The 66,789-nt window shown below is 37.3% G+C and overlaps 5 protein-coding genes across 7 annotated transcripts in view; 3 read left to right on the forward strand and 2 right to left on the reverse strand.

Annotated features, from left to right (window-relative positions):
• Positions 1–1,650, forward strand: part of LOC126770705 (uncharacterized) — a 2,491-nt gene extending 841 nt beyond the window's left edge. The window contains exons 2-4 of the mRNA XM_050490217.1: positions 1–761; positions 1,167–1,285; positions 1,450–1,650. The exon at positions 1–761 is cut by the window's left edge and continues 172 nt beyond it. Of these exons, the coding sequence (XP_050346174.1) occupies positions 1–761; positions 1,167–1,285; positions 1,450–1,650 (1,081 nt within the window). The remainder of the gene's footprint in view (positions 762–1,166; positions 1,286–1,449) is intronic.
• Positions 1,651–7,206: 5,556 nt separating this feature from the next.
• LOC126770742 (uncharacterized) lies at positions 7,207–9,032 on the reverse strand. 3 transcript variants are annotated; one of them, XM_050490276.1, is made up of 4 exons: positions 8,857–9,032; positions 8,037–8,239; positions 7,663–7,856; positions 7,207–7,545 (listed from the first exon to the last, which is right to left on the reverse strand). In XM_050490276.1, exons 2-4 carry the CDS (start codon positions 8,237–8,239, stop codon positions 7,373–7,375), a joined length of 570 nt encoding a protein of 189 aa, XP_050346233.1. In that variant the 5' UTR covers positions 8,857–9,032; the 3' UTR covers positions 7,207–7,372. The 3 variants fall into 3 exon arrangements, with proteins under 3 accessions (XP_050346233.1, XP_050346232.1, XP_050346231.1); XM_050490275.1 differs by having other exon boundaries at positions 8,742–9,032; XM_050490274.1 differs by lacking the exon at positions 8,857–9,032 and adding an exon at positions 8,534–8,566.
• A 7,445-nt stretch (positions 9,033–16,477) lies between these two features.
• On the reverse strand, positions 16,478–22,078 carry LOC126770987 (NAD-dependent protein deacetylase sirtuin-7). Its single transcript, XM_050490625.1, has 5 exons — positions 21,637–22,078; positions 19,643–19,740; positions 19,100–19,502; positions 18,577–19,020; positions 16,478–17,932 (listed from the first exon to the last, which is right to left on the reverse strand). The coding sequence occupies exons 1-5, from the start codon at positions 21,895–21,897 to the stop codon at positions 17,147–17,149; spliced, it is 1,992 nt and encodes a 663-aa protein (XP_050346582.1). The 5' UTR covers positions 21,898–22,078; the 3' UTR covers positions 16,478–17,146.
• Positions 22,079–22,477: 399 nt separating this feature from the next.
• On the forward strand, positions 22,478–24,929 carry LOC126770984 (60S ribosomal protein L38). The gene is made up of 4 exons (XM_050490621.1): positions 22,478–22,681; positions 22,992–23,052; positions 23,140–23,262; positions 24,863–24,929. Exons 1-4 carry the CDS (start codon positions 22,679–22,681, stop codon positions 24,886–24,888), a joined length of 213 nt encoding a protein of 70 aa, XP_050346578.1. The 5' UTR covers positions 22,478–22,678; the 3' UTR covers positions 24,889–24,929.
• A 9,977-nt stretch (positions 24,930–34,906) lies between these two features.
• LOC126770985 (chaoptin-like) lies at positions 34,907–58,641 on the forward strand. The gene is made up of 6 exons (XM_050490623.1): positions 34,907–35,054; positions 54,074–54,302; positions 54,748–54,883; positions 55,002–55,112; positions 55,264–58,235; positions 58,308–58,641. Exons 2-6 carry the CDS (start codon positions 54,080–54,082, stop codon positions 58,604–58,606), a joined length of 3,741 nt encoding a protein of 1,246 aa, XP_050346580.1. The 5' UTR covers positions 34,907–35,054; positions 54,074–54,079; the 3' UTR covers positions 58,607–58,641.
• The last annotated feature ends 8,148 nt before the right edge of the window (positions 58,642–66,789 follow it).

Raw genomic sequence — 66,789 nt, forward strand, 5'->3', positions numbered from 1 at the left:
TAAAAAAATTAATACAGATAATCTCATTCTACGTTGTTATTCCGGGACTCAAATTAAGTCCCTTGGTTATATTAATGTAAATGTTACTCTTAACGAAATTAAGGCGGAAAATCTAGCTTTATACGTCATAGAAAATGGGTCGCACCCTTTAGTGGGCCGTGATTGGATGCGCGCTTTGAATATTAAAAAAATAACGTTAAAAGAAATTGTAGAAGATAATTTTATAGACTGTTTAATAAACGAATTTCCTGAAGTGTTTACAAATAAGTTAGGTACGTGTAAGAAAACAATTCAATTGCATCTCACGGATAAGGAACCGGTTTATGTAAGGGCACGCCCCGTTCCCCTCGCGCTGCGCGGCCGCGTCGAGAACGAGCTCGAGCGCCTCGAGCGCGAGGGTTATACCTACCGCGTGGACCACTCGGAGTACGGAACTCCGATCGTCCCCGTGGTGAAGGAATGCGGCGAAATACGTATTTGCGGGGACTATAAAATTACGATAAACCCGAAATTAAAACGTGATTATTACCCTTTGCCTCGTATAGAGGAATTGTTTGCAGCATTGAGTGGGGGTGAGGAGTTTTCAAAAATTGAATTGAAACACTCATATCAACAAGTCCTTTTATCAGAGGAATCTCAACCTTATACCGCGATTACTACTCATATCGGCACCTTCGTATATCGCCGCACACCTTTCGGGTTATCATGTATACCGGAAAAATTTCAAAAAATTATGGAAGAGACGCTCCGAGGGGTTCCCGGTACGGTAGTGTTTTTAGATGATATATGTGTGACAGGTTCTAATAGACAAATACATATGAGTAATTTACGAGCTGTGCTGGAACGGTTACGGTCTATGGGTTTCACGGTAAAATTAAACAAATGTAGTTTCTTGAAATTTAACGTCAAATATTTAGGCTTTATTATAGATAGATTAGGCTTGCACCCCGATAATAAAAAAATATCAGCTATATGCGATGCGCCACGACCGGAAAATGTTACTCAGTTAAAGAGTTTTTTAGGAATGCTAAACTATTATGGTAAATTCATTCAAAATCTTAGTATAATTTTACATCCCTTACATAGTTTACTAAAAAAAAATGTTGAATGGAATTGGAACGCGGATTGTGAAGCGGCTTTTTCTAAGGCTAAGAGAGTATTGACAGGGGATAAGGTGCTGGCACACTACGAAGAGGGCCGGCCGTTGGTGTTGTCGGTGGATAGCAGCGCGTACGGGCTGGGCGCCGTTCTCGCGCACCGCTACCCGGACGGCAGCGAGCGCCCCGTGAGCTGTGTGTCACGCACGCTTAATAGTGCAGAAATTAATTATAGCCAACTTGATAAAGAAGCGTTAGCTATCTTTTTTGGGATTATTAAACATCATCAATATCTTTTCGGTAGACGATTTGTACTACGAACGGATCATCAACCGTTAAGTTACATTTTTAGTCCAAAATGCGGTATCCCTCAAACGGCTGCAAGTCGCTTGCAGCGCTGGGCGGCGCGGTTATCGGCTTACGAATTTTCGGTAGAATTTGTGCGTTCGTGCGAGAACAGTCCGGCCGATGCGTTATCCCGCTTACCCCTGCCGTGCGAACACCGATCATCATCGCCTGCGCCGTTAAGTTATATCAATATAATAGACGATAACTTACCCATTAATTTTAAGAGGTGTTTGTTTGTTTAGTTAGTTTAAGTATATATATATATTATAATACATGTATAATTGTATATACATACATACGTATATATGTACCTAGAACCTAGATGTAGTTTTTATACCGTTAAATATTGTTTAAATACTGTTTGTTAATTAATAAGAATATAAACTTTACTGTTATAGCTATACTTTAAGTGTTTAAGTAATTTAAAAAGGGGGAAAATGGACGGTTTTATATTATAACTGTATGTAGGTATTTTTATATTCGCAATAAATCAGTCACCATCTTGCTCCTGTGTTTGATTGACGTTCCAGTTACCTATATTTATTTTCGAAGATTAATAATTTTTATTTTATTTAACACTTAATATTGTTTAAAAAGTGTTGTTGCCTTGAACAATATTTAGTATTTTGGAAAATTTGATTTAAATCCTAGATGGAGTATTTAAATAAGGACGGATGTGTCAATATTCATGTTCTACTCGTGATATGTTTTAAGAGTTTCTTTGAAATTTGAACTTAATTTTAGCTGATCTGTTTCATAACATCGATTGTGGTTCTTTACAGGGGAATTCGAAAATATTTTCCATGATGCATTTCTTTATTTTTGGAAAAATAACTGGGATAATCTGGGAAGTCTTTGAATTATAAAAAAAATATAGTAATAAAGACGTAATTGGATTGTAACTGGAATTATTTCTCATTTTCAACCATTATTTCCAATGGTTATTATCGTGGATTATTTTCTTCAATTATTTTCTACTATTCTTATCGATGGCTGTTTTCAATGTTTCAATTTTTTTTAGATAATATTTTGAAGACATAATTTGGATTTTTACTCTTAAGAATTATTCTAAAGATTAATTAAAGAATATATATTGTCAAGATGTCTTCATGGATTTCTGAACACTCTAAAGAGTGTTTAACTTTACTGAACTAACTTCAAACTGTACCTTGGTATGTACTTTATATATATCTACTATCAGTGCTGTGTTAGAACTGAGCATGATTAAATTACACTTTTATTATATTATATTCTAAAAATTTGGTATTCAAAGTAATGTTTAAGTAATTAGATTCAACTTAAAATATTGTTAATTTCGTTCAAATAGTAAATTTTGTTTATAATATTTTAGTTTGGATATAACAATTTATTATTTTGGTTTAATTAAGTCTAATACTTGACTCTTTGGTAATTTGATTTATTTGATAAGTGAATCAATGATTTTTGTGTACTTTGCAATGTAAAGTAATTAAATCTGATATTTATATATATATATTTTAAACTGTTGTTTGTTATTGATTTGTTTTTGGATTTTCTCTTATTATGTTTGACATTCTTAATTATTTTATTACACTTTTTTATTTCCTTAGATTATGTCTCAATATTGTTCAAATTACATAAACAAGTAAATAAGGCATTATGTCTTATGAATCAAAATTATAAAAGGCATTATTCCTTATGTAAAAATAGATAAGGCTTTTTTCACTACTATTACGTATTTTGTAAAATTAAATCACACTTTACTTGATGAGAAGACACACTTTATTGAAATTAGCTTTGGCACTATATTATTTTTAAATGTACAATGTCAGTGTACAATTTCTGACATATATCATGTATATAGTATAAAAATTCTTTAGAATAATACCGTTCTTTCTTATTTATATGAAAATGTAGATTAGATTGAGTGAAGGATAACGAATCTAATCAACGCCCACTGTGAGATAATCTCTTTACAAAAAACATTATGCGGAAAATGTCCATAGCAACATTTATTTCTGTAACTTATAACTAAATAAATAACATGACATAGATTAAAAAATTAAGTAATAGTAAATATTTATAAATTCCATAAAATACTTGAAAAAAAAAACCTTAATAAATTATAAATTAAATAACTTAATTTTATCACATAAAACACAAACACTCAATTATAACATTAACAATTAGAATTTACCAAGAAGACAGCTTATTACATGGTCTTTTACATAATCTGTTTTTGTTTTAATGGTAACTGCTCTTATGATACAATTTTTTCCAGAATATTTTTCAATAACCCTACCGAGTAACCACTTAGCAGGTAGTATATTTTGATCTTTTACTACCACAATGTCATTAATTTCAGGTTCAGATCTTTTCATAGACCATTTAAGCCGTTGTTTTAAGTTCACTAAGTATTCCTCGGACCACGCGGGTTCTCTTATGAAAAAAGGAGTAAGTTTTTAAATACAAATGATTGATTTAATCTTTTCCTCTCTTGAACAATGTAATCAGAAAATTTTTGGCTGTTTGTGCAAAATTTTTGTAGTTGGAATCCTCCACTTTTTACTAGCTTAGTTATCTGTTCGTATATTTCCAATACATCCTCTTCTGTATCACCACCGGTATCTTCTAGAGTAACCTTTGCAGTTAATAGATACTTCTCTTTCTCATCTTTAGCTAGTTGTTGTAGGGCTTTTACGGCCAAGTATGGAGCACAAGCAGTCTCTTAGTAGTCAAGTAAGTCTCAATAATCTAAAGTGCTCGATAGGTTGATCAGGTCTTAGACGCCATAAAATCCTTTGAAAATCGTCATCCTGTTCATCCACAGGAACTTGGCGATACATTCGTTTTAAATCGGCTATAATACAACAGGTATATGCTCTCCACCTCAATAGAATGAGTTGGGTCTTGTTGTAATCTTGGTCCTACTAATAGTGTGTCGTTCAGAGAGACATTGCTTACTCCCTTACTCGAAACCTCAAAAACAATTCTAACTTGTCTGATTCCTTATCCTCCCGTACCACAGCGTGGTGAGGAAGATAAGCCGCATGTGAGTTATCAACTTTAATCTTGTTTTTAATGACCTCAATATGATTTTGCTCAATATGGTCATCAATTGCTTTTTTTCTAGGAGATGTAAATTCTTTTGTAATCTATTTTCTAATAATTGATGTCTTCTCTTTGCAATTTCGTTTGATTTTCCATACTTAAATTCTATATCTAATTTTTTTAAATGGTAATCTCACTTTATATCGACCTTCATAATTCCTCACTGTAATTCTTCTTTCGTTAGCTTTTTCCCTATCATAGGCTCTATTTCTATCTCCCAAAATTGTTTCAAGAGGTGATCTTCCTTGACTTGTAAATGCAGGTTAACAACTCTCGAATTGAATACCTTACCTGACAGAATCTAACCTAATTTGGTATTCTGTGCAATAGGACCCGATAACAATGCATGTTTGAGTAGACCATCCAGCACGATCATACCATAAACGTCTACCCCTAAAATTATGTCTATCTTACCAGGCAGACCATATTTTGGATCGGCAAGAGGCAGGTTTTGAAGAGCAGGCCAGTTAATAAAACAAGCTTTACTTGATGGAAGAAATGACGTTAGTTGAACTTAAAACAAAGATAAAAGTTTTCCTTATGCACAAAACATATATAACATATAATGCCTTAAGTACAAAAGTTTAAAATGCCTTATGTGACAAAAGTCTTAAGAAATTAGTCCTTATGTACAAAAAGTCCTTATGTATAAAAATTATGCCTTGTGTACCAAAGTTTATAATGTATTATTCTTTATGTGTAAAAAGACTTAAGACATTAGTCCTTATGTACAAAAAGTAAGTAAGCACTGAATATTTTCTTACAAATACAAAATAAAATATTAGTTATGACAGAAATAATTTAACTCACAAGTTAAACGAGATTTCGATTATATTAATGTATTATTTGCAATCATAAAATCCTTATATTATAATTTTAGCGCGCAATGCTCGTTGCATATTAATAATTTAAAAGTGAACATAGTTTAAAAGAGTCAATCTGTCAATATCAATGTGTCAAAGTCAATCTTTCAAACTGTCAATGTCAATCAGTAAATGTCAATCTTTCAAAGTCAATCTGTCAATGTCAATGTGGCAAAGTCAATCTGTCAACGTCAACATCACCTGATGTAAGTGAGGTAAGTGGTCACCAACTGTCTGGAAATGTCAAACATTGCTTACATAGCCAATGCGCCACCAACTTTGGGAATAAATATTTTATGACCCTTATGCCTGTAATTACCCTGGCTCACTCACCCTTCAAACCGGAACACAGCAATATCAATACTGCTGTTTTGCGGTAGAATATCTCATGAGTGGGTGGTACCTACCCACTTACCATCAGGTGGCCCATATGCTTGTCCGCCTTCTTATTCTATAAAAAAATATGACTGACCAATGCCGTTGACTTTGTCATTTGACAAAGTCAACGGCAGTTGACATAGACAGATTGACTTTGACACATTTGACAATGTGCCAAAATCAATCTGTCAATAACACTTTTAAATAATGAATTTAAGTTAACAGTTTTATCGCTAAATCGTTTAAACACTACTTAGAATTTTAGAATGTAAATCTAATAATAAAACATTTAAAAAACTGCAGTCACTTAATTAATACACTCACTTTAAAATAATGAAATTAAAGTTAACATTTTTTTGACAATAAACAATTTTATTCCGATCCGATCCGAAACAGCCTGTGAATGTCCCACTGCTGGGCTAAAGGCCTCCTCTCCTCATTTTGAGGAGAAGGTTTGGAGCTTATTCCACCACGCTGCTCCAATGCGGGTTGGTGGAATACACATGTGGCAGAATTTCAGTGAAATTAGACACATGCAGGTTTCCTCACGATGTTTTCCTTCACCGTAAAGCACGAGATGAATTATAATCACAAATTAAGCACATGAAAATTCAGTGGTGCTTGCCCGGGTTTGAACCCACAATCATCGGTTAAGATTCACGCGTTCTTACCACTGGGCCATCTTGGCTTTTATTGCAACAATTTAAAATAAAATAAAGATATAATTAGAAGTATTTCTTATGAGAAAAAGCATATAATGCATTATTGCTTAGCAGAGCAGAGAAGAATTGAGCTGTGCAAATAGTATATCAGGCTTTATATCTTGTGTACAAATAGTTACACATATAGAATTCAGTTACATATAAAGTATTCTGTATAAATATTTTGAGTGCATTGTAATTATACCTTTGAGTACTAGTTGGCGGTGTGTGACAACTATTGGCGGTGTGTGACAACTATTGGCGGTGTGTGACAACTATTGGCGGTGTATTATTTCTACATTGCGATGGCAATATTCCTATCTGTTTAATATAGGTTTTGGAAGTTTTTAAATACAGTATGGGAAACTGTGGCATCTTATTGTTTCATTTTATGTTTTATAATAGCCGCACTATTATAAAATATAAAGTATAGAACATCCGTAGAATCTATTATTACTATTATTAAACAACTTTATAACACACTCACAAGAAAAAAAAAGATAAATACTAGTAAAAATAAAGTAAAAAAAAACAAAAGCTCAAGAAAAACCATGCTATATAAACATAATTGTGGACCTCAACATGATGCATGCAAAGGGCTAGTCAAGTAGTCTTCCAGTCTAGTCCAGATCTAGCGGAGAAGTTCTTTAAACTCCAACAAACTTCACTGAAGTGTGAAATGAATTTTGTACCTAATTACAATTCTCCGAAGTTATAAGAAAATCTCAATTTCGCTATATTGAATAAGTATAATATTACAACAATTTATTACAAACTGAGACACAGCAACGCGTGGCCGAGTAAGCTTGTTAGTTTAGTTTAAAATGACGTGTGATTTAATATAAAAATAAAAAAATAATAAATGTATTTTCTTTAATTCATATGTCCATAGATATTAAAGCTGGCGGGCGAGTTCCGCTCGAAGCGCGCGCAGATGTTCGCGGCGCGCGGCGCCCGGGTCGCAGCCCACGGCCAGAGCGAGCACGCTGCACTGCACGCGCGCCACCTCTGCCATACGTGCCCCACCACCACTTCGAGACGTTACGACCGTCTCCGTTAATGAATTTTCTGTACACAATAATTTCATTTTAGAATTTTTTGCTAATCTGAATTTGAGTTTTGTCTATATATAATCGTATAAAAATAAAATGAATTAAGAGTAGACAGTAAAGCAATGAAACTCACGACACATTTGCGGCCAGGGCAGAAGCGGCAACTTCGAGCACCAAGTGTCCCGCACTTGTACGCGATGCTGGCTCGCGTCGTCGTGCGCACTCAGCTCCACGCGACCAGCGCAGCGCGCTCCGCACTCGTACGACACCACGTACCTCCAAGAAGTGTAGTTGTTCATCTCCTCCTCGACCCCCCATGAGCCAGTACTGTGAAAGGCGTGATCAAGCGTGTCACTTTGTATGCTCAGCTTGTCTATATAACTGCATAAGGAAAGTTGAGAAACGCTCAACAAATTAAGTTGTTATCACAATAATTATTCAATTTTCTTTTTTTATAACATTTAAAACCATCTTGAAAGTTGCAAATTATTGTCACATTTTGAGTACATGTGCGTGTAGAGGCGCGGATGGTTCGAGAAGTCGGCTAGGAAGTGCGCGAGTGAGCTCGGCGAGTGCTGCGGGAACTCTGCGACCAGGCTAGCGGAGCGCGGCACGCGCACGGTGAATAGCGCGGTGCACGCCAGCAGCGTTAGAGTCGCGCGCCAGCCATCTCGTGACAGGGCCCGACAAACTGAACGACTGATCGCCATCTACCATATTAAAAAGAATACGAGTTATAGTTTTGAATACGAATTCTAAATTACTTTTGTTAGTGTTATTTATTATAATCGTTGCCGTTAGTCACGATGTTTTCATTCACCGCAAACACGAGGTGAACTATAAACACAAAAGCACATTAATAAATAATCGGAAGAGTTGAGGCCTTTGCCTGCCTGGGTCAATCCATTGGGTCGTCTCGCTCGTTGACTTACAGAGATATGATTTATTAAAACGAATTTCAGTCTGTAATGCTGTAAACAATCGTGCTAAATTATACAACGTACTTGATCAAATACACTCATATATAAATTTGTTTTGTAAGCGAACACCTATGTTATCCATCAGTACCAAAAATAATAATTAACCGTAATATGCTAGGTATAAAAGTATACCTAAATTATTTATTGGCTATGAATAGGCTGTTCTGCATTTAGGTATAATCAATATGAGCTTAAATAAGACTCGTTTGGCTATAAATACATTATAACTTACAATGCTGCAGCTTAAACCCTTTTTCTAAGCACGTTTAATTAAAGAAAAATTATGATTCACTGTATCAAATGAAACTAAAATACGAATACTTGTTTCACACAAACAAGCGAATGACCTAATGTCTTGAGAGTTTTAATTAAATCGTACACAAGCAATGACACGCCATCTACATTATTGAATATTGTTATTATTGAATTGAAGTGAGTCCTTGCAATGCGTTTGCACGTATGACAGTATGGCAGGCACTCGGCAGCAGGCAGGAACTCCGGATGCGGGACGCGGTCGGCGGCACGCGATTGCCGAATGCCGATAACGCTTCGCTTCAATGCCTATTCAAGTTTAAAATTAGAACGGAACATCTGTTTCGGCTTCTGTATGTATACATTTCGTTCTCGCCGTGTTATTATTAGGTACACTTGTTAGTATACTAGAACAAAAGTAGGTAAATAGGTACGCAAATTATATTTTTAAGTAATCGTTTTGAAAGAGAATTATTGTATCCTAAAATTAAATATAATACAAATAATATAAAAACATACGCATCGAGCCTATTATAATCTAATCTTTGATTAAGTCACTTAAAATACTATTCTGTACAGAAAACAAAACTTTATTTTTTTGCGTCCAGTGGTTTAATATTTGCGTTGTCATAAACGAGGATATCAATAATGATAAGTTTTTTAAAAAATACCACTATAAAATTAATAAAATACGATTTATTTAACTACACCAGCCTCCGAAGTCCGAACTAAACGTAGTAGGCTTATAGATATAGCTGTTCCCGCGGCTTCGCTCGCCCATAAGTATGAGTAGGTAAATTAAAAATGCGTATTGCGTGTGTGGTTTTAAAATAAGATGCATGAAATTTCATTGTAGCTCGTAAAAAGTATACTTATTTCGGGGTTTCTTTTAAATCGATGAATATTATTTTAATAATTATTAGTGATTATACAGTGAATGTCTGTAGTTTGAATTAATATATTTTATAGTGACCTAAACGGGTTGAATCAAAATTGATTTCACGCATGTCTTCCGATCTACAATGTCCCGATCATCCGTCCACGCCGTTGAACATAGTTAATTTCGTAAATGAGCAAGCGTACAATTTTTTTTTCTCAAGTAATCAGAATATGCAAAACTATTTAACTTACCGAAAATTTTACCTATTTATAATTAATTACTCTAGCAGCTCATTGTAAACGACGTTTGCGGTGTTTACTTTTGGAGTTTTAAGTTCCGATTCTTAGTGTAAGTTTACATGATGTGATGGGAACGAGAAGAATTTAGACTATTAAGAAATTCTATGGGGCGATAGGCAACATCGTCTGTTTCAATCATGATACAATCATCTTGTTCCTTAAATGCCACGCCATGTTTTTTCGTTATTTTTTATACATAGTAGAGTCTGTACTCTAGCACGGCTTTGTATTGATTGGCACGGCACGGATTAATGCAATTTATGAACGACGTGCTATAATGAACGACGCGCATACTCGGCGTATGACATTAACTTATCAGATGTCGAATTTATAACCTTATAAAGAATCTGCGCGTAGTTCACCTTTTGCAGACATAAGGACTTAAATTCCCTAATAAAATAAGACCATGAGCGATCATTCGTAGTCCACTCATTTAACCAAGTTTTCGCGCCCCTTAAACAATGAGCCTTGCGAGAAAAACACTGAAGATTATCTCAGCAATTTGCACTTTCAGCCCACTTCATTGCAGTACTACAGCCTCAAAGATATTTATAGCCAGGTCAAAATTGGAGACATAATAAATGGGGTTATTTTTCGTCAACTCAGCTAACGCATCAACGAGCGCTCTAGGTTCGGAAGTGCCGTTTGCATTTGGCAGAGGCATGTTGCCACGAAAAGTTGACGGGTCATGGGAACCACCAGTCACCACCATCGTATTTGCTTCGATAGCAGTCAATCGCGACATAATTGAGCCTAACGCTTTGTTCACGGAGCTATCATCATGGTAGGATCAAGATTTATTCCGGCGATGACACGATTTAACTGACCGTGATCTGGACCTCTCGGGTGAACAGTAGTACGTGAGTCACTGCAACGATCACGCATCTCAACCGACCGTTCACGTGACGAAAGTGGCATTTTTATTTGAAATTAACGGTTTACTTTGTTTTTTACGAGGCTAATTATGAGCTAAATCTTATCCCACATCTGATATTAGGAATCAGAAGCGTTAAAAATTAAAGAAGACACAGATTTAATCACAAAATGTAATTTACTTCAAAATCAACTCAAGTCTAACAATATTTCTTCAAATCAACATATTTGCCAAATACAAAAAACCGTTAATTTCTACGCAGGAATTAATACAATTCAATAAAATAACCACAGCAAATAGAAATAGTATCGAAAGAACTTACAGTGAGCAGCTTTGAAAGCAACCACTTTACCTACCGACGACTGAGCAGCGAATGAATTGACACTCGTTTTTTTCGAATGGGTGTGTAGCAGTACGCATAGCAACAAGAATACACATGCCACGCGTGCCTCATTATATGACGTCATCGTTTGAAACAATGAATAGCATTGAAAAGAACTGTTTATTTGAAACAAGAAGCAGCATGCAATGACGTAGTATGACGTAATGTCAAGTTCTTAAAAGAGCTGTTTTTTTATTTATTATCTGCATATAACAATGTTCTCTTCAATTTGTTTCAATTCTTCAACGAAAACAACTCAACTTGCTGACTTCTTGAAACACGTCTTCACTCCACGCGCCGCTCGAATTGACTGAACGCGTTTTTACGCGCCAATCATAATCCCTACTTTTAATGTAGACGCGCGCATTTGTTATTATTTTTACATTTTTACAATTTATATTTTTCTTGTATTCTGATTGGTTAATATTTACTTCACTTTTTGTTTATATACTCGTACCGTTTTTCAATAACCCATTTCACGAATTCTACTATATTCTACCGTTTCTACTGGTCTACGATACAAGAAGAAGTTTTATTTTACTGCTACAACGTCTATCTCCTAAAAGTGTATGCTGTTGGTCCTATTGGCCTTTACAGCGTCAGCGTGGCGAGTACTAGACTCCGCCTTGAAACTCGATACTAGACTGAGCGCGTGCTTTTATAGGCAGTGGTGAGGTTCGATGCCCACAGTAAGTTTGGCTTATAATATAACTAATATATATAATAGGTGTACAAATAAGTTTCCGACGCTGTTTATCCAAAATTAGGCTTTTCTTGTGAAAGAACGGAACCTTTTGGTTTATTCAAAGTGTTGTCCATTGCTAGTCTGTACTTTTCCCTATCTTACTGGCAGCATATGAATACTGCATCGGAAGAACGCTTCGTCTTTCGAGGCTATCCACGAATCAATCGAATTTTTTATATCTTCATATGGTGCGAAGTGCTGCTCAGATATGCCATGCGCCATCGATCGGAACAAGAATGTCAGAATGTTTGGTGGGTTAGAACCTTTCATTTAAGGTTTTGCAAGTAGGTTTTCACCGAATCTGTAACATTTAGCCGAGGATTGTCATGTAGCAAAATCAACTTCTCGTATTTCTGCTCGTACAGCAGCCGTTTTTTTCTTCAAAGCTCGGCTCAATCTCGTCAATAGTGTTTGGCAGAGAGCCTCAGTAATGATTTCGTTCGGTTTGAACAACTCATATTACACGACACCAAGCTGAACCCACCAAATATACACCAATGCTTTTGGATTATTCTAAACGATTTTAAGCGATGAGAAATTGCTTGTTGAGTCACTCCTAATGTGAGTGCAAATTGTTTTTGCCTTCAGCTCCAATCTTCTTCCAAGAACGCCTCCAATTCCGTATCTTCGTATACTTTCGGTCTTCCACTGCCTTTTTTTCTTCGACCTCCAACTCACCGTTTTTAACTTTTGGAAGCACTCACGACAACTTCTTTCACTTAATTTATTAACCATTTACTTCTACAAACATCAGATGCACTTCTGCTGCAGATTTCTTCAAATTAAAGAAGTAAATCAAAAATTCAAATGATGCTTATTTAGCTCAAAACTGGTCATTTTTGCACGATTCTTCGTGCAAAAATGAAATATGTAACGCTGATACAAATTCGCAAATGCTACGAAATTACAGTATTGCTGGATGTCCAATCTTATGATGATTTACATTTGAACATTTCAACCAAAATTTACTGGTGGGACCATCTTTTGTCAAACGGCGGATACTTATATAATTTTATAAACTTTTCTCGTCTTAGGGGTAAAATTTCCGTTAAATTTCAATCAGATCATAGTCTAAGATACGTTATTAGAAATATATACCTCATCTTTTATTTGAAAATGACAAATGTTATGTCGATCCTTATCAAGATACGTATATCTTGGTAAATCGCAAATGGGTTGCCTAGCGAAATCATGGGAAAGCACTCTTAATTAATATCAACCTCAATTCACTTTTTTTTATCTACTTCCCCGATTTGTAGTCGAAAGATTTTTGCCTACTTTCTGTTTAGCAAAACTATGAAGTTGCCAGGTACAAACAGGTAAACAGGCGTTAATAACCCATTCGACGCCAGGGACCCACGTAGTGGGCTCACTCTTGTCGCAATTGCGGGCACGAGAACCCACGTAGTGGACTCATTTTAAAAGTAAGTTTTTCTTCGTAAAAATGCCACAATAAAATTCGACAGTAAAATTGTATCCATTTTAATAAGACCTTCTTAGTATACGCTTTGGTTTTTATGCTTAGACATATTTATTTTTAATACATTTCAATACATTTTATCTACTTCTTAGATACCAAAGACCCACGTTTTGGTTTGTATATGCAGGTGTAGAAAACGTTGAAAGAAATAAAATAAAAAGAAAAACTTTATGAAGGTGGAAATGAAATATAAAAAAATCTACTCATGTTTTATTTGCTTTGGTGCGAAATATTTTGTTATTTCTTGAATATTTAATTCGTTTAGCTATTAGAATATTTAATAATTAATAAAAATAAAAAACCGCGCTAATTTAAAACCGCCATTTTGTTAATTGATAAAAAGGTAACTATTTTTTATTAACAGTAATTACTGTATTATTGGCACTTGTTCAATGTGTTATTTGGATTTTGAAGATTAATTGCGTGAGTTATTTACATCAATTTATATGATTTCGTGTTAATTTTTTTTTATTTCCAATCCAATCCAGTTTATAAAATCAACTTCTTGATGCTAAATATTTACATATTGGATTTGGAGCGAAGTTAAGACGATGTGTTTACATAGAGAGCTGGGGACAATTCTACTAATCTATAACAATTACGATACTTGCCCGATCTAAATTTATTTGAATCGGAATTGTACCCTTATAATGGTAACAAATACCGTTAGATTAAAACCAAATTTAAAAGCTAATTTTTATAGTAATTTCGGCCGCGGTGGCCAGCGCTTTAACCAAGCGTTCTACAGATATTATACAGCACAGGAACATTAAATTTAAATACTGCAGAATTGCCACCATGAATAAGAATGGACTTTGTGTAATTGCTTCGAAATAATAATAAATTATTTATTTCTTAACAAGGCGAGTTTTATTAGTAGGTGCAAAACAAAAATATAATCGTAAAATACTCTAAAATTCATTTTTAGACATTTATTATAGACAATTATTATTGACAAACAGCATAAAAACTACAAAAAGGTTGAAAACCATGTTACAGGATCGGAGCGAGTGAAATAACTTTTTGCTAACTTACTCATTTTTCATTGAATGCACGTTTTCACTATCACTAAGCACTGGAACGCCTCCAAAGATACTGTTTATAGCGAAACGACCCGAAAAATATCCAATTTAACTACAATCGAGCGTGTTTTATTACGAGTAGATACCGTATACCAACAACCCACGACGTGGGCTCGAGGCTATTATTATATGTATTGCCGAGGACCCCGCTAGAGGGTTCACTAACACAATGTGTGATGGCATATGAGGATATGAAAAGTGTGGAGGATGCGAATGTTAATATACACTCATCAGTTATTTAATTTATTTTCTTATAAAATAAATTTTTTACTTTATTCATTATTCAACAGTAGCAGGTTTCTTTATTAAAAATGTGTCACATCCGTTATTTTAGCTCTTTGGACTCGTCATGTTTCAAGATTCAATTTAATGTTAACCTACCACGCTTCGGAATGTAGATTCTATCGAGGGGAAACGGCAAGAAACTCAGCAGGTACCGTCAACTGTGGCAACATTATCATATTTTTTTAGTTTTTTGCGATTTACTCAAACATACGTAATAACGTGTCTCTCTTGATCGAACTATTGAATTCTACTTAATTTCACACAGAAACGCTATAATAACCAAAAGTATAGGCGGGGTAAAATTGGAAGGCGGACGAGCATATATACGGTCACCTGATGGTAAGTGGTCACCAACGCCCACAGCTATTGGCATTGTAACAAATGTTAACCATCCCTTACATCACCAAAGAGCCACCAACCTTGGGAACTAAGATATTATGTCCGTTATGCATCTAATTACACTGGCTCACTCACCCTTCAAACCGGAACACAACAATACCAAGTACTGCTGTTTTGCGGTAGAATATCTGATGAGTGGGTGGTGGTACCTACCCAGACCAATTTGCACAAAGCTCTACCAGTAAAACCAGATGCTATTACTAGCTGTTGATTTAGTTTCTAACTAAAGCAACAGCCATAAAGCGTCTCTTTAGAGTGATTTTTGTAGCCTCGCGCTCCCAAACGTCTTCTATTTCTTTGTTTTACCTGACTTTTTGGAGGCATCTTGAATATATATGTAAGGTAATCAAACAAATTAGTTAACCTATTAGTACATTTCTTTAACACCAAAATATTTTATGAACGAATAAATATTTTATGAACGATAGACAAAAATATATTATTTAAAAATAATATACAAAATTTAAAATTGTATAAAAAATAATGTACATATAATATTCAAAATAATATAATATTTAAATTTACTGTTCTGAATAACCGAACAAAATCTTAAAATATACAATTCACAAGCAAATCTAAAATATTACTCGTACTAAATTTGACAACCCTTGTCATAGGTAAAGTTGCCATTCGCGCTGGCGAGGTACCTTTACTTAACCTTAAACAACATTACCTTTTCCAAAAACTCAAGAAATAGAAGTTTAATAGGATTTAATCATTGGGATACACCTTAGTAACAATATATCATATAATATTTCACATAAGTAACTTACCTCCACTATGATTTTCTGTAAGAAACATCAATTTTTATGCGACGACGCCGCGATTTGCCCACATGGTATGAAAAAGTACACTATTTTTACAATCGATTAAGCTGCCAGCTTAAATAGCTTTTTGGGATACCACAATTTATTATAAAATCTACCAATACGTCTAAAATTGCGCCAACTGTCACATATAAAAAATATTTATTGGGAACTAGTATAGGGTATACTTAGGTAAAGATGCCATAGATGACGGTAGTTAATCTTTTTGTCATCAATCGTGTTACAAATTGACTTTTATTTCTCGTCTATACAATGCTTGTCGTTGAATTGAAATTATTTGTGGCGAGCCGATCGTGTATCGGTACACATCAACAACATATAACATCGTGATATTAAAGTACTCACTTCAGTTTTCGCGTTGTAGTCAGTTTCCATCTCCATGAGATGCGCTTAGTAACTTATTGTGCGATACAATTGCAGGAACCCAGAGTTGGCTAAGAGTGTAAATAAATAAATAAGACAGTATTCCTCATGATTTACTTACGTTTAAATCTTATCAACTAATTTGTTTCATTCATTGTTCGACAGTAAAAGTTGTGAGTGGCGACAGTCACGCTCAGTTAACCTAAACTGTACACGTCACCGTCACGAGACACCGTCGACATAAGAATGCAAAATCACAGAATTCAATGAGAAATGTAACAGTAACAGAGTTCGTTGGCACGATTTGTACATTGCATTGTTAAGTAGAAAAAACCGTCTAATAACACGGTATACACCGTGAGCACGCATCACAAAGATTGACCTTCTATTGACCGATGATTCCGTACATTCTTATGACTCGGGTAACATACATTTGACACACTGATCACACTGATTTTACAAGTCTCTCGTGACATAAGCAGCTAATAAATTAAGGCGAGTAATGTTACAGTACATCTTTAAATATAACACATCATGCAATATCGCCGATGTTTCGGAGACCAAAAATCGAATGCGTTTTTAAATGTTCATAGAAAAATAAATACAGGAATCAACTCTCACATTGACAATCATACTTCTACAAATACGAGCTATTTACAAAGTACTCAATTCGTCAGTGTTACAATGCAGTCTCAATGGTCGTCAACTGTGATCACACGCCACACCGCCGCCGAGCGAGGCGCGGCCGGCGGGCGACGCCCGCTGCGCGCTACCGGCGCCGCCGCCGGCCCTTGCGGTACCCCTTGCCGTACCAGCCGCCCTCGTCCGCCGGCCCGCGCGCCGGCGCCGCCTCCCCGTCCTCCCCGCAGCACGCGCACAGGTAGCGCCGGCCGCGCTCGCGCCGCCACGTGCGCCGCTCGGGGGGCGTGGCGCGCGGCGGCCCGTACCACAGGCAGCGCCGCGCGTCGTAGCGCCGCAGGCACCACGCGCACTCCGCCTGCGAGCCGGCGGCGCGCGGGGCGGGCGCGGGAGCGGGCGCGGGCGCGGCGGGCGCGATGATGGTGTGCAGGCCGGAGTACAGCTGCGCGCGGCACACGAGCACCGCCCGCCGGATGATGGCCGCCGCCAGGCTCGCGTTCGCTTCCTCGTCGTCGCTCTCGGCCTCCGCCTTGGCCTTCGCCTCGACGGCGTACTTCGGTCCGTCGCCGTCGATCCGGGTCTCGATCTCCAGTAGTTGTCTCAGTTTGCACCCGAGGTCCCACGATCCGTTTTCTAAATTCGCGTCATCGGTTTCTTCCTTTTTGATCTTCGCGGGGGGCGGAGCTTCTATTTTCGGCTCTCGACCGTTGAGATCGCATTCTGGAAATCGATGCCCATTCGTCGTGGGACCGATACCGTTGACTATAGTGAGAGGTCCGTGGGGTCGGCTGATTCGGAAGCGGCGAAGCGCGTCGGTGGTGGCGCGGGCGGTGGGCGGCGGTTCGGGGGGCGGGGGGTCGGTGGGGGCGTGCTCGGCTCGAAGTAGTATCGTGGTCTCTCCCGACTGCATATTCACCTGCACAGAAATTACGAAGCTGAGTCTACCTGCAAATGATCACAAATAACCGTATCGTAGGTTTATGCTAATACTTCTATTGTCCAACTGTAACGTGTTTATTGGAAGTTCCAAGACTATATGTTATGGTTTATTGGCGTTCAGGGCCGACGCTATAGCCGGGACTGGCAATAGTGAAGTACGAGTGTCATTAACGAACAATACAATATCTCAACTTTTTCAAATATATTCAAACGATAAAACGAAGATCCCATGGAACGCCTATTTTTAAAAACAGGCCAAGAAGAATTTATATATTTGAAGTTATAAGGAACACTTGACTTGGCTCAAATATGAAGCAGTAAGACCATGACATTTTGTTCCAGCTTTAGCATCATACATTTCCCCTTTGTTTCACACAAAAAAAAGCAATGAGAAGTAATAGAAATGAATATGCAAGTAACCTCCGAATTTGCTTTTTTTTTTGTTCTAAGATATATATCACAAAAAATTTTTTACATCAGAGTATGAAATCAATACTAGGGAATTTTCGGCTTGTTTTTGCAGAATAATTTTTTTACATAATTAACACGCGCAATCGAACAACGTCAACGACTTCTCGAGAGGCGACAATCTAAATAGGAATCACGATTTCGAATATCCACCTGAAAAGATCGCAATGTGGGTGCCGGCGGCGGTCGCGGGTCCCGGAGGCGGTCGGCGAGGCGGCGGAGAGGCAACTCGTCGTCGGAGTCGGACGCCGACGGCGACGAAGACGCGGACAGCGAGTAGTACGACGTGTCGTCGGAGTCGCAGTCGGCGGGCGGCGCGGCGGCGGGCCGGCTGAGCAGCGGCCGGCGCGTCGTGTGCGTCTCGGGCGGCGCCAGCGGCTCGGCGTGCGCCAGCAGCGGGTCGCGGCGCGCGCGGTACCGCGGCACGCGCAGCCGCAGGCGCCGCGCCACCTGCTTCATCACCGCGTCACACCGCGCGTTGATCTTCAGCGCCGCCACGGCGTCCTTGGGCGTCCACTGCAGGTTCACGATGTACAGCGCGGGCCGAGCGTGCGGCGCGCTCTGCATTCGCCACAGCCTCGGGTACCGGCGGAGCACCTGCGGCAGATGGAATTCGTCAACATTGCCAACGCTCGGGCGCAGGCTCGCCGCTCCCGAGACCGGCCCGACCGCCTACCTTGAGGCTGGAGCCGAGGCACAGCACGACGTCGGCGGCCGCGGCGTGTCGCAGCGCGCCGGCCCAGTTGAGCGGCCAGGCGGAGCGGCCGCGCTCGCCGAAGTGCACGATGGAGTCGCGCAGCTCGCGGCCGCACGCGTGGCACAGGCGGCGCGTGGCGTGCGCGTGGCGCGCCGTGCGCTCCGTGGTGTCGAAGGCGCGCAGGTACACGCGGCGGCAGGCCGGGCAGCGCTCGGCGAACATGTCGCCGTGCAGCTCGGCCAGCGCGCGGCGCGGCAGGCCGGCGCGCACGTGCAGCCCGTCGCAGTTCTGCGACACGACGAACTTCAGCGCGCCGCGCGCCCACAGCGCCGTCAGCGCCATGTGCGTGAACGTGGGCCGCGCTCGGGACACCTCCACGCGACTGCCCGGTACGTACAGGATCGTTTTAGTACATAATCACTACGTTCTGATCATCCGTACGTCGACGGATTCGGGGTCTCTCGTTCTCTTATTTCCTCATTTGTACGAGTTAAATGTTGCAGATAAACAGTCGACTCTTACCCCACGGTCTCGCCGCGCTGCAGCCGAGTCCACACCCCGCGCGGACCGCGGTAGTCGGGGATATCGGCCGCTGTACTGATGCCCGCGCCTGTGTACACCTGCAAATGCAACATTCTTATTTGCGACCATAATTGTTACAACAAAAGATAAAAAATATATAACCAGTAAGCATTAACAGATATTTGAATATCCTCCTGACCGATCCCAACTGCACAGGATACTATAATGGGTAGGAGGAGTCTGTTGGCGAAAATTAGTATCCGAGGCACTAGACCAACGAGGTAATTAAACAGCAGGTATAATAAATTATTAATGTTATGTTACTGCCCGACTCTTTAATGTCATCATTACACATAGGGACAGCATGCTTTTATTAAAACTCAATTTTTTTATTAAAAATGTAACTTAAAATATCAGCAAAAATACTAAATAGATTGTTGTTATTGCTTACTTAAGAAAGCCACAGTATTTTTCATGTAACCAACCACTAGAGTACTTTTAGGAATCGGTTTAATGCTTCCAACGGAACTACAGATTTGCAACGTAGGCCTTTACAATAGCTGAAATTGGTACTGCTTATTTAGTGCATTTTGTTTAGTGTAACACTGCAGATTCATCTGCAAAAAAGAACTGCCCAGTATATTTAAAATCAGATGCTTTTAACACAGTTGGTATACTTACAATTATCTCATAATATGTTTATTCACAGTAACATAGGTAATACTGATAGGATCAGTGACAACCCCCACATAGGCATGCAAAATGAAGGTAAACTGATACAAAGTCTTCCTGAATAAGAAATATATTGATTATACTAGTGTCATGTAAAAAAGTGAATGATTGCACTTATATTACAATATGCCAAGGGGGGATCCATAGAGCATAGCATTTTTGTTTACAAGCTTGAACCTAAACTCCTTCCTAATAAACATTATATAGCACTTGTATAGTTATATAGAATGACTGACTAATACACCACACTGTCTTTTTGACAGAAAGAGAGAAATCAGAACAAAACCAGCTATAACACCTTTATTAACGATTTTGAAAATAATATAATAATTATATAAAAGGATTGTATCCATGGTAATTCAGTTGAACAAACTCACTGCATATACTAAGGTTGTTTAAATGCAGTACAAATATTAATAGTTCAAATCGATTGAAGAGATAAATTGCATTCACTTAGATCACTTCTTTAATAAGTAACAATCAACACATTGGCCAATGACAGAAGTCCTACCAGTACCCATAAGTTTTTCCATTCGCCAGATGAGTAAAGAGAAATGAACAACTTTGACATTGAATTGACGCAACATGGTTGAATTCTTATAAATTATTTATGATATTCTTTATGGATTTGCATTAAAAATGATGTTTTAATGTTGACGAAGATTGTATACGTACTCTAAAAATAAAATCACAGGTGGTATAAATAGTTAAGTGGAATAGTGTTATATTATATTATAAATAATGATAAATAATTCAAGATTAAAAGTACAAGATGAAGTAATAGTACTTATCCCGATTGAATGTATCTTAACAATAATGAAGCAACTACTGAGGCAGAAATATAAGATTTGTTTGCCAAAAATATCACACAGACATATACAAAATCTGATATTTTGGTGGTATTCAGTGGCTAAAATTATAAAATATATTATATAATTATTATGGCTAATATTTATTACATATATCATGTGTCCACACCAGTAGGCATATATTGGTAGTAAAAAATATTGCATTTAAATAGCACCTACTTTGTGTTATTATTAGGGTGAAAGAAGTTTAAAATTATTAAATCTTCATAATGTTTTTCACAAATTTCAATATCCATGAATTAAGATAGCTGTAAATTTATCTACTACTATTTTGCAATTTCAATTTATTAAGGTAAAAACAGTAGGTCAAAAGTTCACAAAGATATTTCTATTGAAAAAATAATATAAGATTATATATTGAATGAAAATGATGAGTATGACAGAAACATTTACCACGAGATGTTTGGCTTCACGAAGTGCTCGAGCTAGGCGACGGCACTTTTCGCGCAGGACCTGCGGACTATCTTCAACCTCAGCAGCACGCTCGGCAGCGCGTACGGCACGCGCTTTTCGCAAAGCTGCAGCCGCAGCTCGCTCCGCTTCTGCAGCGCGAGAATCTTGATCTGTGGATGTGGCTGCCGCATTTGCTGCTGCTGTTGTTGTTGTCGCTCCGCTAAGTCGAGCACTGCTCCGCACTCCCTCGCGGGCCGCCATTGCGGCGCCCGCAGCGCACGACTACAGTCCTCCGCCACTCTGGTCTTCCTTCTGCGTGTTCCACTTATGAGATTCTTCGGGCATTTCGCCAGCCATTGGCTGTGCACGATAACCCTTCTGATACAATCACAATGTGTGACTCGATGTTGTAAGTTATGACAATCTCTGTGTATTTATTCTGTGATGCTGTCAAATTTTATTAACTGACATTTCTCGACGCGACATAAGGATGTTCATTTAAAGAATATCGAAACTAAATCATTTTACGATGATTGTTACAATAAAGACAGTATAGTATTTTTCAAGTAGAAATGCTTAAACATATTTAAAGCTTATACTATATATTTTTTTTATATTCAACTCGTAAACTATAAGTAGTTAATTATTAATGTTTAAATTACAGAATATATTACTAAATATATTGATTGATAAGTTATATTTTTATTGATATTTGTAACAAATTATACGCAATAATTTTTAGGGTCATTTTTTTAATGAAGTAGATACTCATTCTATAAAATTAAATTGTATTGTCAAATAAGTCTAGACTTATCTGTAAAGTTATTTTGACAACTTCTTTTGCTGACTTTGACAGGTGTGATTGGTTTAGTATTTGTGAACTGCAGTGAAATCCAACTAAATCTATGAAAAACATTTATTATTTTTTATTTTAATAACGAATTTATTGAAGCATTATTACTATATATTAAGTAGTATTCGTATTTTTGACTTAAATAGTTAATTTTCTTTTTCAGCTTAAGTGCTAAGGATCGGCACCAACATGGTACGAACAAAGTGCATTAATAACTTAAAAATACGTTTAAGAGATTAACCAAGCTCTTATTTGTTAATTAATTATCCGAGATGATATTATAAAATCCTATAAAATCGAATATCAAAGTAATATTGAAATGAAAACAGTTCATGGTTATGTTTATAGCTCATGTTCAGCATTTTAAATACTAGATTATTTTTTTATACTTATTTATATTAAAAATTCAATTTATCGATAATTCTAATTTCAAAGAATATGCATTCCGTAAATGTTCTATTCGATTAATAAGTTTAGCTAACCGTTGGGTTTTTATTTACAGCCTCGTGAAATTAAGGACATTAAGGACTTCCTGCTCAAAGCTCGCAGGAAAGACGCTAAATGTAAGTTGTATGATCTATTTTAATATTTATTAAGTATGTAGTTGTGACATGGATAATATGAAGTAACATTTTTATTAATGTTTCCAGCGGTCAAAATAAAGAAAAACCCAGAAAATGTTAAGTTCAAAGTCCGTTGCTCACGTTTCCTGTACACATTGGTCATCACTGACAAGGAAAAGGCTGAGAAGCTCAAGCAGAGCCTTCCACCAGGTATTTATCATTGCATTCATAGTTGTCATGGTTTTAAATAAAATTCTATTTTCAATGAAACTGCTTTCTATAGCCTAGCTCTTGGGTTGCTTGGTAGGAAATTTATTAAAATATTTTTTTTTTTTACTAAATAATGGAACTTTATTGTTATGTTATAATACTATATTACTGGTGGTAGAGCTTTGTGCAAGTTCGTCTGGGTAGGTACCACCCACTCAGGTATTCTACTGCAAAACAGCAGTACTTGGTATTGTTGTGTTCCGGTTTGAAGGGTGAGTGAGCCAGTGTAATTACAGGCAAATGGGACATAACATCTTAGTTCCCAAGGTTGGTGGCGCTTTGGTGATGTAAGCGATTGTTAACATTTCTTACGATGCCAATGTCTACGGGCATTGGTGACCACTTACCATCAGATGGCCCATATGCTTGTCTGCCTTCCTATTCTATAAAAAAAAAATTACATCATATAATTCATTTTTCTTAGAAATTTTAATAAAATACTGTCAATAAATAGGAAAATTAAATCATTATTTTATAAAAATTAACTGTTTATTTTCATTTCACAATAAAAGCACAATATTACTAATGTTAATATATTATAAATATTATGTATAAAATAAATAAGTAATGAATACACTGTTATGAGCTGCTAGCGAGTTAAAAGATACTTTTAGTATTTTAACATAGCCCATGTTTGCATGAATAAGAAAATTAATAATAAAAAAAATATGTAGGATATAATTGATTATTTTTGTTCATTTATGTTTTTATTAAGTTGTGAGAATAAACTATATATAGAAAATATATTAGATATGCCATAATATTTCTCATTTTACATAAATTACAATCACATAAATTAAATTAACTTCTGTATATATTGGTGGGTGTTTTAAACATAGATGTTATTTATACATTTCTTTAGATTTGTCAACATATTCCAAAAATTACAGATTTATAGAATAGGAAGGCGGACGAGCATATGGGCCACCTGATGCTAAGTGGTCACCAAACGCCCTTAGACATTGGCATTGTAAGAAATGTTAACCATCGCTTACATCACCAATGCGCCACCAACCTTGGGAACTAAGATGTTATGTCCCTTGTGCCTGTAATTACACTGGGTCACTCACCCTTCAAACCGGAACACAACAATACCAAGTACTGCTGTTTTGCGGTAGAATATCTGATGAGTGGGTGGTACCTACCCAGACAAGCTTGCACAAAGCTCTACCACCAGTAAATTGTGAATGTTTCCTCTGAAACCTGTTTATTTATTTATTTATTTTTTATTTATTTATACACTACTTTTGTTTGTCTAATATAAGCCCTGAATTCCAAATTAGCTTTGGCTGTTTTTTTGAAGTCAGTATTAATTTGAATTATGATATGAGTTTAAAGTATTGGCTGTCCATATTTTAAATATTGTGAATATCAGAAAGGTGAAAGGTTGTGATTTTTTTTTATAGTTTTCGTATTTTATGTATATACTCAGTACAGTGTTACTCACAAAAAGAAGATATTCAGCATTTTAAAAATACAAAGCTACCCTCAGAAAAAAGTAATGAATAATTAAGTAAGACATTTTCTTTTTCTGTTACAGGTCTTCAAGTGAAGGAAGTAAAGTGATGTGACTAGGGTTAAGTAAATAAAAATTTAAACACTACAAATTGTTTTATTTAAAAGCTGTGTTACACTAAAACTGATTTCTAAGGTGAATTGGAATAACAGTATAAATTGAGTAAATACCAGTATTAATTATTTGGTACGAAATCTATTTGAAACATCATTTTGCTAGATTTAATTTATTTTTTTATTTTCGTCCGTCTACCTATTATATATATAAAATTGAAATAGTTGATTTAAATTGGGAATTAGTTAGTAGTAGAGTTTCATTTCCATAAGTTATATACGGACTAAAGTTAAACAGTAAAAATTCGTTTTTAGGAGTGTAAAGTTATATTTATCAATGTATATAAAGACTAAATGAAATATGAACAAGATCGGAAAACATTCTTGTTTTTTTTTGTCAAAATTAATATAATTTATAGTTTACTTCAGTTTTCAGTTGAGGAAATTTGCATGTGTCTAATTTCAGTGAAATTCTGCCACATGTGTATTCTACCAACCCGCATTGGAGCAGCGTGGTGGAATAAGCTCCAAACCTTCTCAAAAAGGGAGAGGAGGCCTTAGCCCAGCAGTGGGACTTTAACAGGCTGTTACTGTACTGTTACTGTTAAAGTTTAATTCAATAGGCATAGAAAAGTAAATAAAGACAAAGACCCTTAACGAATATTAGCGTGTAATGGTACGTATATGTATAATTATTACACTGTGTCCTTGAATTTCTCCCAAAGTTGTACTGGTTGTGACGGAGACCAAAAACCTAGGTAATAAATAATTGCGAACAGCGTACGTAATTGAAATGGATTAGAGGCGGCGTACGAATCTTCTATTGACTTATCCCAATGATTGTCGTTTTCATACATTAGTTTTTGTGCATAATTTATCTATATCCATTCACTGTGAGCAAATGTATAAGTAAAGTTGAGGTAGAGAGTAACCGTCCTCGTCGTTCCATCGATCGTACTCTAAATCGGTGAATTTTTATTGATCGCTCCGTACGATCCACGGTCCCGACTTCAAACAGCCTCGGTGTAGTTGTCTCATACACATAAACTGCGATTTCATTAAGTGATCAGTTAGTGGAAAAGTGTAACATACAGGTCATCTTGTTATAAAACCATGCGTGTATTGAAATTCAATGTTGTGTCAACATTTAAGTCAATCATCAAATATTTGAGCACTGAGATATAGTGTTCCGTACAAATATGATTTCATGTTAGTTTCGTATTACTATTTCACTTTTAAGTTAATTTTATTTAAAAAAACACGCCTAAATTGAAGCACAACTCATGCAGATTAATAAGTATTCATGAATTTAATAAAAGCGGTAACATTTTAAGTAATACTTAGTCAGTGTTTACAGTGTAAGGAGCACGGATTAGATGTGCTCGTAAGTTTTAACGGCTGCACAAAACGCGCTACATTGCGTTACTTGTCGAGCAAATCTGGGCACCGCAACGAACATCCAAACTGCTATATACGCGGCTCGAACGAGCTTGCGGCAGAGGTAATCAAGTCGAAAACTTTCCCCGTCTCGCTATGATAATTTTATTTTCTATTCGCCGGCGCGCGCCAGCTTGCCGCTAACTGACTTTCTCGCACTGTTCGCCTCGTTACCGCTCGTGGCGTCGGGATCCGTATAATCTGCATGAAATGCTTTCAACGAAGGTGTTACGATGCTCGTTTTAAAATTTTCTCGTTTCTACCTGCAGTAACGGGCTGGGTTTCGACATACTTAATCCTTAACAAGCACTAGATAATTCAGCAGAACCCTGTCTGAAGGAGTTTATGAGATCGTAAATTTTAATCACGCATTTTCCCTATTAGTTGCTCTAACATAAAGCGTGCGAAGTTAATAGCTGTGATAATATTATAATGGAAGTGAAGCGCGGTCGATTTCAATACTTAAAGTTAATTATCTGCGAATACGAAGCAATTACACAAATTCCCTTCCCAATAATGGGCTATTTAGTTATAAAATGAACTTCATATTATGTCGTAGACTTGATAAAGTTTTAGGAAGCACGCCGTCTCAGCCGTGCTTCCTGAAAATAAGCCGCGGATATTGGCCTAGGCACCATCCTGGAACTCTGGGCAGCCAAGGGGCCCCACTCAGCCGAAAATAATAAAACTAACCGCTCCGGAATGGGAGTGCCTCAAGTGCCTTGGGGCCTTGGACCGCTCAGTCTGGACTTGAATACAATTTGTAAGTTGTTCTGGTAGAAGTTTCCTATTGATGTGTAAATATTATGATATTATCGATACCGAGCGGTATTCCGCTCGGTACACGGTACCGGGGGTAGCTAACTGAGGGTTCGAGCGCCATATGACGTCAGCGTAAATTTTCGATCGTCAGATGACGTCAGCGTAAGACTCGTTATTGTCCGCTGAGTGGCGGCGTGAGGAGAGTGCTGCCGCTGATCCGATCCGCCGAAGAAGACCGGGGAGAAAGCTATGGCGCTATGCGCACCTTCTCCCCTCGTAAGCGTCTTCAGGGCTAAAAAAAAGATTCATTATTGTAAACGCGTTACACGCGTAACGTAACGTAAAAAATCACGAACACGTAGAACGCAAACTTCGCTCTTTGGTTTTTATGAGATAACCAAATTTGTAAGTTCATTTTCAATACTATACCTATATGAATATCATATATACTACTAAAGTTTTTGTGTTTGTGTTACGAAATAATTTTCAATAATTCCAGGATATTTTCAGCTTCCTCGTAGGATATTGTAAATGGAAATTCATTAAAGGTATTTTTGCATTTATATTTATTCATAGATTAGATAATCAAGGTTTTTTGATATTGATCGTTTAGGTACAAAGGCAGATTGTGTGCCGTCCGCTTCTGATGATCCCAAATTAAGCAAAGCTTGTACTGTGAAAACTAGACAACTGATATACTAAATATACTACTTTTCTTTTGTAAATACATACTTATATAGATAATCACATCCAGACTCAGACAAACAGACATGTTCATGCACTCAAATGTCCGTGCTGGGTGGGAATCGAAACCACAACTTTCGGCGTGAAAGGTATCTACCAACCACGCCAACCGGCTCGTCAAACGAGCCGGTCTACGATATTAAGTCGATATATCGACGTTATTATTTGTTATAATAATGTCGATATATCGACTTAATATCTTCATTATTTATACAAATAAATACTCCGTGAGTGTTCGTAATGTGTCGGCGTGTGAGCAGGCGTGTACAATAATAATTCTTATAATATTTTAGTTGAAAACTGTTATTCTCAGATTTTTACACTTATCAGTTGATTAAATAATAATGATAATAATCATTTATTTGCATGAAACATAATTTTACATATGTTATGATTTCTTTATAAGTATCTAATACATTGTGCCCACGAAAGGCACGCAAATATATTTGTTAACAAGTAATTAATACAGATCACATCAATTGTACATTAAAATAATTGTATTAATATATGTATAAAATGATGAAAATAAACATTCGTTTAAAATTAACAATAATTAATTAAATTCAATGATTTACTTAAGTTTATACATTTAAGTGAATAGTTAAATAATAAAATATACATTTACTTTATTTAATATAATATTTATATTTATTTAATAGAAATAATATTTATATTTAGTTTTAAGTATAACTTACTTATAGCCAGTATAAAAAAGATTATTAAAAGTGTTATAAATTGGATACTCTTACCGGGTATGAGATAAATATCGCGTAAAAGGATTAAAATAAATACGGGAATAAACATTTCTAATGCTGTTTCATTTTTAACATAATGCGAGTACGCACGAAGCACGCGTTGTAAGGCTGACATAATAAGGGAATACAAAGAGCTTTTGTCTTATAGCGACCTTTTACAAGCGCCCGACGGCTTTGTTAATGACGGCAAAGGACGTTTCCGGGCTTCGAGTAAATCACTTTACATAATACACGCGCGTATCTCGTTACCTCACTAGCTCTACTGCACACTCAGTGACGCACGTTTAAAACGTGACCGTAATGATATTCCAGCTGTTGACACTTGTGTCATGAAAATCATCTCGTTGGTTTTATAAGGAATACATGACTAGCATGCAATATATTTCATACATACAGGCTTGCAATGCAATCATTCAAAAAAGGACGATCTATAATAGACTTGACCTCATCTTGGGAAAGCTGAGTACCATCCAGCCTAGTTTAGGAACATCAGTAGGGTGTTATTGTTCAAGGAAGAAAAACTGTATAATGATAAAAAATGTATAATCCTGAAATTTCGATAACGATGCCGTCTGGTAATAAAAACATACATATAGCATATATATATGTCAGAGATAATAATAAATTACCCGCTTAGGGTATACGACGTCACTTATTAGAATAGCAACACCACACAACGTGATGATGATGATGATGATGATGTATGTCATGTAGGTTGGTCGTTTGTCAGACGTCAAGTGTGAAAATTATAAGACGGGTGCTTATTTTATTATGTAGCCGACTGATGGAAATATAAAATATAAAGGAGTGTCAGTAGCGCGTGTGATCATTTTGTCGAGCGACCCCCTTGGTCTCTTGCTCTCAGGACTGCGCCTGCGCCGGACGTGCGCACTAACTGATTTAATAAAATCAACATATTGGACGGCAATGGCGGCCATTGAAATGGCATTCCATTTGAATCCGCGACATCAGAAGTGGGATATGAGTCTCATATTTTCTGCTACACTTAGCTTCCTGAATTACAGCCGTTGGATATGCAAATTAAATTAAAGCAGTTACGATTTTTTTATTACGATCGTTTACGAACAAGAAGGAGTATTCAAAACTGACTGCCAATCTGCGCTAGTCGGAGTGGCAATCGAAGAAAAAGAAGTTACGATTTATTTTACTACCCTGCGACAGTATTAAAATTCAGCGAATGCAGATAATGTATGGTAACGTATTATAAGATGAAATAGATCTGGTGAGTACGGTCCAATTTGTTTAAAAGCTATAGACACTGTATCTTACTGTGTGTCGTATTTTATAAGTTTCTTAGTAACTTCACAAGTTAGCTTGTACCTACATTGCGATAATTTATTTATTCAGCTACCCTGCTTTTGGATTATTAATTAGCCTTGATCTTACGTAATAACAGCTAAGAAACATGTCTAATACAGCCATAAGCGTAGAAAAGGTAAAAGAAATGAATACTTACGTGACTCACGTTCCAGAAATCGATTAACGTCGTTGGAGGAATAAACCGTTTACCTCCCCGATGGACGCTGCCGTGACAGTGGATAGTGATTGTGACTATGGTGGAGCATCGGGACTCTACGGCGTTGTCTTCGCCAGTTCGTTCCGGAAGTGCTGTTATTGTTCAAGGAAGAAAAACTGTATAATGATAAAAAATGTATAATCCTGAAATTTCGATAACGATGCCGTCTGGTAATAAAAACATACATATAGCATATATATATGTCAGAGATAATAATAAATTACCCGCTTAGGGTATACGACGTCACTTATTAGAATAGCAACACCACACAACGTGATGATGATGATGATGATGATGTATGTCATGTAGGTTGGTCGTTTGTCAGACGTCAAGTGTGAAAATTATAAGACGGGTGCTTATTTTATTATGTAGCCGACTGATGGAAATATAAAATATAAAGGAGTGTCAGTAGCGCGTGTGATCATTTTGTCGAGCGACCCCCTTGGTCTCTTGCTCTCAGGACTGCGCCTGCGCCGGACGTGCGCACTAACTGATTTAATAAAATCAACATATTGGACGGCAATGGCGGCCATTGAAATGGCATTCCATTTGAATCCGCGACATCAGAAGTGGGATATGAGTCTCATATTTTCTGCTACGCTTAGCTTCCTGAATTACAGCCGTTGGATATGCAAATTAAATTAAAGCAGTTACGATTTTTTTATTACGATCGTTTACGAACAAGAAGGAGTATTCAAAACTGACTGCCAATCTGCGCTAGTCGGAGTGGCAATCGAAGAAAAAGAAGTTACGATTTATTTTACTACCCTGCGACAGTATTAAAATTCAGCGAATGCAGATAATGTATGGTAACGTATTATAAGATGAAATAGATCTGGTGAGTACGGTCCAATTTGTTTAAAAGCTATAGACACTGTATCTTACTGTGTGTCGTATTTTATAAGTTTCTTAGTAACTTCACAAGTTAGCTTGTACCTACATTGCGATAATTTATTTATTCAGCTACCCTGCTTTTGGATTATTAATTAGCCTTGATCTTACGTAATAACAGCTAAGAAACATGTCTAATACAGCCATAAGCGTAGAAAAGGTAAAAGAAATGAATACTTACGTGACTCACGTTCCAGAAATCGATTAACGTCGTTGGAGGAATAAACCGTTTACCTCCCCGATGGACGCTGCCGTGACAGTGGATAGTGATTGTGACTATGGTGGAGCATCGGGACTCTACGGCGTTGTCTTCGCCAGTTCGTTCCGGAAGTGCTGCCACGAAACACGGTGCTGGTGCGACCGGTATCATTGATGCGATACGATCTATCAATACTACGGTGAGATCCAACCAATTTTTCAATTCCAATTTCGATCCTAGCATAAAAATGTATGCGAGTAGGTAGATCGCGCTAAAATTTAAAGCCAATAGTGATATTGAGTGTTTATATAGCATTTGTAATTGTTTGAACACGACCCGTGCAGAACCCTAGCAATTAACCTTGTTTGATTGGATATTGACATTGTAGTGATAAAGTATGTAATACTATTTTATGTTAGTATGGGAATAAGCTGATAGGTTTCAGGCCTTAATCTAGCAAAGTTGCGTGTACAAGAAATACTACTGTTGAAACCTTCTTTGTACATCAATTGTTTTATAAATAAAATAAGTTTTTTTTATTGAAGAAATTTGATATGTTATTTAATTTAATATTACAATATAGCATTTTGTTTAAAGCGTGGTTAATCAACAATAGTGAGAGAATATACAGATATGGGTGCCCGGCACAAAGAGTGGTGTCCCGAAGCGTGTATTGCGCTCTTCGATTGAGAGTATAAGGAACAGACTGTACTAGCCCAACAAGTCAGTTTGTAGCGTTGATGGTTAGTCAAGTCGCTCTGTGTGGAATTTGTTTATTAGCCACTGCTAACGAATGAATATTTTGTCCCAAGTCGCTCCAGGCTTCGATAGATGCGGGTTTCTCTATTAAATTAAAGAAGTGCCTTTTTAGCAACCAATGAGTGCAACCTAAGAGTTCTATCTCTTACGTTGCACTATCAGTCAAGGTCAGGTACAGCCGAACAATCCGAAAGGTAGGATCTATAATGGATTAGTTTTATTATATTTAATTAAGGAGCAAATTTATCGATTAACTAGTTGTGCCCGTGGTTTTACCCGCGTGTAACTTGAAGAGATCACTATCATCATACTTTTACTAATTTTTGTTTGTATTTAATTTAGGCTTTATTTACATGAAAAAAAAAAACATGAAAAAATAAAGTAAATATCCGTAACAGCCTGTGAATGTCCCACTGCTGGGCTAAAGGCCTCCTCTCCTCTTTTTGAGGAGAAGGTTTGGAGCTTATTCCACCACGCTGCTCCAATGCGGGTTGGTAGAATTCACATGTGGCAGAATTTCAGTGAAATTAGACACATGCAGGTTTCCTCACGATGTTTTCCTTCACCGTAAAGCACGAGATGAATTATAATCACAAATTAAGCACATGAAAATTCAGTGGTGCTTGCCCGGGTTTGAACCCACGATCATCGGTTAAGATTCACGCGTTCTTACCACAGGGCCATCTCGGCTTTTTTTTAAAGTAAATATATGCAGCAACAAAATAAGGTACCTACCTAGCCTATAAACTTTAACTTACAACGTTATTTACAAACCGAAAATAAACACGTATGTACGTGTGAGTATTTTCGAACAACCTACTCGACTACCCATTTTAATAATATATTCCTGCAATAAATATTTGACATTTATTTACCAATTTTGTAATTATTATTTAAATGAAGAATTATAATGTAATGTAATACCATATAATTAAGTTAAAATAATTTTCATTAATAATTTAAGTTAAAATATTTGCATGTCATAGGTGTGGTGACTAAGCATGTATATTATACTTAAAGCAAATAAATGGAATTGAATTGGATAGAATTATCAAAGCTATAAATGGTGCTAAAAACGATCTATGGTCTTGTCTCGATATTAATCATATAATTATTATGAAACCATAGAAATTAATATTTTATAAAAACGACTTTGCAAATAATGCATTGTTTTGGAACAGATTTTATTACCATACCAAAGGAGTACTGTTCTGGAGTCCTTACAACGATGCCAAATCGATTGCCGATACATCCAAGTGCTGACATTGCTGCATGACGCTACTGTTATGACCGTCAAAGTACAAAATCAGCTGTCTGACCCTATCTTAATGCATCAAGGTGTGAGACATGGGGATTTCATTTCCCCGAAATTGTTCACTAATGCATTAGAGGATACGTTCAAGACGCTGCACTGAGAATGGCGAGGCATACAAATAAACGGCGAGTACCTTTTACACTTGAGATTTGCAGACGATATCGTCTACTTGGCAGAAACCGTGCAGGACATACAGTATATGCTGAGCATAATGGCTGATTCTTTTGTTCGAATTGGTCTCCAGATGAACTTGGACAAAAACAAGATAATGTTCAATGAATACGTCAACCCGGAACCGATAACTCTTAACGGAGTTTCTCTCGAAGTTGTTCAGGAGTATGTGGCAAATTTTGTAAGCACGTAAAAGAATACAGCTGGGCTGGGCAGCGTATTGGTCAAATCTTTTCGTGATAAATACCGCAATGCTTGAAGAAAAAAGTTTTCAACAAGTGTGTCTTACCGGTTATGACCTACAGAGCTGAGACGTGGATACTGACAGTGCGGTTGCTCCACCATTTTAAGGTCGCTCAGCGAGCTCTGCAGAGGGCTACGCTCGAAGTTTCTCTGAAAGATCGAATCCCAAATGTGGTGATCCGCCATAGAGCCAAGGTTTGTCGACGTGGTCCAAAGGATTAGTAAGCAAACGTAGCGGAGGACGCCCAACGGCTAGGTGGAGTGACAATATACGCATAGTGGCTGGCAGTGGATGGAGACTGAGAGCTGAAGATGGAGCTCAGTGGCGTGCCATTGGAGAGATCTATGTCCAACAATGACGAAGGGTTGATGATGATGACAAAAGGTTATAGTTAACCTTATAAGGTATACATACATACATACATAAGGTAGGACATATAGCAAAACCAAAATTATAATGTTATTCCTTAGTACATAAGCTTAACAATCTGTAATCCATATGTCAACTTATGTTTTATGTTTGTGTGCTTAAATAAATTATTATTATTATTATTACATCTACGCATGTGCGAGTTAACCAATATATACCAGAATAAGTTGAACTCTATTTAATACGATTGATCGTGTAGATTGAGCTCAATTTGCATTGCAAGAAGGAGTTTAGAGTTATTCTATAGCAATTGCATCGAATAAATGTTCGACGTGACTTTAAATTGACATAGCTTTCTTATTTATAAATCAATTGAAATGAAACAAAGTGAAGTTAGCCACCACGCTGCTCCAATGCGGATTGGTGGAATACACTCAGAAACAAAGTAATTTGCTCTACTAATAAGATTATTTTTGATAACTAATGGAAGCCTTCTTAACGGCAACTCAAGTGTAACCCTCAAAACGGTTTATTAACTATATTAGGACGGCAGCTTGTGATAACTATTATTGTATGTTTATTTTTATATCTTGTAGCCGTTTAATATTAAATTGATTGTAGTAAATGTCGCTTATATCACTTCTGACATATTATCTTACATATACTATCGACATATACTATACACTATACACATATACTATATTCTGACATATACTATCGACTTTTTCGTCGTCTTTCTAATTTGTTCATAAAGTTCATTTGTTCATAGCTTCACGAAGGTCCAGCGCTCGTCGCTCCGTGCTTAGGAGTCAGTATTCAGTAAGTGCGTGGCCGCTGAGCGTAGTGGCTGTGTCACGTGACGGTGCGCTGTAGCTGTTGTAGCACTCGTACTCGTAGTACACGCGTACTGACTCGGTAGCTTGTGTTGACTTCAATGATGGTTATGGTTAAAGTTTATTGCGGAGGTCTCGATTAAGATCGTAAGTAAACAATTTTATTCGGTAACAAAACGTTGTTATACATATTAATGGTCCAAAAATATATTAATAACAAGAAACTATGTTTTATTTGTAATAATAAAACATGTTAAAACTCGTTAGGAGTTATTTAAAGTGTTTATAATATCTGCTTAAAATTTCTTTCCTTATTACATTACATTATATTTTTATACGTTATAATATAATTTGAAAACTATGTATAACAACATGTGATTCATATTCAAAATAAATAACACAGTGTTTTAATGCATCGGCAATATATTAATATAATTTTATAATCTGGAAGGATAATATGTGTAAGCGCTAGTGAGATGTGTTTGACAAAATGAATATATGATTTATTGAAGTAAGCTCTACGCGTGGGTCGTGCAATCAGTGGACTGACATAGATCAGACGGGAGGTCGTTCGAGATTCAAACTTATTGGCGCGAGTTTATCGTTTTTTCATAAATAAATCACTATTGCATTGAATAATTTAGTGCATTTTATTATCATGTAAGACCACTTATATATTGCTCTAATATGTATCTCAGAATTAAGACGATTTTTTTTCTATATTTTTACGATAACACATTAAAAGCAAACGGAAAACTATTTTTGAACAAGTCCTCTTTTAGATTTAATTTCATTTGGTTCCGGCAAAGTGGAATACAGCTACAACATCTCAACTCGTGAGTGTTTTAATAAAATAACGACTAATAAGGGATATTTTAAGCACATATCTACTGGTGGTAGGGCTTTGTGCAAGCTCGTCTGGGTAGGTACCACCCACTCATCAGATATTCTACCGCAAAACAGCAATACTTGATATTGTTGTGTTCCGGTTTGAAGGGTGAGTGAGCCTGTGTAATTACAGGCACAAGGGACATAAAATCTTAGTTCCCAAGGTTGGTGGCGCATTGGCTATAAGCGATGGTTGACATTTCTTACAATGCCAATGTCTAAGGGCGTTTGGTGACCACTTATCATCAGGTGGCCCATATGCTCGTCCACCTTCCTATTCTATAAAAAAAAACATATATTTATACGGTGGTAGGGTGGTAGGGTCAGCTCTGTGTAAGCTTTTTTGGCTAGGTACCACTCACTCATCAGATATTCTACAGCAAAACTGCAGTTCTTAGTATTGTTGCATTCCAGTTTGAAGGGTGAGTGAGCCAGTGTAACAAGAGGCACGAGGAACATAACATAACAGTTCCCTTAATTGATTACGCATTGGCAATGTAAGGGATGATCAATATTTCTTACTATGCCAATGTCTATGGGTGGTGGTGACAATTTACCGTCAGGTAGCCCATTTGTATGCATTTTGCCATTGTACTTCTTTGTACACATGAATATATTACAAATTTAGTATTAATAAATATGTACGACCCAGTTGTTATCGTAAAACTCAAATCTCATTAATTGAAAATATCTCTTCAGTCAATGTTATCATGCAGTCGAAGGAAATTAAAACGCCATGATATGGCGAACTTACGGCCGAAGTAATTAACTTTATTAACGGCCACGATTCATTATAATTCTAGACATCTTGTTGCTTATTTAGGGCATGACCTCTGTACCAAGTGGAATGTATATAGTACCTATACATACATATATATTATATACCATACGGTAGAAAGTGAAAAGTAAATTACATAAAATATCAGGTCGCATAGGTGGCGGTGTATTGAAAGTATGAGCAATAACACTTCGTGCCGTACTAATGTCAATGGATATTGGTGGAAGAACGCACCCTGATGAAGCGACATACAAAAAAAGTACAGTAACAGTAACAGCCTGTTAATGTCCCACTGCTGGGATAAGGCCTCTTCTCCCTTTTGAGGTGAAGGTTGTGGAGCTTATTCCACCACGCTGCTCCAATGCGGGTTGGTAGAATACACATGTGGCAGAATTTCAATGAAATTAGACACATGCAGGTTTCCTCACGATGTTTTCCTTCACCGTTAAGCACGAGATGAATTATAATCACAAATTAAGCACATGAAAATACAGTGGTGCTTGCCCGGGTTTGAACCCACGATCATCGGATAAGATTCACGCGTTCTAACCACTGGGCCATCTCGGCTGTTTCACTGGGACATCTCGGCTTTTTTTACTTTTTTTACAAAAAAAGTAACAACCTGTAAATGTCCCTCAGCCGGGCCGAGGCCTGCTCTTCTTCTGTGGAAAATGTTTGGAGATTCACGCTGCTATAATGCGATTGCTATTTTTAACCGACGCATGCAGGTTTCCTCGTGATGTTTTCCTTTTCCTTCAAACACGAGGTAAATTGTAAACACAAATTAAGCACATTAAAATTCAGTGGTACATGCCTGTCTTTAAACCCGCAATCATCGGTCAAGATTTACGTGTCTAACAACCTCAACTAATACAAAACTCCATAATATTAATCAATGATTTCGCTTGTCATACCTGCGAGCCCCATTCACTGGAAAACTTGTAACTATAGTGCAGTTGCTTGTGTGCGCGCAAGTAGCCGGTTACTGCGAACCGAACCCGCGGCGGAGACGCGGCGCTAACTCGCTAGCACGCTTTCGGAAGCACGCGTCACGTCGTCTAATTAATATTCATTGCCAACTTCCACTATTATCGCATTGAGCAGATTTGCTAATCTTAGTATAATGAGACAGAAGTGAGGTATAATTTTGTATAATATGGAATTACATTCGTTAGATAGATTAACGGGTTTTAACATATGTACGAGTAATTAATTCGATGAGATTTAATATATTTTGTAAGAAGTAGTATTTTAATAAATAATAAATAATTATATTCAACTTCTCACTAGTGGACAAGCTGGACGGATTCTAATGAAAATTGCGGTTGTGAAGTTAATGACGTCGTGACCCATTTAGGTATGACAGTGGGTACTTTTTTTAAATCATTTACAAAGAACAATGTTACTAAAACTAACTTTACGATGATTTAAGTGGATGGATAACAGCTAGGATATTATATAAATGTGTTAGATCGTAGTTAGTTGGCGTTACAGACATTTGATTATTCAGAGTGCGTAGCTCTACGCACACTAGCGTTCTGATTTTGTAGATCCATATAGTTTATCCGGTGAATATTCTACAAGGCCATGCTAAACACATACTCAGATTTACATTTGAATCTTCAGGTCCTTGCATACGTCCAAACGTTTTGTTCGCTCTGATTTGTCATTCCTTTTGTGTAATTTGTGAACATTGTAGCGACATTTACCTTTTACATATGTAAGTCGAGCACTTTCGAGCCCCGAAATTATTCATTTTAACTGAAATAAAATATTTTACTTGTAAAAATTCTATCTTACCATTTATTTGAGTTTAACAAATCAATTTAACAACTGGTGAGTTTTTAAAATAATTGCCCGTAACGAAATTGTTGTAACGAAATAACCTTACGAATTTGTTGCCATAGTAACTAGATTGTAACTTACACACTACCCGGCGTACAACGTGTACACTACCCGGAAACTATCTTACTCGATTAAGAAAATAAAAGGTTTTGGTATAAACACTTCAAAGTTCGATCTCTATATTTTTTTTATTTTATTTTTATCACCTGATGTTAAATGATCACCACCGCACATCGTGGTTTTACAGATTAATACGTCAGTTATATTGGTTCAAAACTTAAATTAAAATAATATGAATATTTAAAGCATATTTCGTATCATAAAATATAGTATATAAATAGTTACTTAATATTATAATTTGAAGTATAATTTCAAGGATTGACAAAAAATACTATATGTGTGAGCTAAATTTTTTATTTATTTTAAAACGGACAGGAGGCTTACCTGATCGAAAGTGACTACGTCCGCTTATGGACATCTGCAACACCGGAGGGCCTGCAAGTACGTTTCCGACCTGGAAGGAAGGCAAGGCCTTTATCAATTTATCGTTGTGATATGCGTTTGTACTGAGCTCTACAAAAGTTTTCGTCAGCCGCGATCGAAAGCAATAGTAGGCCTGTATCGTATCGTAACACCTCCCGCCTTCCATTTTCAATGAGAACTCTGTCAGACAGTGATATATTGTACTCCACTGCTTACCGCGGCCTGACGTTCGTATTATTTATTATTGTCGATACCATGGACGTGTATCGAGTGTCAGAGAGATCGCGGTATTACATACGAGTATGTACCTACTTTACAATTTGGAACGAATAGTTTTAATGAAGACTTGTTCTAAAATAATTATCGACATACGAGCCGTTTATTACTTTAAAGGTTTAGCAATTTAGTATTTTTTTTTTGTAGAATAGGAAGGCGGACGAGCATATGGGCCACCTGATGGTAAGTGGTCACCAAACGCCCTTAGACATTGGCATTTGTAAGAAATGTCAACCATCGCTTACATATCCAATGCGCCACCAACCTTGGGAACTAAGATTTTATGTCCCTTGTGCCTGTAATTACACTGGCTCACTCACCCTTCAAACCGGAACACAACAATACCAAGTACTGCTGTTTTGCGGTAGAATATCTGATGAGTGGGTGGTACCTACCCAGACGAGCTTGCACAAAGCTCTACCACCAGTAAAGTAGTATTTCAAAAATTTTCTTTATAGTATAGCGAAAATATTTAATAAAAGTTACAAGAAGCTAATTAAACGCGAAACGTCATCATCATCATATACAAAAAGGGACATCGCGGCACAGCCGTGCTACGTGGTAGTAGTGGGCGGCAGGTAAGTTCAGTGTACTTTGCGTAAAAGGGTCCTTTATATTGTAAAATAACCTGCGGTTACCTATTCAATATAAATTAAGGAATCAACTGTAAAAACCTACAAAGCCTATTCTCTACTTTTTAATGTTTAAATACTTTGTCATTAAATAAAAAAGGGAAAGATGTTTAGGTACAGCGATATACATACTAATAAGTACTCGTTTATTTAAATTAGATTGTAGTATCAGCGTCTCATTTATATAATTCGAGTCCTCTGTACAATGATTGTCTGGAAGAGATTGTCTTAGCGTCACGTCCGCTCTTTGTACATTATTTTGATTTTTTTTATATTTCTGTGTGTATTTAGTTTCGAATTCGATATAAAAAATAAAATATTGCGAACATTTAAAAGTTAGTTGTTGCTTTACGTAAGCTTAGCTTTGTATAATTCATTATTGGTAACAAATGATTAGCTTCAATGCGTATCTCTTTCATCGAGCCACAAAGTTGTTGAGACCGTTAATTTAATTTGCCTCGTAAACATCCAACAACACACGTAAGCGCTACAAGCCCTCGCGAGCTCCTCCGAGACAAAATTAATGACTACACCAGAACCGCGTGAAGAGCGACACTGCGGCTGAGTCGGCCCGAGTCCTACGCCTCTGTACGCCTCTATACGCCTTACGTATGTATGTGCGATACGAGTATGTAGATCAAACCAGAACCTATATTGAATTGTTATTTAGTAAAATAATTGATCATTGAATGCTAATAGTTATAATATCCATTGTCCTGTAGAAACATAAGTTGAGTGAACTGTCCACGTTTTGGTTTTGCTTCATATACAGAAGCACTACTGACACTACAGGATACCTTTGACGTGTGGATGATTTAATATATGTAATGTATGGAGCCCTCTGCTTACAAACCTGCCTGACTTACTTCACTCTTATTTTTGATTCAGGATAATAAAATTAAAATGATTGCGTCACTAAAATATGCTTGTAGTATTTAAATAAATTATCATCTTAAGTCAACATTCGTCTAATAAACAGATAGACTTAAAATAAGAGCAGAATGGCCCACATGGCCCACTGGTTAGAACAGGTGAACATTAACTGAAGATAGTGAGTTTAATTCCGAATATGCACCACGCAATGCTATGTTCTTTATTTGTGCTTATAATTAATATCTCGGTGAAGCAAAATGTCGAATGATATCTGCATGAGTCTGGATCTGATATCTGGATATATATAGACTGCTTAGACTTTGCTTTTTACTTTAAGATGTAAAATGACCCAACTAAAGTATAATTATAATTAAATTTATAGGACCAAACGACTTATTAAATTCGATCAAAGATTTATAAAAATATATATAATTTTGGGACCCTGTCTCTACGAAACGTGGTTAAACGCGAATTATCCTGTCCATAAAGATAAACATTAAGGTTGGATCGTTTAATAATTGAGTCAAGTATGAATACTTAATTAGGGCGACCCATGGCCGGCAGCGCTTTACAATATCCTTAAAGCGCTGTTGAATTGTCAATGCAATCTTAATTTAATATGCAATCTGTGATATTTAATCTATTGTTAGAATCAAATAACGGACGTGCTTAACTATTTAAAGTACCGATAGGGCTCAGTGGTTAGATCACGTGAATCTTAACCGATGACTGCGGGTTCGAAAACAGGCAGCCAATACTAAGTTTTGAAGTGCTTAATTTGTGTTTACAATTCATCTCTTATTCGAAAGGGGAATAAAAACATCGTGACGAAAAATATGCACATGTGTGGTCTGAAAATCTGCAACATGTGTATCTACTAATCTGCATTGGAACAACGCGGTGGAGTAGCCTTCAAACCTTCCTAACGAGAGGAACCTGAGCCTCACCGATGAGATGACGAGATGAATTTGTAGATATGGATCTTCCGCCAGGTCCTTCGTCTGAAGCGATCAATTTGCCTCAATAAATGAGACAAGCCTGTTCATCAATACCGTGAGCATTGGAAGGGAAAGGGTTCGTTAGTGGAGAACAATTCATATAAATACAATTTGGTTGAATGCCTTTTATGAGAATTGTCAGTAAGAAAATGCTTTCTACGTAAATAAACGTGAAATAGAAGCAAAACTGTTCAGAATAAATATATGTACATTAAAAAGATTATGAAATAGGACTTATAATAACGTATTTGTAGTTTATAAATACCGACATTTTAATCGTTTGTTATTTTTTATTTTATTTTTACTTCTCATATGATTCTATTCCGCGATGCGTCATTGCATACGAAACTCATGAAGGTTCAATAAATCCACCCACTCGCATTACAAAAAGGTCACAACTGATAAAAATTACGTGATGCGTTTCAAATTTCCGACCCCGATCCACCCCCAAGACATCGCGTAACCTCATATATATGAGGATTGCGCGGTCCTGTTGGCCGATACGTGCACATTTTTGTCAATCAACAGGCGGCTGTTGATTTAGATACTTGTTACTCTTGCCAACATATAAGTTACATTTGCACAGATTTTGTATTTGTTTTCCCTTTACTGTTGTATATTATGTTGAAATTCTTTGGCTTACTCACCGACTGACATGTAATAAAAAACATGTTATTTTTTTTTTTTATTATATTTGGGAAACAAACAGTATACACATACATTACCACATACATTATACAACAAATTAACTCGATCACACACCAATCAAGTTTCCACTTAAAACTAATTCATGTATGACAGTAAACAAGCAATTTTGTAAATTATAAATAATAATTATTAAGATTTAAACAGTTAACAACAGCAAAACAATAAATAGATAAAATAAAAACATTGACTAAGTTGACAAATGCACACAAACTCTTTTTTTAAATGTATTGAGCGTACAAGAAAACATGTCCAAGGCAATAAACTTCCTATTGTAGCTCTTACAAGAGCGATATATAAATTCATTTTGAGCATAATTGGTTCGAGTGGAGGGTAAGTGGAATAAAGCACTATTGCGTGTGTTCACTTTTTTACATCTAAAGTGAATTTCGCTTAAAAGATATGGACTATCATTCAAGTTATGAATTATTTTAAATAAAAAACTTTGATCTCGCATTGTACGACGATCCAGTAAGGAAATGATTTTAGGTGGATTACGATTCAGAGTGAAACATTTAGAATTAAGATATTTAACAAATTTATGTTGAATTTTTTCTATTGTATCAATATAAGTTTTATATTGTGGATTCCAGACTACAGAACCATATTCCAGCAATGACCGGACAAAGCAATTATATAAAAGAACAAAGGTTGTGTAATTTTTAAAATCTTTACTAACCCTGAGTATAAAGCCAAGCATTCGAAATGCCTTGGCAACTATATAATCTATATGGAATTTAAATGTTAATTTGCTGTCTAGGTATATCCCCAAGTCGCTCACCTCAGTTACTCGGGTAATATTGTCATTATTCAGTATGTAATTAAAAGTTATTGGATTTGACTTACGTGTAAAAGAAATAATGCAACATTTCTTAATATTTAAGTTCAGTGAGTTTTCGTTACAATAGTTACACAACTTATATAGATCATTTAGCAAAAGGCTACAATCCGAAGGATTAGCAATAAATTTAAAGATTTCCATATCATTGGTATACAACAGTATAGATGTATGATCAAAAATTTTATGAATATCATTTACAAAAATATTAAATAATAACGGACCGAGGTGAGAGCCCTGAGGTACACCCTTGAGGTAGCCCTTGATCGTCACCGCTTGACTTCTGTTGCGAAGGTATGAGGATAACCAACGAAGCAGGTCGCCATGTACACAAAATTGCTCTAGTTTATGCAATAAGATTGTATGAGATATTTTGTCAAAAGCCTTAGAGTAGTCAGTATACACAACGTCAACCTGACAGCCCCTATCCATAGCCATGGCAACATGATGTGTCAACTCACATACATTTGTCTCAGTAGATCTTCTATTCACAAAACCATGTTGTTCATTAATCAATGTACCCCTCACGAAGGGAAAGATACTGTCATAGATAATTTTCTCAAACAATTTTGCAATTGTACACAATTTGGATATTGGCCTATAGTTCTGAACGTTATTTTTTTTTTTTCTATGCCCCGCTCCGATGGCAAATGACTCTACTCCACCTGTTGGTAAGTGGTAGTAGAGTCCAAACGCGACGACGGCCAGTACAGTCGGGAAGAATATTCTGTACTAGCCGTCCCCGCCTTGCCGGCCCGCATGATGCCTCTTCACGCCTCGTTTGAAGGAACCCGGGTTGTAAGAGGAGGGGAACACGTGAGCTGGTAAGGAATTCCATTTTTTGGTAGTGCGACAAAGAAAGGAGTTGCCAAATTTCTTTGTGCGCGATGGAATTGATGTCACAGTTACGCGGTGACATCGAGAACCAGCTCGCGTGGACTTAAGAAGGAAGGGGGAAGCAGGAATTAGAGAGAATAATTCCTCAGAGCACTCGCCGTGATACAGTCGATAGAAAGCGCTCAGTGCTGCTATCTCGCGACGCAATTGTAAAGGTTCAAGGGTGTTTGTGACCTTTACGTCGCCAATAATGCGTACTGCACGTCGCTGCAACCGGTCCAAGGCCTCCAGTAGGTACTTAGCGGAGCCAGCCCAAAGGTGCGAGCAATATTCAACGCAAGGCCGTACCTGTGTCTTGTATAACAGGCACAGTTGTTGAGGCGTGAAAAAACGCCGCACCTTGTTCAGAACTCCGAGTTTCCGTGAAGCTGTTTTTATAATAGCCTCGATGTAATCCCTTGGACTAAGGTCGCAGCGAACGTCCATCCCCAGCATGGCGATTTTGCTTTGTATCATCAGCGGTGTGCCACAGAGGGAGGGATAAGGGTAAAATGGTGACTTTTTTCGCTGTGAGAGCGCATACCTGTGTTTTCTTGGCATTAAACTCAATAAGATTATCAGAACCCCATTTGGCGATGAGCTCTAACGTCCTATCGAGTTCAATGACAAGATTCTCCCGCCTCTCCTCAGTTTCCGCCCGCCCAGCCACTGCGCGTCCGTGGTATCCACTATGCACTGTACTATCATCTGCATAGCAATGTATGTTCCCAAGAGAGAGCATATCATTGATATGCAAAAGAAAGAGTGTGAGAGATAGCACAGATCCCTGGGGGACCCCAGCATTCATTACATAGAATTGTGAAGCGCAACCATCTACTAAAACACGAAGGCTACGCTTGTGTAGGAAGCTGGCAATCCAGGTGCATAGCTGAGCAGGCAGACCATATGCCGGTAGCTTGGAGAGAAGACTTCTGTGCCAGACCCTGTCGAAAGCCTTGGAGATATCGAGGCTGACAGCCAACGATTCTCCATGCTTGTCGATAGCTTCACCCCAGAGGTGTGTTACGTACGCTAGAAGATCACCTGTGGACCGTTTTGGTCGAAACCCGTACTGACGATCATTAATTAGACAGTGATCTTCTAGGTAATGGATCAGTTGGTTGTTTAGAATCCGTTCCATCACCTTACAAAGTACTGAGGTGATAGCTATTGGTCGATAATTTGCCGGGTCAGACCGATCCCCTTTTTTGGGAAGCACTTGCACATTAGCTCTTCTCCAAGCCTCCGACACACATACCGAAAAGAGAGAAAGTTGGAACAGGCGCGTTAACACAGGAGACAGCTCCGCCGCGCACTTCTTCAGCAGAATGGCTGGTATTCCATCGGGACCGCTAGCTTTCCGTATATCAAGTGAGCTCCGCACGCACATCACGTTGCCTGATTTTGATGTCAGGCATCGTGTGGCCACATGAAGGCATTGTTGGTGGCTGCGCACTACAATCATCGATCACAGAGTTGTCGGCAAAGAGTTTAGCCAGGAGGTCGGCTTTCTCCTGCTGACTGTGAGCTAGCGATCCGTCCGGATTTCTGAGCGGTGGCAGCGAAGGTTGGCAGAAATTGTTTTGCACAGACTTGGTCAGACGCCAGAAGCGACGGGAGCCCCTAGGATGCGAAATAAGGTCATGACCAATCTGTACAATGCGCTGTGCATCTGCTCTCGTGTATGCCTTCCTACAGGACTTGGAATTTTTATTGTAGTTTGCTTTCAGTGAGTCAATGTTAGATGCCCCGCTAATGCAGCCGTTGATCCACGCGCGATATGCCGCCTGCTTAGATGATACAGCGTCGGCACATTCAGGAGTGAACAAACGGTTACGCGTACCCCTATTGATGAGATCTGAGCTAGGAATGTAGTATTCCATTCCTAACATGATCTCATCAGCAACAGCAGCGGCACTAGCTGTCGGGTCATTCCCACTGAAGCAACGTTCCTTCCAAGGGACTGACGCATAGTAATCACGCATACCGTCCCATCTGCCGACTTATAGTGGTGCCAAACGCAACGTTTGCATACCGCTGATGGCGGCAGCTTGGCCTGTGGCACTTTGGTAGATATAAGGCCGTGATCCGAAGAACCAAGTGGAGCTTGAACCACAACCTGATATTCCACCGGGTGAGAAGTCAGCAGAAGATCCAGTAGAGAAGGCGCTTGCCCATCAATGTCTGGGATCCTGGTGGGCTGATCAACCAGTTGGGTCAAGTCGTGTGTGAGAGCAAAAGCATGAGCAGTTCTTCCAGCATGGTCAGTTTTGAGAGATTTTAACCATGATTCATGGTGAGCATTAAAATCCCCCAAAAACACCAATTCCGCGTTAGGAAACTGCTCTTGCGCAGCATCTGCCACCCGACTAAGATGGTCAAATAATCGGCTTGTCTCCAAGTCACCATTGTGGGATCTATAGAGGCACACGTAGACTCGACTCTGATGAACCAGGTCCACACGTACCACCAACATGGAGAAGGAGGGGTCCTCCAAGCAGCGCAATCGGTGACAACAAACATCCGCCCTGACGAACAAGCATACTCCGGCTTTCGCTTGAAAAGATTCTTCAAGCATGTAGCCGGGATAGTTAAGGTAGCTGGTGTCGGCAGGGCGGAGTATTTGCGTCTCCGTGAGAAACAACATTGCTGGCCGTGCTGTCTCGAGATGGTGGTGGACAGCGTTGAGGTTAGCGTGGAGTCCTCGGATGTTAGAGAACTCGACCTCAAACAGCGTGGGTATGGTGGGGGTGTGCACCGCTGACCGTTATTTCTTAGTTGCGCTACCATTTGGAAAAATAAGGAAAAGAGACGTGAAGCGAGCGACGTATTGCCACGATAGGGATGGGCAAAGTATGGAGGCGTGTTTTCCCAAATGGTTGCCAAAAGGGGAAAATATACTGATCCGCCGGACGGAAGGGCCCCCGAACCACCCTGGAAGTGGCCGCCGTGACCCCACCTTCCGGTCACCAACCGGCACGACGGTCCACCCCGAGATTATGCGAGCTGGTTAGGCATGCTCGGTCCCCTGTACTATGCCACGGGCGGCCAGCGGAACAGCCGTATCTTCAGGTCTCCCTGTCCGGCAGGTCAATACAGTTTCCCCCGGCATTGGTTCAACAGCCGTCTCCACTGGACCAACACCCATCGCGGCAATACTCGCTCGGGCACTGGCTGTACGCTGGCTAACCTCGAAACGCGGCTACAAGCCACTTCACGAGTTTTTCACCCTGCGTACGGTGGTAACAAGCCAGGCGGATGTTAACATCCTACCACCAGATGACCAGATGGTCGCTCAGATATCCTTTAGTCGCCTCTTACGACACCCATGGGAAAGAGAGGGGCAGTGAAATGTATTCTTTCTCCGTCACTGCACGGATAATATGTTTATCTCCAGATTTATAGATGGGAATGATCTCTCCCAAATTTTCGGAATTTCACCGCTACGTAGTGATTTTTTAAACAGAATAAAAATTGGATAAGCAAGTGATCTGTAACAAAGTTTTAGAAATATTGGTGGGATTTCATCAGGGCCATATCCTTTATTAAGATCCAACCTTTCCAGATACTTTTCAACAGTGGCTACAGACAGTTCTATATGTCCAATATCCAAATTACTATTACTACCAGAAGAACATTTAAGTGTTGGAGAGGCGACTGACTTCTCATAAACGGATTGAAAATAATAATTAAAAAGTGAGCATACATCTCTCCCCCCACAAGCAGTACGATTCATTAACAATAGATTATTAGGTAGACCAAAAGATGATTTCTTAGATTTTACAAATGACCAAAAATATTTACTATTACTGCGTATTTTTAACTCAGCTTTATAAATATAATAATCATAACATCTGATTTGCTCTAATTTTTGGCGGTCTCTTAGTATACTAAATGAGTCGTAGTCAACTAACCTTTTATATATCTTCCATTTTCAATGATATTTCAATTTTTCTGAAATGATTTTTATCAAGGCCCTCGAGTACCAACACGGGTAGTTTTCGACATACTTAATAACTTTGACGCCGACATGATTAGAAATTATCGAATTGATGACATTATAGAATGTATCAACTGCATGAGAAATTTCACATTCATGAAGTGTATCATACCAATCCACTTGAGCCAAAGCGTCATTGATAGCATCGTAGTTAGCATGTCGAAACAAACGTATTGTACGTTGCGATGATTGTAAAGAGAGATGAGATGTCTCTGTGGTGACCTGAATCTGCAATGCAGGGTGATGGTGGTCTTCTACTACCAAAGGAAAGAGACATCGATTGACTATACAATCAGAGTTGCCTATTATTAAGTCAAGGAACCTGCCATTACAAATAGGAATTGAATTGTATTGCTTAAATTCAGTAAAATTTAGAAAATTACAGAAGGAAGTTATATATTTAAATCAAAATTATTTGTATAAATATTGTTTGTTATTTAACGGCCTGGAGGCGATCGTTCCCTCGCCGTGGTATCAACTATAAAGTCGTTAATTTTATTTAAATTCATTTCGTCTTTCATTTTATTTCATCCTCCAATACAATTAGCTTCTCAACAACTCGTATTTTGACGATAAACTGACCAACCAGCAAAGGCATCCCCAGAGACAGCTAAAGGGAGCAGGCGGCCGCTCGTTTGAAAACTTCTTGGACTTACAATCTGCAGTGACCCTAAGTAGATAAAGACGATGATTGCAATAATTATGCTGTAAAGCAATTGTTATTCCGATCATTTTCATCCATATCAAATTAACTTAGTTTCTAAACAAAATCATTTATATTTATTTCAAAAATGTTTGATAAAAAAACATATCATTTTATCCGTTACGTGTATCTTCGTATATGTCATTTGAATTTTTATTTAACACTGACGTTTTAAGAAAGAAGAATACAAGCAAAATACTCCTCAGTGTCCCAGAGGTTACGGTGGCTAAATAGCTTTAGTGTGACACGTGACATCGAGCTTTATTGCGATTAAAGGTTAATAACCGTTCCTCGACCCCATGACGTCACACTTACTTGCTTACAAGCACGTAAAAGTCATCGAACTGTTTGTATTGTATCATCATTAAGCTTAATTAAACATAAATTCTTAAACCTATATAAGTATAACGACGCGGTGACAGCCTTGTGACACAACATTAGATATATTAAAAAGCAAATAATTGTTAATTATATTATTAGTGTTATAAGTATGTATATAATAACGTACCTACATTCTATATCCTATCCAGCTCTCTTTTCAGATGTTTTAACTTTTCTTCGAGAGCTGTTATTCCAGCATCATTCGTAAGGATCCCTGGCTAGCTTGTATTTATTAAAATCTTTCAATGAGGTTGGCCTTCGTACGCCGAAAACTGGTTTCTTGGCTGGCCATTATCATATCTCTGAAACTTGCATTTACTTCCCGAAGACTAGCCTCGGCCTGTATTTGCTGAATGACGGCTAATTGCTTAGAAAACCAAACCCGAAGTAGCAGCCGAGGCAGATTTTTTTATAGAATAGGAAGGCGGACGAGCATATGGGCCACCTGATGGTAAGTGGTCACCAACGCTCTTAGACATTAGCATTGTAAGAAATGTCAACCATCGCTTACATATCCAATGCGCCACCAACCTTGGGAACTAAGATTTTATGTCCCTTGTGCCTGTAATTACACTGGCTCACTCACCCTTCAAACCGGAACACAACAATATCAAGTATTGCTGTTTTGCGGTAGAATATCTGATGAGTGGGTGGTACCTACCCAGACGAGCTTGCACAAAGCCCTACCACCAGTTTTGGTTGTCTTCCACCGTTACTGAAGCGAGTCAGCATTCAGGCCGCGATGCTAATTCAGCTAAGCCTCGCATTACTTATACAGCGCGTGTCAACATAATCTCGCTCCTACGAATGTAAAAGGGACGAGAATTCCAAATAATTTTGTGTTCGGCGCGGAGGCGAAGAGCGGGTGCGGCGTGGGTTTCGGCGAGCGAGTGGAATGAGTTCTCTCATCGGTTTTTATGTGGCAGCGGATGTCACTGTTTCACGTCTGTGCCGTTTTATTTAAATTGTCGTTTTTAGTCCGAAGCATGTATATTAATATAGAAGCAAACTTGCCAGTAAACGTTGTGTAAAGTCACTTTTCTGAAATTAATATTAAACAGTAGATTCAGGCCATTTTACTATTTCTTAAGAAAATAAACGTAATTCTTCTGACTTCAGACTACGAGTACATAAATTACCTGGCATGGTTAGTTTAGCTTATGTTCAATACTTAGTTAATGAATCACGAGGTAAAAAAAATTATACAAAATATATCAAAAGTATAAAAGTAGAGCTTACTATGAAAGACATGTTTACTCCTTGCACAGATTTCTTCCATCACATCTAAAAATAAATAATAATAATGCAGACAGATAATTCCATCGATTAGTGCCTTCAGTAGACACATACAGTCATACAACATTTAAATAACATTATACTCAAATATATCTTTTATTACATACAATATTAGACGTATATATTACACAAATACTATATAAATATACATTATACATAGATCCAAAAATTAATGTATGTACATTCACGTATAAAGTAAGAAAATGCTCTTTCAACTTTTTTAAAAATAAAATGTGATTTGCTAGTGATTTCTACAGTCTCGATGCATTAACAGTAAACGAGTAGAGATAGAAATCAGTGGAGTGAGGTCCCACTGTCCAAATTCTTCCACGTATCCTACCTGGAAGAATTTAGACATTGGAACGACAAAGACATTTAGATGTGTTCAAGAAAGTAAAGCGCTCTTCAAGATAATTAGGTGTAAAAGGGCTAAAAAGAAAATCATAAAGAAGACAGGATGGAGCCCTGCGAAACAGGAAAGGAAGGCACATGTATTGGAACTTTTTTAGTGAATGAAGGGAGAAGTGAACTTTCTTGCTAATCTCGTTGATATTCTTAAACCATGACAGGTCACTTCTTAAGTGGAGACCCAGATGCCTGGCCGTGTCGGTGTAGCTGCCAATAATGATTGCCTGAGATTTTAATCAGTTAGCAACGAGATGACAACATAAAGGTGAAAAGCTGGGCTAGGAATTTTAGATAAAACGAATAAACGGAAATGTAAATTAATAAAGAGAAAATTTGAATACGTGTGCTACGTGTGTTGTGTGGAAGGATCATTATTTAGTTTACGATTTTTAACAACTTATTGTGTTCGTTCACCATAAAGATGACCTTGGGTTTTCTCTTCAGTATCATGTTAAGCATTATCGAACATTTTCATCGAATAACTGCTTCATAATAACATCCGTATTTGTTATATGAAATACATTTTATTGTTCGTTACCATTCTCGGTGTCATCTATTTTTACTTTAAGAAACTCAGGTTTGATATTTTCTTTATCGAAGGTATAATGTATATTTTGTTTCTTATTAAGTAAGTGAATTATTTTTCTTTGATTTAATAAAGAGGGTGAAATAAAATTTACAAAAGACGAAATTAAGAGTGGTAATGAAATTTATTGCGTGGGATCCAATTGAGTCTCGCGACGAGGCGTGAGTGTTTTTGTGACATCTTTCGTTAGTATAACATACATAACATACATACATATATAACATACTTGATTGTTGAGAAAATTGCATAAACGTCTTAAATACATAATGCTATATTTAAATATATCTTTTTGTATTTTCGTTTCTACATACATATAAAGTTTAAATATAAAGAAACAAAAGCCGTCTATTTTTGTAGAAAGCAATTGTATCATTTTGAAAACGAAAAGATTCAAACTTACTAATATATCGCTGTGTAATATATCATTTTTGTTGTATGGAAATCTGTTTGTGATTAAATAATTATAAAGATGCAAAAATTAACTAGGAAAAGTTAGTAGATGGGCATATTTTCCTATTATATTTTACTTTACTTTAAATTAAAAAACAGCACAATAAATCACGTACACACAAGCACTAACTCTTGTGTCTAAAAGGTTTGGCATAAATAAATGTTTATATGTTTCGAAACCATCTTTAGTAATTATAGAATTAATTTGTAGTATTTTTTTTTATTCTTCTTTGTTTTCTATTAAATATAATGCTAGTTAATATTTATGAAGATGTTGAACCGTTTTTACAAAACGTTTAATATAAAATTGAAAATATTGCGGGTAAAATTGTATCAAAATATTTAATAGTTTATTTCACAATTTTCTTATAATCATTGCTTTAACAGCAAAAATATAATTACAAAGGGGATAGCAAACGACTCATACTACATATCTTAAATTATGTTTTATTTCTACCTTATTCAGCCCTTCTCCTACACAAAGTTTCTCCCACTCGTCAATTATTATACAACAAACAGCCGTATAAGGAAAGTTATATATAACTCATATATGAGTTTGTATATGGAATGATTGATATTTCATATACTATCGACTCCTCGGGAAGGTCATGATTCATCTTTTGGCGGCCCATTTGTGTCCTCCTTTATTAAATAAATACATACACATCTAATCTGTATTTAATAATAAGTTTAATATTAGGTCCTTACATATGAAATTAGCGTTATGTCGTACTGATCACTTTGATCTGGTTAAGAATTTCAAATTCAAATTTATAAATTCATTTAGCTGGTACATTTGAGTTTTAAAAACAGTCAATCATTTGTTTTTACCTCATTATTTTTTTTTTCTTTGGCGTCGCTTATTACCGCACAATGGAAAACTGAAATATCGGTATATTTACGAGTACGAGTTCTACAGTGGCACCAGTGCTGCAGAAACAGCTCGAAGGATTAAAGGCTATTGTGGAAGCGGATCCATCACAAAGCACTTCAGAGATAGCTGCAGGCTTCGAGGTAAGTGATAAAACTGTATTAATCCACTTGAAGCAAATCGAGAAAGTAAAAAAACTTGAACGATGGGTACCTCATGAATTGAGTGAATCGAACTTGCAAACACGCGTCGACTGTTGTGTTACTTTGCTCAACCGAAAAAATTTTTTTTTTTTTTATAGAATAGGAAGGTGGACGAGCATATGGGCCACCTGATGGTAAGCGGTCACCAAACGCCCTTAGACATTGGCATTGTAAGAAATGTCAACCATCGCTTATAGCCAATGCGCCACCAACCTTGGGAACTAAGATTTTATGTCTCTTGTGCCTGTAATTACACTGGCTCACTCACCCTTCAAACCAGAACACAACAATATCAAGTATTGCTGTTTTGCGGTAGAATATCTGATGAGTGGGTGGTACCTACCCAGACGAGCTTGCACAAAGCCCTACCACCAGTATGTAATGAAGGGATTTTAAATCGAATCATTACTTATGATGAAAAGTGGATACTAATATGATATATAATTGGAAGTGCTCGTCGCAATGGTGGAATCCTGGAGAGCCAGCCAAACCCTGTCCTGAACGAAAATTGACTCAGAAATAGTTACTTGTGAGTGTTTGATGGACTAGCGCCGGTGTCGTTACTACAGCTTTCTAAAATCTGGCCAAACGATTACGGCAGATATCAATCGTCAGCAACTGCAAGCCATGAAGGAAGAACTAGCTGCTAAACAACCGAGATTGGTCAATCGCTCTAGGCCACTGCTACTTCACGACAACGCAAGAGCACACACTGCACAACAAACAGCAACTAAGCTAGATGAGCTACAATTTAAATTTCTGCGACATCCACCGTACTCCCCGGGCCTTGCTCCAACAAATTACCATTTTTTTCAGAATTTGGACAACTTCTTACAAGGAAAAAAATTTAACTCCGATGCGGCAGTCCAAACCACCTTCAAAGAGTTTATTGATTCTCGCCTATGAGATGGAAAAAGTGCATAGATAATAACAGTGCTTACTTTGATTAATTAAATATATTTTACAAAAAAAAATTGACTTTATACTCCTCCTGTACAAAACGCCAATTTCATATGTAAGGACCTAATATTTCAACAAAAAGTTTTTAAATGTATTATCGAATTTTAAAATCTCAGTGTGCGATGCGTTGGGCATGGCGGCGGAGAGAGTCGTATCGTTGCGGCAGCATCGTCGCGGCTGGTGCGGTCGGGCCCGTGCTGACTGCAGCTCTGCTGGTGCTGATGCCACGCCCGATCTCTGCGCCTGCCGTCTCCCCGAGACCTTGTGCCGCCAATCCGCTGTGCATCTGCCGGGCTGACCACTTCGCCTGTGACTATGTGCCATTTCATCGCTTTCCTGACACCGGTAAATACATTTAGCATTTTGTTTAACTATATTAAAGTCAATTTGAATACTTTTTACGATATTTTTTCGCGAATAACTAGATAAACATGTGGCACATTCATTTAAAAGATATTTACCTATGAATTCCTTCATCACTGAGCCATAAGATAATTTCGTAGTTTTTGTGAAAACATAAAGTTCACTTAAAACTCACGTTAAAAATAAAAAGAAGGAAAAGTGAAACAGTATATATATATATATATATATATATATATATATATATATATATATATATATATATATATATATATAAATATAAGAGTTAAAAAAGGCCACGCTAGCCACCGCCTCACCCACGATTTTTACAAGAGCACTCGAGTTCTGCTTTTATATAACATAACCACTAAAGTTTTTAAAATCAAATAATATAAGAAGTAAAAGTTTAGTTTGCTTGTGGTGCAAATAGAGGCCGGTGTGCTGCACGTGGCGGTGTCGGCGGCGAGGCTGGGCGCGCTGGCGGAGGCGGCGCTTGATGCGCGCGCGTTGCGGACTCTGGTGCTCGTCGCCTCACGGCTGCATCACATTGAAACCTCTGCGATGGCGTAAGCATATTACGTTATGTTTGTTATAATTATAAGTGGTAGTGAAAGTCTTTAGTACCTTAGGTATTATAGTTTTAACAAACTATATTTATATAACATATAAGAAATTTCTTCACAGATCAATGGCATCCAGTCTGGCATCACTGGATTTAGGTTACAACGAATTCACAGAGATACCAATAGAAGCGCTTCGACACTTGAAAGTTTTAAATTGGCTGAATTTACAGAAGTAAAAACTTATTTTTTTTTATTTTACTGAAATCTATTTAGCAACCATAGTTAATAAATTACTTTGTGATATGAAGGACGGCATAATTTCGTTGCTTAAAATATTCAATGGAATTTGGCAGATAATTTAAATAAGTTTTATTTTCTTTCAGCAATTACATAAGCGATTTGGACCCAAAAATAGATTGGGGTGGTCTGTCAGAGTCTTTGACAAGTTTGTCGCTTAGTAACAACCACATATGTATTATACACGAAGATGCTTTGTCGTCTCTTCGATATTTAGTTCAGCTGGAACTGGATGGCAATCGACTGAGGCATTTAGACGCGGGCGCTCTGCCTCCCTCTCTGGCGCTGCTGCGACTCTCTGACAATCTACTATCGGATCTGCCGTGCAGAGCTCTGATATTATTGCCACGACTTCGCCACCTTCACCTAAGAAACAATATATTGCAGCCAATATCAAACACATCTTGTCGAAGCGAACGTTCCAAAATAGATTCCCTTGATCTAAGTAACAACGAGCTCACAGACGGCTTCTATCTTGAGTTTTATCATAATCTTCAACTGAAACAGTTAGTTCTGGATCTAAACGAGTTTACTACTATGCCATCGTTCGTACTGGATTGTGGTCGGCTAGAAAAATTATCGATGTCTTACAATAACTTGCAGCATATATCAGAATCAACTTTACACGTACTTAAACATACCTTGGAACGATTAGAATTAGATCACAATGAGCTGATGACGCTCCCTGATAGTATGCGGGAGCTGAATCGTTTACGATATTTATCACTAGCCTACAATATGTTACAGGAAGTAAGAGCATTGCCGCCTAATTTACATACCCTCTCATTAGCCGGGAACTTTATAACGTCATTTCCCGTTAGTTTAAAAGATTTGAATCCTGGAACACTAACATATTTAGATCTTGGCTATAACCGCATCTCCTATATAGTAATTGACTTGTTCGGTACGTGGTCTGAAGGACTCACTACTCTCAGTTTGCGTGGGAATAGACTGGCGCAGTTAGCACTTGGTTCTTTCCCGCCGCTGCCCTTGCGCGAGCTGGTGCTTAGCTTTAATGATCTTTATTACGTAGAAGCTGGAGTTTTTTCCAATTTAACGTATTTAAGAATTTTAGAATTATCATCTGCTCTATTTAGCGGAGAGATATCGACCCGCTCATCACTAGGAGCTTTGACTTGGCTCGGCTTAGATAACAATAATATTCATTTTATATCGTCAGACGATATGCAAAATTTTCCTTCATTAGAATATCTCAATTTAGATTTTAACAAAATAATAGAATTTCCCAGCGAAGTAACTAAAACCAACGGATCTTATAAACTAAAAGAGCTGAGACTGTCATATAATTATATAAGTAAAATTAATTCGGAATTTCTTGAGATTTTGATAGAATTACAAAGTGTCGATTTATCTTATAATCGCATGAATAATATAAGCGAACGTAGTTTCTACAATTTGCGGAACTTGGTTTATTTAAGTTTGACTGGGAATGTTATAGAATTCATTGCCGATGAAGCTTTTGCTGATCTTCCAAAAATAGAAGTTTTGGATTTGCAAGAGAATAATTTAGTCGAGTTTTCAACAAAATGTTTTGCAAATGTATCGAATATGGATACTGATTTTGCAGTAAATGTTAGTTATAATAAAATTGCATCCCTTGTCGGCGGGCGAGTTGCGTCTATTAATATTTTAGACTTGTCGCATAATCTTATAGAATTCATATCGAGAGACTTTTTTAATTCTCTAGGTGAACAAATTCGTCAAGTTTTTCTTTCTTACAATAAAATAACATTGCTCGATAATTCTGCTTTCGGATCGTTACCTAATTTGAATATTTTAAATTTGCATGAGAATGACATCAGCATAATAAAACGTCGTGCTTTTTCAGATATGCCTTCATTACAGATTTTAGATTTGTCTCGAAACAGAATAGGACAACTGTCCGTAGAACAGTTTCATAGCTTACATCGATTAAAACTTTTGCGCTTAGATAAAAACAAACTGCGGGCGCTGCCTCGTGACGTCTTTAAGAACACTGTTTTAGAATATGTAGATTTGAGTAATAACCAATTGGCTTTATTTCCAAGTAGCGCTCTTACTCAAGTAGGGTTTACGTTACGCCGTCTTGAGCTCTCTTATAATCGTATTGAATACCTTGATTCTGCCATGTTTCACGCGACTGCTTTCCTGCACGAGATGGGCTTATCACATAATGCCCTCACGGTCCTTTCTGATAATACACTTGCAGGGCTACCGCGACTGCGTCGCCTTGATCTTTCTTTTAATTCAATCAAAACAAACTTTAAAGAGCTTTTTCATAATGCTCCACGTTTGAGGCGCCTTTCGTTGGCTAATACTGGCCTTAAGGGTACACCACACCTTCCTCTCGCTAATCTAACTGAATTAAATCTTAGTGGAAATTATATCACTTCATACGGTGAAAATGACGTGCGTCATCTTTCTAATTTACGAGCTCTTGATATTGCTGGAAATAAATTCACTTCCCTTCGACCCGCAATGTGGGCATCATTACCACAGCTAATTTCCCTGGACGTATCTCAAAATCCTATAGTGCGAATACAACGCGGTCTCTTTGATGGTCTGACTCGTTTACTTTATCTTAGAATGGACAATCTACGAAATGTAGAAACAATAGAACCCCGCGCATTTCGTGCGCTGGTCTCACTGAGGTCATTGACATTGGAATCACCTACTAGTGAAACTAAAGATGTTCCTATTGCAGAAATAGTTTCTGCCACACCTAACTTAGAAGCTATGATAGTTAAAATACATAAGGAAATGTTAGATTCCCAATTTTTGACATTACGAGCACCTAAGCTTCGATCTTTAGAAGTAAGCGGTAAGATGCGACGCGTGGCTCCTGACGCTTTCACTGCTCTCGGTCGACAACGCTCTCTGTCTTTACGATTAACCAATTCAGCTGTATCAGAGCTACCACCAGGTCTCGTGAGGCCTCTAGTTCGCATACCACACCTGACTCTCGATTTTACTAATAACCATCTCGTTAATTTTGGACCAGCAGTTGTATACCCAAATTTGACAGGTTGGAATCGTTTTGCAACAAAACTTTTGCCAGGTGAGTACAACTATAACAATTACCTACTTAGGTCTCCTATTTTTCAAGTCAGAACTACAATTTTGTTGTCAGGAGGCCTGCTACTCGAGGGAAACCCACTCCGGTGTGGCTGTTCGGCATCTTGGGTAGGCGCGTGGCTAAGACGGTGGACAAGCGAAGTAGGCGGCGGCTCGAGAGGTGCGCGGGCGGCGGCGCGACGCAGTGCGTGCGTCACCAGCCCGCGCGCGCCGCCGAGACCTTTGCTCGAGCTTCACGCCGACGAGGCTGAGTGTCACGCAAGCGCACTTTCGAGTCGTTCACATAAACTTTATTCACATCATTTAATGTATTCATTCGTTCTAGTGTTCAGTGCTGTATTCTCATTTAGTTAGTATTCATGAGGAATTTTTTTTGACAACATTATAGTTTTTTTATATTTATATAATAGTAGAGTTAAATTAAAATTAAGAAGACATTTTCGTTAAATACCTAAATTACAGTTGGAAATGACGTTATCTTAGAAAAAATGTGAAGAATAATTGTGACTGCGTCCTATTTGTACTGTAAAATTGTACATGACACTTGTAAATATGTGTAGATATCTAATTTAGACTTTTATATTAATTACAATAAGCGAAGCGACGCTGTGTTGGACGCGATTTCGAGCAACGAAAATACGTTAACTTAATATTTATATTGTACACGTTATGTTTTGTTTAATCGTTTCTGGTAAATTTTATTACATCATTTATTTTACAACTACGTGTTAACCTAAATGATATTTTAAATAATATATTTATTATTATATCTCTATGATATGGTATGTGTGTATTATGTATAATATATTGCAAAGCTTAGTTTTTCCTTTGTGTTATGGGCTTGAGTCCACTGTTACTGGTCGGTGATGTCCAAACACCACCGACCAGTAACTGTTTGTTGAGATAGAGGAAGTGGTTTGTAAATAATGGAATGTGATGAATCATGACAAGTAAGACTAAAATAAATATTTTTTCATAAAGTTCCGATGGTTTTTTTATCATCCCTATACTATAACAAAACTTATAAGATGAGATTGACAACATTTTCGATTAGATATACATGTACCGATCGACAGAAATAATAACTAACTACTAAATGAGTAAAGAATTATTTAAATGCTGACAATGTGCCATCAAAATTATTGTTATTTTCTGTCATGGTCTAAGTATAACGTAACAAATATAATATAATTAATCCTTAATCGACGCACAAATGAAATGAAATCAAAGACCTGTTATTATTATACAAAACCAAATAGTAGACCACAACTGCTGTTAGGTTAGGTAAAGATATTTTGGCCTTCAGCGCTGTGGCGCTTTAATATCAGAAGTGATATTCAATTAAATTGATGTGATTGATTATCTGACGTAATAAATGACTAGTAAATAAGTTAATTGTAAGCGCATACGTTTTCTGTTTTGTCCTTCACTAGGTCTTGTGATAGAGGTTGCCTGGAATAGATTACTGTAAGTGATAAGGCTCGTTTGCGTGCTTATATTACCTATTATATATTTTTGTATATTATGTACAAATTAATATATAAATATCCACTGCACGTAAAGATTTTTCAAAAGGTCCTCTTCTAACAGAATTTACCACAGATAATACCGACAACATTACGTGAATAAACGAAAGCCTCGGATTTATGCGTAGGCCTACAAGGCCTAGGGGCCTAGCGGCCGCACCAGCCGAAGGGCTCTACCCAGTTAGAAATAAAAAAATTTACTCTTACCGCTTCAGAATGAGGTCCCCAAATGTGAAAGTGCCTAGTGCCTCTAAGTCCAGGTCTGCTCGATGGTGACAACGTACTTTGGGTATGAAGTACAAATACAGTCATATAGTTATTGTAGTGTTAAAAACAACATCTTATTTACAGGAAAGTATCTGCACAAGATTAGAGACTATTCTTTTCGACGAACGATATAGAAAAACGGTGTTAGAGGAAAACGGTGGGTTGTGCACCATACCGTTTTTAACTGAATGTTGATCAAGTTTTTTATTCAGTTTAAGAAAACTGTGTCATGCGTTGACTTCGGCATATAATTCTAGTGAATTATGTGCCGAACCTATGACATAAACCTGCAGACGGGTGGTGGACGATTTTAAGGTGATCAAACGTAGCAAATCAGCTTCTCTTAAGCAGTTCATCCGAGATAGCCGCACGAGAATCCTGAACTATATTTTTATTAATGATGCTGATATCAGTTTAAGAAATGTGTGCCTAACAATGTATGGACACTTTGTTTGTCTGAACTAAATGGAGAAATAAGGAATAAATAAATTGTATAAAATAAATCGTACTTCAGATAGACATGTGATATTTATTTGCAAAATCTGCGAAAGCGGCGATAAAATTTGTTCTTCTTTTAAATCAGTATCGTATCAATCCGAACAACAATAACTAGACAATCGTTCAAAAAGTAAATGGCATAATTTAACAAATAATAATTATAACCTGAATAATAAAAGAATTGACGACACGAACTCTCTGTTATTGAAAGCACAAGCTGGTTTATTCCAGTGAAATACATAATCACAGTTTTTTATTTTATTTCTCGGCTTCTTGACATTTTGTTGACAAAAATAGCTTGAGGAAACTTTCTTTCTTTAAAATACTATTTTCAGTTCGAATCCGAGTTACATCCGCTTCGCTGAATTCTTATAATCGATTTTTATTAGAAAATTTCATTGTCTCTACACGGCTTTCCAATTCCAACGGCGGTTGTCGACTCATCTAAAAACTTATTTGGCACAAATTCAACTTCCATTCGGGGAATTTAATTTTATATTACCTTTCCTTTTTTGCTTTTGCTTTTACAGTTTTACAACTGGCGTAGACCTGGAAGGAATGAGCCTGGGGCCACGAGTTTATGCAAACATATTTTGTGAAACATCGATTTACTGTTGGTAAGGCTATGTGTAAGCTCGTCTGGGTAAATACCACCCACTCATCAGATATTCTACCGCAAAACAGCAGTACTTTGTATTGTTGTGTTCCGGTGAGTGTAATTACAGGCACAAGGGACATAACATCTTAATTTGGAACAAATTGAAATAATTTATAACTGAATAAAAGTAATTTATGAAAATGTAATTTCGTTCAATATATTATTTTTATTATTATAATAATATAAAGCACACGTAAAGGCGTAGAGACGGCGGCGGAAAACGGCCACGATGGCATGAGAGAGCATCGAGCCGTCATGCGGGTTTGTCTACGAATCAGACTTACACCTTAAGAGTGCTAATAGATGTTTCACATCAAAATAATTACGCTAATATTTTGTTTCTTAACTCCCAATTCTCTCCAGCGTACCTTTCATAACATAACGTAGGAGGTAACTATATAGGAGGCAAACATGTCGAGTTAAATAAACAAATTTTCCGAGCCATCACGCGCTCTCGGGCTTACATCTTCAAATGAAAATATTTCCACAGATTTAGGGAACAAATACGCGGGTAGTTTGTTTAAGTTGCAAAAATATCTCACGTGTTTCAAGTACTCTTTTCGACTCGGACACGCCCTGTGACAGATAAACGTTGCGGTGTGACAGAGCCGGCCGCCAGGCGATATGTCAAGCCCGCTGGGATTACATCGCGTCACGCCATGTTCCACCCTATCTCGACCCAGCAAGACACAGACCTTCGAGCTCACAGACTCACCGCATGAATGTCGCGAGTTAATACGCTCGCTGTTTAAGCTATTGTGCGATAAAAGAATAAATCCCTAGCCCGAGCAGCCTCGTAACATAATCTACATGGATATAAACAAAGTTAGGAGCTGCTCCGTGCGCTTCCCCAAAGAGAACTTACCTAGTTTAATAGTACAACACGCTTGCATTAAAGTGAGCTCGGTGCCGGTGTAATTAGCCTTATACACGCGGGATTGAATACAGTTTGAGTAGTTTACGGCATGGTGCGGTGCGGCGAGATGCGACGGACGCCGAAATACCAGACAACTAATAAATCGCTCGCAAACCTCTTGTGCATCGTTGAGCTCGTTTTTAACCCACAAGTACCGGAGAGACATACACAATACCGGAGAGCTTCCAGCTTGCGATATTACTTTGCCTTGGACCCGCTATTCTACTTTCATTAAACTCGACTTAATATTAATATTGCACATGAATATATTTCTCCGAATTTAACTTCGTTTTCATTGGCGAACTGACTATACTTACTTTCGTTAACAATAAAACTAAAATATTTTAAAACGTTTTAGGAAATTTAAAATACCGTGAACACGTTTTTTCATATCATTTCTCATAGTAGTAATCGAGTTGCGTAATAAAAGTGTCAATTTATTTAATTTTATATTTTAGATATACAAACGTATAATTGCGGAACTATAGAGCACAATGAACAAATAAATACTATGTTTCAATGAAGTCAAAGCTTGCGATGTGCATAGTTTTATTAAAATGTACATGATCATATCACATTTTGTTAAATTAATAATTTATATAATAAAATGGTTGACGGACTAGTTATTATCATTATGGTTAATTATATATAATCGGCCATAACGTACGGAAGTGTGCTGAAAATCACCCAACTACACTGTCCGTTTGTTGCTACTAAAGATACATAAATTCGGACGTCCACTCGAGGAACGATTAAAATTAGCAAGTCTATGCTGATCACTGCGTTTTTACATAATACTACCTGCAGAGCACGTCTTTGTTCCTACAATGTCATTAAATCGTAATCAAACTAATTAATTTGTCACCATTCGTATAAACAATTTAGCTGTAACGAAAAATCAACACTTAAAATTTTTTACGTATATTTTAGTAGTGTGATTACACTTTGTTTTTCATTTTATATCGTATGAGACGTAGAAAATACTTTATTAATATATATTATGTTGCGATGCACTGACGTTATATTTGTTTACCGCCTCAAATATTATTTACATATATACACACATATAATTGTATTATGTAACAACTTAATGCTAACAATGTCATCGAATAAATATAAAAAATAAAGTAAATCTGTAATGTGTACTAAATGATAAGGTAACATCGAACTGAATTAAAGTATATCCAATTAAAGCTAACGACTATTGTTACAGTCATTTATTAATAGAGTTAAGTATTGTCAAGTACTCACTTGTTCTTTGTGATACATACGTACTATCGTACGCGCTGACCTTTGTTTCTATGTCTCTTATGTATTTTTAAGCTTCATTTAAGACACACAATATGAAGTGTGCATATAATTGTCATTTAGTACAAGTTGAGTGTTTCGAATGTTTCTACAAATAATTTCATTTACCTTGTGGTTATCTTTATTATATTATGTATTGCGTCTGCCTCGTTGACCTAGTGGCTTGATGTAAGGCCGCAGACCCGGAGGTCCTGGGTTCAGTTCCCAGGTCCGGGCCAGTAAAAAAAGTTATTGAAAATTCTCAGTAGCACCCCGGAGTCTGGAAGTTGGAAGTGTGTACACTCCCGTGCATCGGAAAAGACGTAAAGCCGTTGATCCTGCACCTGAACTCTTTTCATTTACACGTTGCTATAATTAAACTAAAGAACACCGCGCATTTACGCAGAACTAAATTAGATCAGTAGGAGTAAGTTTGTAAGTAGCCCATAATTAAGTGTAAAGTTACCGTTCACTTCGGCGTCGAGACCATCCCGTTGCACGGTTAGAGGGTTACAGCGGACTGTGGATTGCGGACTGTTAATGCGTTTATGGCCTCCCAGTCGTACTTTTAATTTAGAATACTTGTTACTTATTTTGTACGAAAACATTTTATGTTTAAGTTACTTAAATTGTAAATTTATGTTGTTAAATAATAGACAAAAAAATTTCGATAGAGTACAATTTTGCTTTATGTATCCGCCAACCATCATCTGGACAGCATTTTGGAAAAAGCTCTAAACACCCTTCTTAAATAGAGAGAAGTCTCTTTAACTGCTCAAGCAGGCAGCCATTAGCGGTCTCTTAGAGCTTACAATATGTAGACAGTGAAAATGTTGAGTCAAGTGGCCACATGCAACCACCCACGTGTCTGTCACCATCGCGAACGCGATAGTTCTGCGTTCCGCTGATACATTACAGCCGAGTCGCTGCGAACTGCACTTTGTAATACATTTTAAAAGAAATTTATTCACGTCTTAAAGCACTCTTGTTCTCGAGCAATCTTTCGCTCGCAGCATACAATTTGCAGCGAGGCATATTGCGAAGTGCGAGGCGCAGTAAAGATGCAGGCGGTATAAATATTGCGCACACTCTCGCGATTGCAGCCGAGACGCTCCTCGTAAAACAAACATTAATGTTATTCACATACGTATATAATGCGGGCGTGGAGTGGAATATTGTAAATGTTGCTCGAAGATGTACTCTCATACCCTCGCCATAAATCTCTATGTCCTATGGTATAGACGAACGTTTATATAATCATCGTAAATCAAAGCACAATATTTTCATGCAAATAGATATTTAGAAGTAGTTTTGGAATGTTCGAGAAATTCAGTAGATACTATTTTTATATGAATATACAAATTTGTATAAATGACATCAACTAGTTAATTTGTACAAGAAATTCAGCAATTGTTCATCCATTGCCATTCGGTCAGATATGTTATTATCTGTTACAGATTAATACGCTTTACTAATACTTACTTTAAAACCACTTTAGTAGTGGTTAAATAGCTACTTATCACCGCAATCCAATATAATTTTAATATATTTTGTTCAATATATTAAAATTTCACGTTACATTCGCTGACGTACGTACGTTCGTGTAATCAGTAAAAGTTTTTAATTAAATAAGAATAATAATAATTATTCGGATTGCAGTCACGTGCGAGTGCGAGCTCGTGAGGACTCGTAACGTGCTCCTCAGAGGCCGCGCCTCGTGCCGCGTCGCCCTCCGCCTCCTTCGTCACTGAACAATTAGCTATCTTCACTTCCAATATAACATGTGATCCGCGAATGCAGTCCAGGGCTGTTAAAAAACATTTAATGTGTCATATTAGATATTTTGCAAAAAATACTTTAGTGATAATAATAGAAGCAGAAAAGGAAAAACATTCAACATAAAAATATAGTTGTGTATTGTGTGTGTGTGTATTTGCAGGGTGCGTGTGTGTGTGTCCAATATATAAAAATTAAAGGAATGGATTGAATGTAAAATTGCAAGATTACAGATCATATACGGGCTCAATATGTATCGTGATAAGAGTGGACAGTATACTTGTCAAATAAACTTGAGGAAATGCCCGTACTCATCATTTTTTATGAATTCTTATAAGAATGCGATGCTGTGCCACTTTAATTTAATGAAATGTATCATATCTCTCGCTAGTTACACCACAGAGTGAAGACAATTCCATGCAGTTAACTCGATCACATATTTTCAAGATAATTTTAATTTTTAATCATCTCATTATTTCGTCATTAAATAAATTAAGTTATTTTATATAAAAATGTTATTTAGACAAATTGTATAATTTATAAAAGGAAATATACTCAACGGATTAAGTGATAGAAATATCTGTAAGCCCTGACATTAAAGCAATTAGGTATTATAATGACACTACTCGCCGTCGCCGCACGAAGCCATTACAATTTTATTCAATTCCCGCAACACCTCTACTCACAAACCGAAAATCTTTAAAGAAAACAATGGCTTACAACGGGCTGCTGCCCGGAACTGTGATGTGATGGTTCCCGCGTGTGCTCTGGGTCAAGTCACTTTTTGACTAACTTTTAGAAACTGTTTTCATTTGTCATTTTATCCCATGTCGTTTATATTCTGAACGTACAAACAAATATTTACTTGATATATATGCGAATACGACGACATAATAATTTCACAAGATAAGATAAAAGTGTTATTGTTTGGTAATGTAGGTAAATAGAATAGCCAGAGGCGCGTCAGACTCTCTGGGCTTGAGATAAGGACTTACTTCGGAGAGCGTTATCCTGTTCCAAGCAGGCTACCTACTCGTAGCTGCAGAACACTGCACCACTTAACTAAGCCAAGCCACGATCGGAGTGAGGATACTCTCAGGACACGTTTAACATATTTAAGTAAGTGTTGAAGACGGTTCGGAGCGAGCAGAACTCGATATGAACAGGTCAAGTTGACTTGACCTGTTTTGATTTGAATCAAAATAGACTCTTAAAAGCAATTTGAATCATCGTTTAACAACATTAACGAAACATACAATTAATTTATTATTCATGCTGCATACAAATAAACGAATAGTGACTTTTTTATCATCTGAGCGAATACTTTGTCCAAGGAAGATAAACTGACTTTGTCTTCATAATTAGTCAAAGTAATCAACTTATTGTGGATAATTGTGACATGAAAAAAACGTATTTTTTATAAATATATTGTGATATCAATGTCCAACTTTGTGAAGAGCATACCTCAGGGAGTCTGGAGCTTCGTGATTGTAAATAGGATTTTATCGACGCGGAGTTTGATATGGTATAAGAGCTAAGTTTTGTATTATGTTAAGTGTTCGTTGCTGTTCGGTGCATTCAGCTTGCTTTATTTTAATAGTTAAACGTT

Source organism: Nymphalis io, chromosome 9 (assembly GCF_905147045.1).
Source record: "Nymphalis io chromosome 9, ilAglIoxx1.1, whole genome shotgun sequence".
Taxonomy (NCBI): domain Eukaryota; kingdom Metazoa; phylum Arthropoda; class Insecta; order Lepidoptera; family Nymphalidae; genus Nymphalis; species Nymphalis io.

Excerpts from the sequence above, each read along its gene's own strand:
- LOC126770742 (XM_050490274.1), bottom strand. Across the intron at positions 7,857-8,036 it reads CCGCGCCTCTACACGCACAT|TACTGGCTCATGGGGGGTCG; the intron begins GTACTCAAAATG and ends CGCCTTTCACAG. Across the intron at positions 7,546-7,662 it reads GCCCTGGCCGCAAATGTGTC|AAAATTCATTAACGGAGACG; the intron begins GTGAGTTTCATT and ends TATTGTGTACAG.
- LOC126770987 (XM_050490625.1), bottom strand. The coding sequence starts at position 21,897 with ATGGCGGCCCGCGAGGGAGTGCGGAGCAGTGCTCGACTTAGCGGAGCG. Across the intron at positions 19,503-19,642 it reads CAGCGCGGCGAGACCGTGGG|TCGCGTGGAGGTGTCCCGAG; the intron begins GTAAGAGTCGAC and ends CGTACCGGGCAG. Across the intron at positions 17,933-18,576 it reads CCACATTGCGATCTTTTCAG|GTGAATATGCAGTCGGGAGA; the intron begins GTGGATATTCGA and ends ATTTCTGTGCAG.
- LOC126770984 (XM_050490621.1), top strand. Across the intron at positions 23,053-23,139 it reads TCGCAGGAAAGACGCTAAAT|CGGTCAAAATAAAGAAAAAC; the intron begins GTAAGTTGTATG and ends TAATGTTTCCAG. Across the intron at positions 23,263-24,862 it reads CAAGCAGAGCCTTCCACCAG|GTCTTCAAGTGAAGGAAGTA; the intron begins GTATTTATCATT and ends TTTCTGTTACAG.
- LOC126770985 (XM_050490623.1), top strand. The coding sequence starts at position 54,080 with ATGCGTTGGGCATGGCGGCGGAGAGAGTCGTATCGTTGCGGCAGCATC. Across the intron at positions 55,113-55,263 it reads AATTGGCTGAATTTACAGAA|CAATTACATAAGCGATTTGG; the intron begins GTAAAAACTTAT and ends ATTTTCTTTCAG. Across the intron at positions 58,236-58,307 it reads TGCAACAAAACTTTTGCCAG|GAGGCCTGCTACTCGAGGGA; the intron begins GTGAGTACAACT and ends TTTTGTTGTCAG.